We start from the raw sequence: 72,089 nt of genomic DNA, 5'->3' as shown, positions 1-72,089 counted from the left end.
ATTTTTACACTTGACTTACCAGAATTTATGCTCCTTTCTATTTTCCTCAGTAGGATTTGACCTCCAGTTTTTAAAGGATGCTTTTTGGGGCTCTAATTGCCTCTTTTGCTCTGTTTAGCCATGGTGTTTTTTTTGTTTTTTTGTTTTTTTTTAATCCATACTGGGTTTTTGTTATTGTTTTTTCAGAGGTGGGGGATGTATATATTTAGTTTGAGCCTCTGTTATTGTTTTAAAATTAGTTTTCCTTGCAGCCATTTCACCCTAATTATTCCCTTTAATTTCTATTTAACTAGTTTCCTCATTTTTGTGCAATTCCCCTTTTTGCAGTCAGTGTGACTGTGGTGGGTTTCTGTCCCCTCCTGCTTCCACTCAGCCCAAAGAGGTTAAATTAATTACATTATGGTCGCTGTTTCCAAGCATTTCAGCTATATTCAGCTCTTGGACCAGATCCTGTGTGCCATTTAGGACTAAATCAAGAATTGCCTCTCCCCTTGTGGGTTCCAGAACTTGCTGCTCCAAGGAGCTGTCATGAAAGGTGTCTAGAAGTTTTATCTTTGCATCCCATCCTCAGGTGACAAGTACTCGGTTAATATGGGAACAGTTGAAATTCCCATTTGTATTGGCTTTTCTGCTTTTGTACCTCTAATCTCCCTGAGCACTTCACCATCACCATCCTAGTCTGGTAGTCAGTAGTATAGTTCTACTGCTTCACCCTAATTGTTCAAGGATAGAATTTCTATCTATAGAGATTCCATGGTACAGTTTGATTCAGTTAAGATTTTGACTATATTTGACTCTAAATTAGAGTGACCAGATAGTAACTGTGAAAAAAATAGGACAGGAGGTGGGGGATAATCGGCATCTATATAAGAAAAAGTCCCCCAAAATGGAACTGTCCCTATAAAAACATCTGGTCACCCTACTATAAATGCTTTCTTTTTCATATAGTGACCTATTTTGTACCCTGGTATTACCATGTCCCATTGATTACCATCATTTCACCAAGTTTATGTAATGCCTATTATATCAATATGCTCATTTAATACTGGCCACTCAACTTCACCCATCTTAGTATTTAGACTTCTAGCATTTGTATACAAGCACTTGTAAAATTTGCCACTATTTTGTTTTCTGCCTTTGTATGATATAATTGGATGGAACTCTTTTTCAGTTGACTTTTTTTTGCATCAGTTCCTACCTGTACTTCCTTCACAAGAGTGTAATGAGCATAAACTTGTTAATGTTTGTGAGGTACTGGGGTACTATGATGAGGAGACTGCCAAAAAGATAGAATTCATGGTGGAGTATGTATGCAGTAAAATTTCAAGTTATGAAATTTGTATTAGCAAGGATAGGAAAGGAGGGATATAGCGCCTGACTCTGATACCTTCATGTTGGGCACCGCTTTACTCTCCCTATGTAGTTCTATTGACTTCAGTGGAGTAAGGAACCAATCAATATGAGTAAGGTTATGGGAATCTTTGGTCCATAATTTTGACGCTAGTCACATGTCTGTTCTTTCATCTGTGCTCATTTCTGTTTTCTAAAGATGGTCAGAATATATTTCTTTACTCTCATTTTGGGGTTAATTGAGACTTATCTTCCTTTTACAGTAGCTGCATTTTACTGTCCCGTCAACCAAGTATGTGCATCACAACGTACGCAATGCATGAAAAGATGTAAGGTTTATAGGAATATTAAATTATGGCAGCAGCAGCGTAGATTTATCAAGGCATTTTCACCACCTATTACTAGTCAGTCTTAGAAGTCTGATACCATGTGGTGATTCTGGGAAAGAGTGAAACAGCCACTGCTGCATCAGCACATGGTAGTATATTAGATTCCCAGTCAGTCTCTGTGATAGATTCACAAATTAAAGCAGCTACAAAAAAGAGAGAAATCATCTTGTTCCCGTCTATATTATTTATGTGTATAACAGTAGTGTGTTGGGGCTCAGTCAGTGATCAGAGGCACACAGGGCTACGCAGTGTACAAGCATGTAATAAGAATTCCTTATCTCCTATGATTTATGATCAGAAGCAACAGGTGGATGAAACAGACTAATGGGTAGAAGTTAGGTAGGAGGGCAAAGTATGCCCCCTCTCACCTTTAAGTAAATTGAAATGGTTAACACAGTAGTAGTTCCACTTACAAAAACACAGCATATTCACTATACTCTTTCCTATTGATAATTTGATACCTGCTATCCAAACTTGTTTTTCATAGTAAAAACTAGTTTGAAGTTGCCATCTGCCTATGGGAAATTAACATTAAAATGTCTTGCCAAATGAGCGACCTCGAGGAGAGGACATCACCATTTATTTGAGATTGTCTTTGAGTGGAATGCTTTGAATTCTCCATTTCTTAATGCATAGAAAATCGGGGGGGGGAGGGCATGGCGTGGAGAGAAGGGGCAATAGGTCAGATTTTTCCTTTATTAACTTATTTTTAACCCCATTGGCCAGAGAATTTGGAACTGTATAAGGTAATTGTGTGTGTGTAAAACAGAAGAGTGCATATTTTTTCAGCTTCAGGCAAGAATTAATTAAGACTAAGAACTATCCAAGGATTATTTTTGCTTAAGCTTTTATTATTATTATTATTTATTTTACAGTCAACAAGGTACTAACTCTCAACCTTTGTTAACTTGAAAAATTTTGAAAATTACAATTTACTAAATATACTAATTCTTCATAAGGGTTGTTGGCATATTATGAGATTGATTTCTCAGTGTGGTAGAGCTCAGACAGAATGAAATGCACTAAAGGCATATGAGATCCAAAATAATCAATACAGAATTTTTTTTACTCTTAAGTAGTTTCGTGATGACATATAGAACAAACTTTAAACCCACAATGGGAATGTTTGTTTAGGTATATGCACGCGCACACACAATTTAATACTGTACAAGTCACCCTGCCACCAAAAAATATCAAAAAAAGAAATCAGTATTTAGCTGCTGTATAAGGATGCTGTGAATCTCTTGGTTGCCCTATCAGCAAGATGAGGCTGTGACTTACAGATATTTCAGCTTTTGCAGATGTTTGATTACATCAGTAATTAGGATATTAAACTAAATATTTCCTTTTTAATGGACTGATACACAATGGGAAAGGGGAGGACTTAGTTAAGTTGTGTCCATCTCTTCTTTTTCTTATAAATTATCTCTGTTTGCAAGAAATCCTACATTTTGATCATGGACACACATTCAGGGCCTGAGTCTGCAATCTGGTCTATGTGGAACTACTCTTGCACTGTGACTTGGTTCTGGCCTACACAACTTAGGTTGACAAAACTATGTCAGGTGCATAGGCGGTGACTTCCCCTCTGCCCGGTGGGTGCTCGACTCTCCCACCCCTGGGCCATGGCCCCCAATCCAGTTACTGTTCCATGAGAGGACCTTCATTCTTTTCCTGTGGCTCCTTAATTAGCTTAAGAGCCTTTGGTGAGGGACCTCTGCCAAAAGCTTTTTGAAAGTCCAAGCACAGTATATCCACTGGATCACCTTGTCCCCATTTAGAATACTTTGTGGAGGTAAACAGATGGGTGAGGCATGATTTACCTTTACAAAAAATGTGATCAAAACATTTAGAGGTTAAATTCAAATAGGCACTCCAAAATTCAGATGCCTAACCTAAATGTTGCTGAATTATCTCTGTGCCTTCATATTTTGTGTAATAATTTAATAGTTAGTAGGCTTCTTGTAGGAGGTCCTTGAAATCTCCCCTGTTACATGTCTCATGGGATATTTGGACTGCCCTTCTTGTGCCATTTTGGCAGTGCTGTTTCTGGTCCCAGCCAGAAAATGTATAACTGAGTAAGGGAATTTTGGCCAGGATATCTAGTTTATCTCCCATTAAGAACAGCAAGACAGAAGAGCTAATCAACTATTGTATAGGAAAAGAGCCTGATATCTGAACTAAAGCAGTAACAAGACCCTGCTGATATAAAGAAAGTTAACAGAAGTCAGGCTGTGAGCGGAAGTCAGGCCCTTTTATAAAAATGCCTGCTTGTGTGTTCACAGAACCTTTCAAGAACAGGGCTGGTATTGCAAAAACACACATTCCTAAGAAGTACTAGGCACAGGACACTCATGCAAACACATTCCAGAAGGATGGTTCCAGAACACCCTGGTATTAGGCATGGTACAAACACACTCCCCAAAGATAACAGGAACGTGGTGACCCCTCTTAACGATAAGGTCAGGATGACAGTCTGATAGATAGAGATGTTTTGATTGAACCAACGTGTACAAGATAAAGGCTAGTAACTAACTATGTCAGCGGTAATATGTAACTTGTTTGTATCGGTGTATAAAGAGGGATCTCAAATGGAGTCTCTTTATCCAGCTGAGGAGAGGAATGAAAAATCCCACCATTCACTGAGCTGAGTCCATTGTCACAGGCATACATGTATTAAGTGTACTTGTAGCACACAGAGGGCACTAATACCGTGTTTTGTTGACAATAAACCTGGCTGGGTGTCTTCACAACAAGCTGAGTCTGGTGGTCTTACAGGGCAGTTTGATCTGTGTGTTGGGCCAGCTTTCTGCACAGAACTTGCACAGCACACAGGAAGAACACACACATGCAGCCAATGACTAACTACAGCTATCAAGTTAAAATGCACATAACCTGAGCTGTTCTTCTAAAAAGGTGAGGCATTTTTTAAAACAAAAACCTCTCTTTGTGAAGCCCGATAGATGTGTTACCAGACTATTCCAACTCTTCTCCGTGAAGGGATGGAGAAACAGCTGAGCAACATCCACGTGTTTTCTGAGTCCCACATATGGACTCCAACCTGGGGAAACAGATCAGACTAATTAGCTAAGAATCAGTGTGTTTAAAAAAATAAAAATCAAGCTTATTACCTTTTTCTGTAACAAATGCTTTAATATCATTAAGATAAGTATCTACTGATGTAGTTACTAAAGCAGTCCATATTTATTTATATTTTCTACATCCTTACCATAACACCTATGGAAATAATATCCAAGTCCTTCTTGTCCTTGTAAATACTGTTTAGAATTTGCATTATCTCACAGTTTTACAGATTATAGACAGAAAGGCTCATTTCTATATAAGTGCAAACTTAATGTCCATCAAAGGTTCAGCATGTGTCATACATGTGAGTACTGGGTGTGACTGTGAGAGATCTCTGACAGCAGTTATGATTTGGTTTTGGCAGGTAGCTATCTCTTTATTCTTTGAAGGGTAGAAATATGTCAGCATTTAAGAAGGAAACATATTGTTTAAGAGGAAAAAAATCTATCTGCATGTCTGTGTGTACTAAAACTGTCACTTCTGAAGCGAATTGTCTTCCAGAATATGGGTAATGACTTGTCACCTCATCGGTTTGCTCTTCTGCCCTTTCATTATTTTCCTCTTCAGGCATGCCTTGCATTAGGAATGCAGCACTGTCAGCTCCCCAGTTGTTCAGGTAGAGCCCTAAAGAATCAAACAAGTGTTCCAAAAACCCAGGAAAAATTATTCTGACAAATCTGTATTTCAGACACAATCATTTTGGAATCCCCTGCTTCCTTGCATAAAGAGTTTCTCCTTTTCTCATTCCTCATCACTCCTATCTGGAATGTATTGCTGAAGAGTCCCATATTCCCTTATTGACAATATCATTAAGATAGCCTTTCTAATTTAGCTATCAGAGGCAAACTTTTTTGTTTAAGCCATTAATGTGTTTCAGGTTCATCTGCATTCCTGTCTTAGGGACCCTGGTCATTAAATAAGCTTTTACACTGAGATGAGATCTTAGTTTGTTTTTGTGTTTTTGTTTCTTAAATGAAAGGGGAGAGGAGGACTTCCTTTGAGCCCTGAGTATATCATTCAGTCTAAGATAATTTTGCAAACTTTGTGATGTTCTAATAAAATGGCCCCATCTTACCTTTTTTAGTTCCAAAAAATGCATTCCAATTGGGTTTTTACACTCCTGTCACTTTTCACAGGACTCCTAGGATATTTAGAAAATAATAAACAGCTTTTCATATCTAAACTATTGAAAAACACTTGGTAAAATCTGCACATGAAGGGTAGGCAGTGAATACCATCCCGTAACATAACATAGCTTTTTCAAGTATCAGAGGGTAGCCGTGTTAGTCTGGATCTGTAAAAGCAGCAAAGAATCCTGTGGCACCTTATAGACTAACAGACGTTTTGGAGCATGAGCTTTCGTGTGTGAATACCCACTTCCTCAGATGCATGTAATGGAAATATCCAGGGGCAGGTATATATATGTGTGCTAGCAAGCAAGCTAGAGATAACGAGGTCAGTTCAATCAGGGAAGATGAGGCCCTGTTCTAGCAGTTGAGGTGTGAAAACCAAGAGAGGAGTAACTGGTTCTGTAATTGGCAAGCCATTCACAGTCTTTGTTCAATCCTGAGCTGATCGTGTCAAATTTGCAGATGAACTGAAGCTCAGCAGTTTCTCTTTGAAGTCTGGTCCTGAAGTTTTTTTGCTGCAGGATGGCCACCTTAAGGTCTGCTATAGTGTGGCCAGGGAGGTTGAAGTGCTCTCCTACAGGTTTTTGTATATTGCCATTCCTAATGTCTGATTTGTGTCCATTTATCCTTTTCCGTAGAGACTGTCCAGTTTGGCCGATGTACATAGCAGAGGGGCATTGCTGGCATATGATGGCGTATATTACATTGGTGGATGTGCAGGTGAATGAACCAGTGATGGTGTGGCTGATCTGGTTAGGTCCTGTGATGGTGTCGCTGGTGTAGATATGTGGGCAGAGTTGGCATCGAGGTTTGTTGCATGGATTGGTTCCTGAGCTAGAGTTATTATGGTGTGGTGTGCAGTTACTGGTGAGAATATGTTTCAGGTTGGCAGGTTGTCTGTGGGCAAGGATTGGCCTGCCACCCAAGGCCTGTGAAAGTGTGGGATCATTGTCCAGGATGGGTTGTAGATCCTTGATGATGCGTTGGAGGGGTTTTAGCTGGGGGCTGTATGTGATGGCCAGTGGAGTCCTGTTGGTTTCTCTTTTGGGTTTGTCTTGCAGTAGGAGGCTTCTGGGTACACGTCTGGCTCTGTTGATCTGTTTCCTTATTTCCTCATGCGGGTATTGTAGTTTTGAGAATGCTTGGTGGAGATTTTGTAGGTGTTGGCCTCTGTCTGAGGGGTTAGAGCAGATGCGGTTGTACCTCAGTGCTTGGCTGTAGACAATGGATCGTGTGATGTGCCCGGGATGGAAGCTGGAGGCATGAAGGTAGGCATAGCAGTCGGTGGGCTTTCGATATAGGGTGGTGTTAATGTGACCATCACTTATTTGCACTGTGGTGTCAGGAAAGTGGACCTCCCGTGTAGATTGGTCCAGGCTGAGGTTGATGGTGGGGTGGAAGCTGTTGAAATCATGGTGGAATTTTTCCAGAGTCTCCTTCCCATGGGTCCAGATGATGAAGATGTTATCAATGTAGCGTAGATAGAGAAGGGGTGTGAGTGGACGAGAGCTGAGGAAGCGTTGTTCCAGGTCGGCCATGAAGATATTGGCATATTGTGGGGCCATGCGGGTGCCCATAGCAGTGCCACTGATCTGGAGATATATATTGTCATCAAATTTGAAATAGTTGTGTGTAAGTATAAAGGCACAGAGCTCAGCAGCCAGTTGTGCTGTGGCATCATCAGGGATGGTGTTCCTGACAGCTTGTATTCCATCTGTGTGTGGGATGTTTGTGTAGAGAGCCTCTACATCCATGGTGGCTAGGATGGTGTTTTCTGGGAGGTCACCAATGCATTGTAGTTTCCTCAGGAAATCAGTGGTGTCGCGGAGATAGCTGGGAGTGCTGGTGGCATAGGGTCTGAGTAGAGAGTCCATATATCCAGACAGTCCTTCAGTGAGAGTGCCAATGCCCGAGATGATGGGGCGTCCAGGATTTCTGGGTTTGTGGATCTTGGGTAGTAGATAGAATAACCCTGGTTGGGGCTCTAGGGGTATGTTGATTTCTTTTGGTGTTAGTGTAGGGAGTGTCCTGAGTAGATGCTGTAGTTTCTTAGTGTATTCCTCAGTGGGATCTGAGGGAAGTGGCCTGTAGAATTTGGTATTGGAGAGTTGTCTGGCTGCCTCCTTTTGATAGTCAGACCTGTTCATGATGACAACGGCACTTCCTTTATCAGCCTCTTTGATGATGGCAGGACCTAACCAGATCAGCCACACTATCACTGGTTCATTCACGTGCACATCCACCAATGTAATATACGCCATCATATGCCAGCAATGCCCCTCTGCTATGTACATCGGCCAAACTGGACAGTCTCTACGGAAAAGGATAAATGGACACAAATCAGACATTAGGAATGGCAATATACAAAAACCTGTAGGAGAGCACTTCAACCTCCCTGACCACACTATAGCAGACCTTAAGGTGGCCATCCTGCAGCAAAAAAACTTCAGGACCAGACTTCAAAGAGAAACTGCTGAGCTTCAGTTCATCTGCAAATTTGACACCATCAGCTCAGGATTGAACAAAGACTATGAATGGCTTGCCAATTACAGAACCAGTTTCTCCTCTCTTGGTTTTCACACCTCAACTGCTAGAACAGGCCCTCATCCTCCCTGATTGAACTGACCTCGTTATCACTAGCTTGCTTGCTAGCACACATATATATATCTGCCCCTGGATATTTCCATTACATGCATCTGAGGAAGTGGGTATTCACCCACGAAAGCTCATGCTCCAAAACGTCTGTTAGTCTATAAGGTGCCACAGGATTCTTTATAGCTTTTTCAGCCCTTCAGGAATTCCCAGACTGCATTCATTATTGTGTGTGTTACATGTTTGGACTGATTCTTAATTTAAGAGAACCAGTTCACCTACTCCTAGTTTCATCTCATGTCATTACCTTTAACAAAACCATAACAATATCAATTGCATTTGAGGGGCCCTCCAGCCACTGTGCTAGTTCCTATGCTCCAGGTCCTCCCTGAATTCTTTGCTGCAACCACTTTCAAACAGCACCGACTAATACAAATGCTTTTTTTCTGTTTGATTGCCCTGGATCACAAGAAACTTCTTTTGATAGTGACTTGCCACTGTGACATATTCAATGACACAGACAGTTCACTACAAGCTCCTTTTGTTTCAAAATGGCTCATAAGCAACAGAGGTTCATGTCAGGACCTCACCCCAGTACTCTAGACATTACACTGGCTGACCACTGAATAGCAGATTAACCTCAGGGTTCTGTTCATAATCTTGAGAAGCCTTCTCTAGTCCAAAGCTTTGTCTTGCTGTGAATATGACCTACCAGTTACTTGTTGTGGGAGTTTTAGAATTTATTATTTTAAAAAAGATACTAGTGGAATCAGGAGCTTTTTCACAGTTGATCTATGGCTTTGGAAGATCTTTCCAGAAGAGTCCAAGACCATAAATCTCATCAACTTCAATGCTAAATAGACCCATCTCTTAGCTTTTGATTACCAACAATAATAAAAATAATGAATTTAAAGGATCATTGTACTTTAAGGTAGAAAAGGAAGAAAACCAAAGACCAGCATTGATTAGACTATGTAATAGACCCATATGGTTTAGTAAGATGCTCTCACACAATAGTGATGAACATGATAGAAATGTTTTGATAAGATGGCACCAAATTAAATAAGTATCCTAAGTAGCTCTACATATCTTGGGAATATCAGATAAACTAATGTTTTAATATTTTTGGAATTACAGCAATAACCGCCAAATCTAAAGTACATTTTACTTTTTGGTTTGGCTGGTATACAGTAGACTGAGAATCAAAATTTTCATTCTGATTCACCATAAATATACACTACAGTGATGAATGACATCCAAAACTCTGAGACAGATTCATTCTCACTTTGACCGAAAATCTTAATGTATAGCAAAATTTTCCAATTAATCTCTACTGAAATTTCTAAATTTGACATGTTATTCCAGTATGATAATTCTGAATCTAAAGTTATTCAGAACTTATAAAGAGTTGGTGTTAACAATAGCAGCTTGTAATCAATTGCTCACTCAACCTGCACATATAATTGCTGCACTGCGAACTTTACTCAGTGTCATTTTAATTGAAGCCTGTCTGATTAGATAATTCATAAACAAAATTTATAAATTAGACACCAATACTTGCACTATATGAAAGGTTATTCTTTGCGTCTAATTTGCGTCTGTGTGAAGTGAAAGACATTGGGTTTCTTTTTTCTCCTGGCAAAAAGAGATGCTGTTCTTAGAATAGCTATAGTTAAAGATTCAAACAGTACATATTTGGAATGATTCATAGTGCATCAACTTTTTTATAAACTGCTTTTGGTGGGTGAAAGTGATTGTCCTACCCAAAAAGCTAGAAAACTATGAAACATGTCAGTAAAAAACGACTAATGATAAATCATTTTTAATCAACAGGTCCTGTATGCCAATAACCATGAAGTGCTTCATGTAAGAAAATATTTTACCTCTATAAAAGAACGCATAGCAAAAAGCTTATTTAAATATTGTAGTTAAATAAAGGTGAATGAAAGAAGGCCCTATGCGCATAGATTTTTAAGGCTAAAAGGGACAATTATGATCACCTGCTCTGACCTTCTATGTAACACAGGTCATAGAACTTCCCCCAAATAATTCCTAGATCATAGCTTTTAGAAAAACATTATCAGTGATGGAGAATCCACCACAACCCTTGATAAATAGTTCCAATGGTTACTCACTTAAATTCAGACTTGAAATAAGCTGTACATTTTTGTCTAGTTTCAATTTCCAGCCATTGGATTGTGTTTTACATTTCTCTTGTAGATTGAAGAGCTCTTTATTAAAAAATTGTTCTCCATGTAGGTACTTATGCTGTAATCAAGTCATCCTTAACCTTCTCTTTAAGCTAAATAGATAAAGATCCTTGCATCTATCATTATAAGGCATGTTTTCTATTCCTTTAATCATTCTCATGGCTCTTCTCTGAACAATCTCCAATTTATCAACATCTTTCTTGAATTCTGAGCACCAGAACTGGACGTAGTATTCCAGCAGCAGTCACACCAGTGTTAAATACCGAGGTCAAATAACCACTCCATTTCTACTCAAGATTCTCCAGTTTATGCATGACATTAGCTCTTTTGGTCACAGAATCACATCGGGAGCTCATGTTCAGCTGATTATCCACCACGACTCTCAAATCTTCTTCAGAGTCACTGCTTCCTAGGTAGTCCACCCTCATCCTGTTAGTATGGCCTACATTCTTTGTTTCCAGATGTGTGTGTGCGTGTATATGTATGTATGTATATATATGTATGTGTATATATATATATTTCTATCTATCTATCTATCTATATACACACAATCTGTATTAAAACATTAATTACTTGCACTCAGTTTGCTAAGTAATCTAGATAACTAAGACAATTGGTCACTGATTGAGTTATTGCTCTGTCCTAGCAATCTTTCCCAAATCTGAACCTTAGAGACCAGAAAATGAGATACTAGCATGAATTTTCCTAAGCTTAATTACCAGCTTAGATTTGATAGGCTGCCACCACCCAAAAATATAGTGTTTTGGGGCAATCTGACCTCCCCACCTTGGGTTCTTAAAACAAGGAGAAATAAACCATTCCCTCACCTCTCCCCCTCCCAGAATTTCCCTCCCTGGGCTATTCTGAGCCCACGTCCAGACTAACCCGTGGCATTGGCGGGTTAAAATCGATTGCTCAGGGATCGATATATCGCGTCTAGTATGGACGCAATGTATCGATCCCCGAGCGCGCTTACATCGATTCCGGAACTCCATCAACCCGAACGGAGTTCCGGAATCGACATGGAGAGCCGCGGACATCGATGCCGCGCCGTCTGGACGGGTGAGTACCTCGATTTTAGAAATTCGACTTCAGCTACGTTATTCACGTAGCTGAAGTTGCGTATCTAAAATCGATTTTAATACCCTAGTCTGGACGTGGCCTGAGATACTGATCTAACCTCTTAAATCACCATACAGAGAAGCATCTTCCTTCCCTTCCTCAAAGAGGCAAACAGATTCAAGGAAAACAGAGAGAGATTTTATCGCTCCCTATCTCCCCCACCCGTCCTGGTGAGTTATCCCAATCCCCTGGGATAAAACAAGGGAAACAGAGAAAAACCAATCAATCAGGTTCTCTAAAAAGAAATCTTTTAATAAAAGAAAGGAAAAACTAAAGAATTATCTCTGTAACTTCAAGATGTAAATATTACAGGGTCTTATAGCTTACAGACACCAGAAAGAGACTTTCCCACCAGTACCAATACAAATCAAAATATTCCCAGCAACTACACATATAAAAGTTAACCAGCCAGATCCACAATTGCAAATAGAGTTAAAACAATTAAAAAACCTAAACTGCCTGTTTTACTTACTCTATGAAAAGAAACTTAGAGAGCCTGTAGTAATGTCTGGTCTCTCTCAGACCCTCTGAGAGAAGAACAAAGAACTCACACCCAAACTTCCCTCCACCCAGTTTTGAAAGTATTTTGTCTCCTGATTGGTCCTCTGGTCAGGTGTTTCAGGTCACTGTTTGTTAACCCTTTTATAGGTGAAAGAGACATTAACCCTTAGCTATCTGTATATGTATATGTATATATATATTTCTATCTATCTATCTATCTATCTATACACAATCTGTATTAAAACATTAATTACTTGCACTCAGTTTGCTAAGTAATCCAGATAACTAAGACAATTGGTCACTGATTGAGTTATTGCTCCCCCCAATTTTTGTGTTGTCTCCATACTCAGTGATTATATGTTTTCTTCCAAGTCATTAATAAATATGTTAAATAGCATAGGCCCAGTAACCAATCCCTGCAGGTCCCCACAGGAAACAGACCCACTCAATGACTATTCTTCATTTATAGTTGCACTTGGAGACCTATCAGTTAGCCAGTTTTTAATCCATTTAATATGTGCCATCCCAACTATACATCATTCTAGTTTTTTCCTCAAAATTTCATACAGTACAAAGTCAAATGCCTTGCAGAAATCTAAGGATATTACATCAACACTATTACTTTTACCAAGCAAGCTTGTAATCTGAAAAAAAATAAAAGGTCTATTTTCCAGAAACATTTTGATTTGTATTAAATATAGTACTTTCCTTTAGATCATTATTAAGTCTTGTATCAGCATCTCCATTATTTTGCCCAGGCCATCCCATTTACCATTTTAAAAAAGTTGGCACAATATTAGCTTTGTTCTGGAGCTTCCCTAGTGTGCCAAGAGTTCTAATTAACATTAATGGTCCAGTTAGCTTCTCAGCCAGCTCAGCAACATTTCTTTTTTGTGTTGGTCTGGATGTAGTGTGATAATGGAATGCTGCATTCAATCAATTCCAAAGTTTTAGATAATATTCTAGACAAAAATGGACAGATCCCTATTGATTCAGCTGAAAATCTTAAAAATCAGAAGGGGAAATGGCAAATGCACACACCTCTTACCATTCGATTAACACGCACATCAGCTTCAGTCTGCAGATCAAATAACTGATTGATGGCAGCCATTAAAACCTTCCAGTACAACACCACTCGTGTCAGCTTTGCTTGTCATCCTAATAGAGTTTTAAAATGTTGACACCCTAAATGGGCACGCACTGGTGCACTCTCTCATTGCTCCATTTCCGACTACATCTATTAGCAATCTGTTAATTTTGGGGTAGTATGTATATTGGGTTATCTTCTGACGTTCATAATCTATACCCAATAACCACAAATTTTTGTTCACATTTTTAAAAGCTGCCTTTTTAAACACACACACACAGACACACAGACACACACACACACACACACTAAGTCTTCAGGACTTAAAATCTCCATATTCCATGCAAGTGACTGAATATGTTGATTTCAATATCTAAAGAATATGTATATCCTCTTTCCATAAGTGTTAGAAAACCTATCCATTCAGGAACAGGGCCTTGTTTAGTAAAATAAAGTAATACAAAGATGGGATAGAGTCATCTGGCAATAGCCAATTTGAAATTTTACTTGTCTGTATACACACACAAAAAAGTTGTAATTTTTAAAAATATCTTGCTCTGCTCCCATTGAGGTTAATGGGAGCTGTGAGGAGAGTGGTGAATCATCACCTTTGAAAATTAGACCACTTACTTGTACCTACATATGATCTAGGTTCCTAATTTTAGACACCCCATTTTGAAATTGTTGATCTATTTTTTACCCCCTTTTTCTATTGCACTGATCACTATTTATTTAAAAGTCAGTTTTTACTAATAGTTCCCACACTGGAGAGAGAAAACCCAGGTTTAGTCCAGCTACTAATCAGGCCCTCACTTGGCCTTTCCCATATCTGACCCAGGTTAAAGAAAAACTACTAAGACCCACTTCCAATAGCCTCCTGGACCCCTCCTATTTGGTTTTCAGAACAAATCTGAATGTGTTTTTAGTACTAAATTCAGTTCAGCTTTCTACAGCAGCAACTGCAAGAAGAATGAGGAGGAGGCCAAAAAACAGAAGTGGAAGTTGAGGAGAAAACAAATAAGTAGTGTTTTTTTTGTCTTCTTGGGAAGAAGAAGGGAAAGAGTTGAACTAAGCTATGTATTGTGCATGATGATTCCAGCACTCCAAACCTATAGTAATGTTTGATATAGATGGATAGATAGAACTCACAATTTATTCAATCATGCTAGTGCCTGAAAAATGTAGAATTGTGAGAGCTTCCTGAGGCTTCAAACACATGAAGCATTCCTTATAAATGAGCACTTTCTTTATCTCTTAATATCTTGCCTTTGAATTCTTCCCCCAAATCAGAGTTGGCTAGAGTAAACTAGAATACGCTATAGCTGAGTGAGAGAATTTTAACATATCAGTACATGAAAGGCAGTTTCAAGTGCTGAAGAAAAATAGTCTTTCAGAAGTAGAGAGGGAAAAATGAAAGAAAAAGTGCACATGCCTTAGATATGCAAATAAGCTCCTGGCACCTTAACATTCCACCAGGCTTGCAGAGTATTTCCTGGTGGGCAGGTTGGCTTCCAGTGACACAATGGATTGCTGTAGTTTTAAAAAAAAAGGGGGGGAGGAGAAGGGGGTCAAAAAACCTATTCCATTCCAGCAGAACAAAAGAAGCAATTTTAAAGGATCCAAGCTTGTAACAATCTGATTACATTAGAATGAAACTGTAAAACTATCCATGATTATTGAGGTACTTTAAAAGTATAAAGTTCTAGAAATTCAATTGTTACTCAGTCTCCCCCCCCCTTCCCACAGTACCTAATTTGGAGAGCTCCAATTTTGCATATCCCAACTTGAGGCAGCTTGGACTTAATTTAAAAAAAAAATGTTAATCACCCAAAACTCCAGCTGCAACCCCAGAGCTGTGGGTGTTCACTGTCTCTGAAAACTTTTGTGTCAAAAGTTGCATACCTAAACTTGAGGCAACTGAAATTAGGATTTTGTACAAGTAGCGTCTAATAGGTCATTCTCCTCTCCCTATTTCTCCTACCTCCTATACGTAACTTCCAACCCAATGTTCAAACTGAGTAACTTTCAAACGGGACTAAGACGTTTGGGGTCTCCTTTCCCAGGAACTAAAGTTATGTGGTGCATTTCAAAGTTAAAGGGTTGTTCTTCAAAAATAGTTTATGAGCTAATGATAAAGTCACACTTCAGCAGGGATGGTGTCTGTCGAAGTGACCAACATTCACCTCAGTTCCAATGCACATTAATCTGTGAAATGGAGTTCTAAAAATTCCGGTGTTATGGGACCTGAGCTGGTTTTCCATTTATGCCAACAAACTGTCTGTTAGAAGAACATGACCGATGCAGGGCTTTTAGTTGCTTTCCTTAATTGATTGTGTCTTTTCTTTCAAAGCCTCCAGGTGCCTATCATCATTGTTAACTCATTTGAGCAGTTTACTCAGCTTATTTATGCTATTGACTCACAATTTATCTTGAAAGATGCCAGAGGGTTGCAGTAGGCCAATATCTATCAAGATTTTCACCAGAGAATCATGGGACTGGAAGGGACCTTGAGAGGTCATCTAGTCCAGTCCCCTGCACTCATGGCAGAACTCAGTATTATCTAGATCAGTGCTTTTCAAAGCCAGTCTGCCGCTTGTTCAGGGAAAGCCCCTAGTGGTCTGGGCCAGTTTGTTTACCTGCCACGTCCTCAGGTTTGGCCCATCACGGCTCCCACTGGCAGCAGTTCACTGCTCCAGGCCAATGAGGGCTGTGGGAAGGGCGGCCAGCACATCCCTTGGCTAGTGCCGCTTCCCGCAGCCCCCATTGACCTGGGAGGGTGAACTGCAGCCAGTGGGAGCCGCGATCGGCCGAACTCATGGATGCGGCAGGTAAACAAACCAGCCCGGACTGCCAGGGGCTTTCCCTGAACAAGCGTGGACCGGCTTTGAGAAGCACTGATCTAGACCATTCCTGATAGGTGTTTTGTCTAACCTTCTCTTAAAATTCTCCAATGATGGAGGTTCTATAACCTCCTTAGGCAATTTATTCCAGTGCTTAACCACTATGACAATTAGGAAGTTTTTCCTAAAGTCCAACTTAAACCTCCCTTGCTGAAATTTAAGCCTGTTGCTTCTTGTCCAGCATATGTTTTATGCTGAATTTTCTTTCTCTTGCTCCTCTATAAATAACACATTTTGCAAAATCTTTGGATTGTCATCCATCTTGTCTGAAAAAAGCACTATCTGTCTAATAGTTCCTGAGTTTCATTTGTTTCTAACACCATTCCCACTCCTTCCACACCCAAATTTAAAAATAAGACAATTAAAAAAAAATAAAATAAGCAAGATATTGTAAATTGATAAACTGACAAACTGTAAATTTATAAATTCAAATGCCTAATTTGATACCTTTAAACTAGCCTGAGTTTTTAGAGACTGCTGACCACTTGCCCTTTGAAAATTAGGTCGCTTTAATGTGTTGCAAGTTGAGCACCCAAAATCACTGATCACTTTAGAAAATTTTGGTAAAAAACTACACTCTTTGGCACTATAATGAGTGTGAATTGTCTGAGCATGAGGGATCAATGGTTAGCTGACAATGAATCCAGAAAGGGGCTAATATCACACCAATGTATTCTACTGAAATCTGCAGAATTCCTGATTGTTTAGGCCAGGTCTACGCTAAAGTTAGGTTGACCTAGCTACATTGCTCGAGCGTATAGAAAAATCCACAACCCTAAGCAATGTAGTTAAGCTACTCTAACCCCCATTGTAGACAATGGAAGAATTCTCCTGTCAGCCTAGGTACTGCCTATCAGAGAGGTGGATTAACTACAGCGACAGGAAACTCCTCTCTGTCACTGCAGCATTTCTAGTGAAGACGTTTCAAACACAAGAGTGTGAGATATTGGGCATAAGATTCTAATATAGTAGTTCATATGGTAGCTAAAAAAATTTAAATGGCTACTGAGTGGCTCCATCTTAAATACAATCATTTTTATAATCTATACAAACTGAATTTAAATTATCTACCATCTCACTCCTTCAGCTAGGTCAGTCTTTAATTTGCAGCTCAGCACGTAGCACTGTAGGCCGGTTGTATTTGTAAAAGGAGGAAGACAAAAGAAAAATTGCACAATATCAGTGGTATCACTCTATATATTTCTGAAAAGAAGAAAATTCTATTGACAAATACCGTGTGTGGGTATGTATATGTCTGTACACATAACCACTATGTATTACACACGGAGAAAGTTACAGTGTTACTCCTGCTTTACAGAACTTAAAAGCCAGTTTTCATTTACATTATGAGGGATTCCATTTCCAGCACTGACTTTTTTATAAATGAAGTTGTACTTGTTTTGTTGCTAGAATAAGATTTACATTTGTAACATTCATATCAATAGTAGATAATGATTTCCAGTGACTTGAATTAATCTTTGCACATTTATTCTTCTACATCTTCCTTTCTTTATCCATTTATTTTCTGTAACATACATTTAAGTATATTCAAATGTTATGGCCATACGCCCATTTTGCAGTTATTGTATAAAATATTTATACATTTTGGTTTTGTGAGTGCCTGACCTGCATCTGCCTTTTCCTTAATGCTTTCTAGTTATGATGTTAATAGGAACATATGAGTTGCTAGCAAACTTCTAATATAGGGTTCATCAAGTCTGATATCCTGCTTCCGGTTGTGGTCTACTGTACACCTGCTACAGAGAAAATCAAAAGCTTTCTGTAATGCACCTGGCCAGTAGTATATAAATAGGCAATTCTGAATGACTAACATATCAAATAACTGAACATTAAAAAGGTCAAAATGATCTGATTTACACTATCATCATGTTGTGCAGAATGTGTGGGGCTTTCCCTTCCTTGGTCTACATTCTTTAATGACAATGAGTAAAGGCTAGGAAATATTATGAATTCATTCTTGTGATAATTGTAATGAGAATAGTGAATGGTACAACAAATCTAATCCATCTTTCTGTAAAACTAATCTGATTATGTTGTGGTACTATTCAAAGGCCTTATGGATGTAGCCAGAGACCATTATATTAACTAAGAATAGATAATAAAAGACCACATATCAGTCACAATATTTTTCCAGGAAAACAATCCTGCAGGGGAAAATAAAATCTTTAGTTGACTTGAAACCTCAAATCCCTGTTTTTCTTCAACATGGCATGATCTAACTTTATTTTTTTTAAAAGCCCTAAAGGTTAACTACAGTAAATCACGCATTGATGAATAAGAGGAGGAAAAAACATGAGTAATTCAAATAATAATCAGCTGTACTATATGTATGATTAAGGTGTAGGGATGTGTTGAATTTAATAAACCAAACAAACCAGTCTGGAAAAATAAATTCCCCTGTGGCAAGGCCTCTACAGGCCTGCTGTCTCTCTTGGTACATCCAGGTGAGGCACTGATAACAAAAACAAACAATAGACCCAAAGGGGAAAAAAAAATAGAAGTATCTTCTATTCTTCTGAATTTAGGAGTGGAGGCCTGTCTTAGTTAGCGTTTGCTATTTCTCAAAGAAAGGGTGGAGTTGAGGGTCTAAAGCAGGTGTGGGCAAACTAAGGCCCATGGGCTGGATCCGGTCCTGGGATTGCCCCCTGTGGTGCTGTGGGCCCTGCGCCACTTTCAGCAGCGGCCAGCCCAACATCCCTGTGACTCCCGGGCCCTTGACTCCAGGCACCGCCCCCCACAGCACCCATTAACTGCACCCTGCTCCCAACTCCCTGCCCTAAGCCCCCTGCTTGCACCCTGCCCACAACTCCCTACCCTAAGCCCCTTGAATGCACCGTGCACCCCTCCTACACTACAACTCCCTGCCCTGAGCCCCGTGCCTACACCCTATCCCCCAACTCCCTGTCCTAAGCCCCCTGCCTGCACTGTGCACCCCTCCTACACCCCAACTCCCTGCCTTGAGCACCTCATAAACCCTGCACCCCAACTCCCTGCCCTAAACCCCCTGTCTGAACCTCGCCCCACAACTCCCTGTCCTGAGTCCCCTGCCTGCACTGTGCACCCCAACTCCCTGCCCTGAGCCCGCTTGTATGCCCCACAGCCCTCCTACATGCCAACTCCCTACCTTGAGCCCCCTCATACATCCTGCACCCCAACCCCCTGCCCTGAGCCCCCTGCTGCACCCATGTGCACCCCAACCCCCTGCTCTGAGCCACCTGCTGAACTCCGCACCCATCCTGCACCTCACACCCCTCCTGTACCCAACCCCCTTCCGTGAGCCCCCTAATACAGCCTGCACCCTCCTCTGCCCCAATCCCTTCCTGCACAGTACACCCCCTCTCACACCCCTCTCACACCCCAACCCCCTGCCCTGTCCTTGCATACAATTTCCTCACCCAGATGTGGCCCTCCGCCAAAAAAGTTTGCCCATGCCTGGTCTAAGTTAATGATTCTTGGTCTAAATACTGGGGTCTGGGAATGAATAATTGCAAGGCCCAAAAGAGCTAGAAGAGAGTAGTGAGACTGCAGCGGGACACTGTGCCACAAAGGGAAATGTTCAGGGATGATGCCTGCCACACACTCAAAAAACCACTGCTGCATATTGTTGCCATAAACAGAAAGTGAAAACAATTAAGGGCCTGACTTTCATCCAAGTCTCAACCTGCCCTTTCTTTCTGCTAACACTGCTTTGCACACACAAAGAGCCGGGCTTACAGTTCTCTGCCTATTCTCCCCCCACCCCCAGCTTTATTAATTTAATTATTTAATTAGCCCTATGGCTATTTAATTAGCCCTATGTACTTGCAAGTACTGTAATTAAAGCTAAAAATTATTTGCACTGCAATTCATTGAGGGTGCAAACATATAGATTCAACTGTGAGTGGGGGCAAAATTTTGCCCACAGAGCATATAGACCATCTCTGAAATGAGACCCTAAATGTAAAAACTCTATACTAGTATATTCACTAGTATAGCAAAACTATTATTTCTTCCACATTCTGCCCCCCTTCTCTAGCTTCCAGCACCCCACCTTCTGAAAGAAGAGCAAAAATGAATATGAGGTATCTTTGTAATAATTACACTATGAGTCTCAGCATTTTTCTCTCCAGTGAATCCCTCTCCCAGCACACTTTTAGCAATGTACTATCCTCTGTCAAAGCAGGGAACTTCCATTGACAACTGTGGGAAGTTCTACACTTGGGCTACGTCTACACTACAGCATAAAATCGAAATAACTAAAACCGGTTTTATAAAACCGATATTATAAAATCGATTTTATGCGTCCACACTAGGGCACATTAATTCGGTGGTGTGCGTCCATGGTCCGAGACTAGCGTCGATTTCTGGAGCGGTGCACTGTGGGTAGCTACTGTAAAATGATGAGGCCAATAACTTCGATTTCCGTCCACACTAACCCTAAATCGATATAGTAATATCGATTTTAGCGTTACCCCTCTCGTTGGGGAGGGGTACAGAAATCGATTTTAAGAGCCCTTAAAATCGATTTAAAGTGTGTTGTAGTGTGGACGGGTACAGCGTTAAATCGATTTAACACTGTTTAAATCGATTTAACTGCGTAGTGTGGACCAGGCCTTGGATAAAAGGAAATATGGCTACCAATTGCCATGCTCCGCAAATGGATCCTGTTTTAGCATGCCAATGATAGAGCCTGTGCACAGATGTAACGTGTATCTGCCTGTCAGATCAAGCAGAAAGATGCTTAAACTCAAGATCTGTACCTTGACAGAAGATAGATTAAAAAAAAAAAATCAGAGGGAGCCAGAGCTTCAAGCATTTCCTCATGTTAAATGTTACCTTGCTCTGCATGCAGTTCCACTGAAGTGAGTGGGATTTCTCAAGGACTACAGATACACCATGAGACTAAAGGTGTAATAATCTAGTCCAGAGAGATTAGCTATCAAAAAAATTTCCATTCAGATGAATAATATCTTCTAACAAAAGAAAACAAATTGAATATTCCTTTTAAAGTTATTAGTTGGGGGGGGGGGAATAGTAATAAAACACAGTCCAATCTCTGTTCTTCCTAAAGACCATGGAAAAATGTTATTGACTTCAGGGAGATCAGGATCATGCTGTTAATATGAATCAGAAGGAGAATATATTTTTGAACAATCAGATATAATGTACATTGAAATCAGCTCATACTCCAACCCCTTCCTTTATAAACAAGAATTTTCATTGTGGAAATGTGTGTTAATAGGTCTTTTTTCTAGCTTTATTCTCATAACTCTGCAATTTGAAGTTATATATGTTATGTCAGATTTTCTGAGAAATAAACTTGAGTGATCCTTCTGATGAATGACTCAGAATATCTATTGAAAAGAATGTTTACCAGTTTAGCGTTTTAAAATTTTTTAAAGTAATTCGTTTTGTGTGACACTTGTAAAAGCTGCTTACCAGAGAAGTGTGATATTTTCATAGCTACATAAAGAGCTGGGATAAATAGGAAGTATAAAGCAGACCATGATTAGTTACATTTTGTAGACAAGGATGGTTTGTCACTTTTGGGTAAAGATATCATGACAATCCCTGTTTTTTGGAGGCCAGACTTTCACCTTCCTAGAGCTCTCTCTGTTCAGCTAACATCTTCTGTCCTCTGAGGGTTGTGTACAGACTTCTAATGAGTGGTAACTGTGGAACTGTTTATGTGCTCATTGAAGTCTAGGGGAAGAGTCCCATTGACTACTGTGAGTGCTGGATTAGGACCTTTATTCTTAGGTAATATAGGCAACTGCAACTTGACAATGACACCGCATCTACAGTGGAGATAAGAGATTATTCCATTTAAAATAATGAATTTAGACTAGCATGAAACTGAAATAACTCATGATTAATCATGTCCATGTTATCTAGAAATGGACTCGTACTCGTTAAATCCAGTGCTTGAACTCAGAGAAGTTTGTGCCTGGAGTGTTGGGCTAAGTCATTGTGGATGTTATTAAAAACTGGGGTAAAATCTTGGGCCCCTTTGAAATCAATGTGAGTTTTGCCATTTACTTCAATGAGACTAGAATTTCTCCCTGGACACTGAACTCATGCAATAGTTAAATTTACTGTGATCATTATAGAGGTTCCCATTTTAACAATAATGTGGCAAAAGCAAACTTTGTGGTGTAGCAAAAACATCCAGTTTTTAATGGCACTCTTGGGTCCCAGAAATAAAATTTGGATCCACATGCCAGCCTGGATTCCATACCTTCCAAGAGTCTGGAGATGTTTGGACTTTGTGTCTTATCCTAATAGTCATTTCTCAAACCCATGTTCTATGTCTGGTGTACTCTAGTTAAACAAGATTTGTTTAAACTATGTTGGCATATACTATCTTAAAGTCGTTGTCTTAGTTTATCAAAAACAATGATACTGTGTTTCCACTGGAGGTGTCTCTGTGAAACGGTAATCACCTCTATCATCTATGAATAAAGGCCCTGATCCAACAACTGTAGTCAATCAGAATCTTCCCATTCATTTCAATAGGCATATAATTAGCAGAGGTGGAATTACATCTAAATAAGACTGGGGTCGCATGTTTGCACATCAAGTCTAATGTATCTCTCTGTATAATGTGTTTCCTAAATCAGGCTTGAAAACATGCATGGTATAAAACGGTTCATTTAACTGATTATCTTTTGCAGAATTTATCTGGTATTGCATGTTTTCAAACCAGTCCTGTATCTATATACTGTATCTTATTTTGTATTTGATGACCATATAGGTGTGCTGCTGTAGCAACTGAAATTGTTTCTGTTTAAGGTTTAGTTTGCAAATGATTTATTTAGTTTTTTATGGGTAATTTGTATTCTCCCAAGGCCTGTTTCCAGTAAATGCAAAAAGCATTATCTGAATGGTTTACATAAAAAGAAAAAAAAAACAGCTTGTAATGTTCACAGATGAACTTTTAATATGAGTGCTCTTGCAAGCAGCAATGATTTGTGTTCAGTTGTAGAATAAAAACTACTTGATACGTTGAATGGAAAGTAGTTCATAAAACACTGACTTGTATTGAATTAGTCACCTCCCATAAGTCATGGGTGTTGATTATTGAATTTTTAAAAAGAGCTTTATTGATTTGTTAAGGAGAAAATGTATTTAAAAGGTGCTCCAGCAGTGTAATTCTGCTCATTATAAAACACAAAATAGCTAGAGGATGCTAAAATAGTATTTGAACAAAGAGATCTATTTTTAACAAATTAGCTTTGAACTGTTTGTCTAATGGGTCCATGATTTCAATCTATGGCAGCATCTGGAAGGTAATTGAAAACCGGTCCTCTAATAAACATGCCAACTATTCTTAAATTGCTCTTAGTGTGGAGCTCTCTAGAAATGTTGTGACGCACATGAAAGGGGTCAGAGTGTTACAAGTAACACTGCAGGATTTCAGACATGACTGACAACTGAGGTTTCTTCGCTGATAAGCATTGAGCATGTGGGAATATGAGTTAGCGCAATTTCATATGTAACCCTTCTGCCCCTCTGAGTTGGCAGCAACAAGGGCCGAGTTCAGTATCCAGGGGTTCCGTTTCAGTAACACAATGCATAACCGGCTCGAGCCCCCACCCAGTGACCTGGGACACTCACATACCTCACCCCCCTGGGCGCCTGTAGGAGGCAATACTTCCCCTCTCGCAAGCACGGAGTCTGAGTGTAGCAAAATCTTTTTAATAAAGGAAGGAATCAATGCGGCATCCCATTGGAGAAACACCACAAACAGGATTATAACACAAACCATAAACAAAAACCCACCTCCAAGTACGTTTGGCACTGTCCTTTTTCCCCTTAGGGTTTTAAGTCCAATCACCCCGAAGTCCAACAACCCAAAAGTCTCTGGTCAATGCCACCCCAGAGTTCGAGAGTTTATCTGTAGAGGTCCCTCCCCCCAGCCTGGGAAGAAAGGGGCACCTTACGTGTTCTGGGGCCAACTGCCCTGCCTCTCCGTGGGTTCTGCTTCCGCCTTTTCCACGAACTGCTCCACTTTACCAGCTGCTCCACTCTGCTCCTCCAGCCGTCCTCAGAAACTGCTCTGCTCCACCAGCTGCTCTGCTCCATGAGCTGCTCTAGTTCTCCCTGCAAACTGCTCAGCTCCGTTCGCTCTGTGGGCCACTCCACCCCTCCCACAGCTACTCCGCTCTGCCAGCCGCTCCGCTGCCACCAGCTGTCCCGTGATCTGCTCCAGCCGTCCCCACAACTGCTCCACTCCGCCAGCTGCTCAGTTCCACAGTATAGCTTCAGGCTCCCCTACTAGTTAGCACAGTACTCAGTGCTCTCAGCTCAGTAATTTCAGCTCTTTAGTGATTTCAACTCTCAGTGATCTCAGCTCTTAGTAGGGGAGCCCCAGTGCTAGTGCACCATTAGCCCAAAGTGAGTTCAGCTCAGTAACCTGTATTTAGATTCTTGAGGGAATAAAAAAAATCAACTCTGACATTCCACAGTGGAGAGTGGAGGGGGTGGAAATGGTGCTTCTGGCTCCACAAGGAGACTGCACCACCAAGCACAGATACCTGCCCCCAGCCTCTCTCAATTCACTGGGTTTTGGAACCCATGTCCCTTGTCTAGCAAGTACCACCCAACTGAGGATGAGTCATTTGTCACCAAGCAGTCCCACAGCTCGGCAGTCTGGGATAGGGTAGGCATGCCTATGCAAATACATTCTCTGAAATTCTTTCCACCAGATGTCAGGGTAGAGCTTATCCTGACTCTGCTTACACATACAAGCATCTTCCTGTGAAAATCCTAAAATATTTCTATAAAAGTGACTGGGATTAAAATGTAAATTGATGTGCTCAAAAGATATTTTCAGTTGCTGTAAACTGTGTATTTCTATTACTGGTGTAGATTCTATTAGTTTCTTCATCCATAAATATAAATTGATTACTTGGGGAGAAAGCACTTAAAGGTATAAAGACACAGCAAAATTAGGACATGTTTGAGGGAACATTGAATCTTGTTAAACTTTCTAAATTGGAAATTTCTGGGCAGATTTTAAAGTTTACTGAGATGTGAGTTCCAGCTATTCACTGCCCTTTTAAGGCTGTATGTGTGGAGAAGGAGCTTAAGTGAATATTCAGTCTCCCAACAAGACACATGACAATAGGTAGGTAAGGAAGTAGTCCATGGATAAGAGTAGTAAGAAATAACTCATCAAATAGGTATGTCATGCAGAACATTTTAAGAAGCAATGATGAACACCAAAGATATTAATTTTTTATTAAAGCTAATGTTAAAAGAACTATATAAAACATAGATTGGGAAAAGTGTCTATACATCTGGGTATAGTGCTTAACTTATCCACAAATAAAAAGTTAGTTTTTAAAAATCATATGGTACATAGAGTAAATAATCAGCAATAACCTAAATTTAGGTGAATAGATTTAACAATACAGTTTAGATATTAGAATCTGAATACTTGGGTCATCACTCATGAAAAGTTATACAGAGATCTGGTTGTGGAAAGCAAAATATATCAATGAGTGGAGATTGTCCCTCAGTAATTAAGAATTAGGTTGGGTGTCCATTTAGAAAATACAATCCATGAGGAAAGTATTTGTTACTTTCCTGACTGAGCCTCTCATCGGCACTCCAGCTCATCCCTCCTGGTGTTGCCGTTGCCTGGTGATGTGTTCTATGTAGATGTCCCTCGACCATCTGATGGCATCCAACATCATGAGTTGCTGCATCAGTCAAGCGTAGCATTGACGAGTTCCACATTCCATCAGAACTCACTCATTACTGGGGTCCCATGTGCCTAAGACTCCAATGATCAATGCATGTGTCTGGACCTGGTAACCCTTAGCTCTCAAGGTATTGGCCAGAGGGTCATATTTCTCTACCTTTTGAGCTCGGACATTACGGAAGGTTGGGGTCATGTTCTTGAATGGCACTGTGATGTCCACCATGATTATCTTCTTTCAGTCCTCGTTGGTGATGACAATGTCTGGTTGCAGTTGGCTGCCAGTTCCAGGGATGTCGGATTATATGGCAACCTTCCTCATGGGTGGTGGGATGTCTCTGGCCAGGCGATCTTGGATGGCATTGTGTCACAGCTGCCAAGCTCTTGAATGGGGCTTGCAGCTACACAGGACGTATGGTCGCGTCTCGTTGGCATAGCTCACTTTGTGCATTTCTTGTCCCGATTCCCATGGCGGATGACTCCATTCAGTGGGATGCAGTTGAGCTGGGCCCTGTGGATGAACCCCCAGTCAGCAAATTGGGTGAAGCTGCCCCCAGGGAGGAAGTAGTTGCTCGCATCCCACTTACATGTCACCTCAAACTCCTTACCCTGGTCTGGCTTCCGTTTTAGGTTTTCCACATATTGGCAGCAGGTGGCATCCTTCAAGGTCCTCTCCAGCGTGGTTCTAGCTCTTGGAGTGATGATAGGGTGATCTGTATTCTTCATCCGTGGAACCAGGACTCCCAGCTCCTGGCATTCCTCGCACTACGTCCAGTGGCAGCCGACATTTCTCTAGTCATCATGTAGCATTGCAGGCAGGAGTCCAGAATGCAACGGTCTCCCCTGTCTCTTCCAAATTCACCTTCCAGTGAGCCACTCAGGTAGGTGGCAACATCTTGATTGATGATGGTCCTGGTGATTATGAGAATGAGGTTAGAAGTAGGGAGACAGATGAAGGTCATATACTTAGGGTGAAATCTTGCTTCATGGAAATAAATGGCAAAACTCTCATTGACTTCAATGGGGCCAGAATTTAACCTATAATCTCATGAGCAGAAAAAAGCAGCAGGTTGTATGGAAGCCCATACAATCAGACTAAAACCACATTAAGAGACGATGAAAAACAAGATTCTAAGTGAGAAAAAGTGTACCTCAGGACCTGAAAATAGCTTGAAGTGAGAAATCCAAGCTAATGAGTATGGGTCCAGGAGCCATACATAGAATAGTTCTATTGTCAAGCCTGGAATTTGAAGTTCTGTTTGTTTTTCTCCATGTCCCACAATATTCAAATGTAGTTTTTGTTAAGGAAAACACCTTATTCTTCACAAGTTCTGAATAAATGTCTCACTTCAGTGTTTTTTCCAACTAGTTATTAAAATGCAAAGGGCCAGATTCTTAATATGTTTATTCAGGTTAATTACCTCTACTACTGATTTATATCCCAAATAAAACATACTTGTTTAAAGACAAGCAAAACTTGAAAATAGCCTTTTAAATTAATTCTAATATAAATTCAATAGGAGTTTGCAATCATAACAGCCACATTTCAGTCCCATAAACTTATAACTGGGGCCTTTGTGACTGTCCTTCATGCAGCTGTGGAGCAGCACAGACATTGCCACACACTGTCATTGAATGCCTGCTGACTAGGTTCAGCAATGGCCTACAAGAACTGCATCACACCACTGAAGACGCCAGATTTGGCTAGATGGACACTAAATAAATAAATTGGCTAACAAACTCCCCCGCTGAAAATGGGAAATATAGAAATCCTTTGAAGCCCAGGCTGTTAGATTGCTAGAGTTACTCTACATTGTACAATGGGAGTCTTCAAACAAAAACAGTAAATATACCAAGATGATTGGCTCCTATTCACATAGAATGGTGGCCTTTAATCTCAATGTTGCTATGAATTCCTTTGTGTCAATACAATGCAATGTATGCACTTAGTTTCCTTAGCCTTTAAAAAGTGGCAAAATGTAGAGGTGAATGGTTTTAGAGCTTCCTTTGTAGTTATTGTTGTATTCAATATATGGAATTGCTCTGTCAGTCACTACTTTCAAGCCCTTTAAAGGTTCTATTTACTTTCTTCTCTTTTAAAGAGAAAAAGAAACACACATATGACAAAATAGTTAACTATCTCTTTTTTAAAAACCATTTGGGTAAGGCATCAGAAAACCTCAAGGTAAATGTGATCAAAGAAGCTCAGAAGAAAAGAGAATGTAGCTTTAAGGTACATACTGTTTGTTCTTCTATTTATATTTACAAAAATGCTAGAGGACAGCACCCGTGCATACGTGATAGGTAACTTTGACTTAATTTGAAATGCAACACATGCAAATAGTCCCCTAAATTCAGTGGCACAATTTAATATAACCCTTTACCAGTAAGCCAATCAACTTAACTAAAATCTCCTTTTTCTCTTCAACAATTCCCACCTTCATTTTCCAATGAGAGAAAATGTGCACCTGTTTAATTCAGTGGACATTTGGGTCCCACAAAAGATATAGGAGCAATACTGAAAGGTTGTTTTGTCTGAATGTTTTTATAATGCTACAGCAATGCCCGTTTGCCTGCCTTAGTCTCTTTCTGGCAATTGTAAGGAAGTTAGGACCTTGGTGTTTGGCTGAGTTTCAGAAAAAGTTGAAGACAATGGGAGCTTCACGTGCTCAGCACCCTGTAAAAATCAAGTTCTTAGTATCTGGCCACAAAACAAAATTGTGAAGGACAGTCTTAAACACAGATCCAGATCACACTTGATGTATATCGCCATAATTCAACAGAACTCAATGGATATAATCTGAGAATTTGTCCCATATTTTTGTTTCTCTCAATTTACCAGAGTTTATGGGTATCATTCTTTTATTGGACCAACTTCTGTTGGGGAGAGGAACAAGCTTTTGAGACTACACAAAGTTCGTCTTCATTTCCATTGTCTGTTTCAAGAGCCAGGAAGGCTTCCTGGGGATACAGTCTCTGTTCCCCCACTTATTAGTGTGAGGGCTTTTGTCAAGGTTTTTTCCCCACTTTGAACTTTAGGGTTCAAGAAGTGGGGACCTGCATGATCACTTTTAAGCTTAATTACTAGCTTAAATTTGGTATGCTGCCACCAGCCAGAAGTCTGTGTCTGGCACACTTCTGTTCCCCCAAAACCTTCCCTGGGGAACCCAAGACCCAAACCCCTTGGGTCTAAAAACAAGGAGAATTTAACCATCCCCCTCCTTTTCCCCCCACCAATCCCTGGTGAGTTTAGACTCAATCCCTTGGATTCTAAAACAAGGTAAAATCAATCAGGTTCTTAAAAAGAAAGCTTTTAATTAAAGAAAGAAAAGGTAAAACTTATCTCTGTAAAATCAGGATGGAAAATGCTTTACAGGGAACTCAGATTCATATAGACTAGAGGGACTCCCTCCCTCTAGCCTGAGATTCAAAGTTACAACAAACAGAGGTAAAAACCTTCCAGCAAAAAGACACATTTACCAGTTGACAAAACAAACATAAGACTAATCTGCCTTGCCTGGCTATTACTTACTATTTTGAAACATGAAAGACTGATTCAGAAAGATTGGAGAACCTGGAATGATGTCCCGTTCCTCTCAGTCCCGAGAGCGAACAACCAACAAAACAAACAGCACAAACAAAGACTTCCCTCCACCAAGATTTGAAAGTACCTTGTCCCCCTATTGGTCCTCTGGTCAGGTGTCAGCCAGATTCACTGAGCTTCTTAATCCTTTACAGGTAAAAGAAACATTAACCCTTAACCATCTGTTTATGACAGCTTTGTTGACCTTTATATGTAAATATACTGCCATTGTTTCTAACCTCACCTTGCTCGATTTACATTGGCAACACAGCCAAGCAGGCAAAACAATGTTCATTCATCAAGGACAGGCTGTGTCTACACAGCACTTACCAAACATGTCTTAAGAACACATTTCCAGCACTCAGCTATAATTTTTTAGATACCGCCCGTGTGTACGTTATGCAACAATATTAATGACAGTGTGCTACCAGTTGTATATGATACCTTTAGATAGAGATTATGACAACAGCAATTGTCAAGCCTTCTGTGAGTTATGGTGTGGTGTGCCCTCTGCCAATTAGCATTGAGGCCACCAGATGTGAGAAAATGTGAGGAGTTGGGCTGGAAGCAATGCTGCCTCTTGTACTCAGCAGTGCACAGGTTTTAATGAAGTCCCACTTGTTCAACCTAACCAGCCTTAGGCTTCACTCTTTGCTAATGACAGAGCCTTCTACAAATGTGAATTCCTTAAACATTTCTCATTTCACTATCCCCACCCATGAAAATTGCCTCTTGTAGAAGCCAGTTTAAAAGTCTACCTGTCTGTGATGATTTATAGAGTTTTGTCACTTTATTGGAAAGATAAAGGGGAACAACAAACTCAGCCACTTGAAAACATATTAAAAAGGACAAAAACAATATTGGGAGCAAACCCTCAGCTGGCGTAAAGCCATGTAGCTCCATATTAATATATATTTAAAAAAATACTTACTTGATTTTTTGATAATTTTAGAATTAACGTTACTTTCTAATGAGATTTACTCCTGAAAATTTGACAGCCTAGGGTGATTTTTTTTAACGTAGAGAAGAGGGGTCAAAATCAGTGTTATAACAGGATCCAGGGTTGCCACCTTACCTACGGAGAGGTTTACATACTGAGCCTTTTTAGTATCCATTTAAAACCAGATCTTGCCATTCTCTCATACCAAACTCTTATGTCAATGGAAGTAGAAATGAAACGGCTGCATCCTGTAACTGTGTTTGTCGTAGAGCTGTTTCTTATTTTTTCTTTTTCCTTGGAAATTGCCTCTGATGTGTACTGCTTTTAAAGAAGTAAAAGGAGATAGCACACAATACCCAATACAATATTATACCTATTTTCAAAGGAGCCACCAGCACTTTAGAAGCTTCCCTATGGTTTATTCAGATTCTACCTCCCTATTTCTCCTCTTTGCAGTACAAAGATGACTAAAGTCCATTTTTGACATTAAGGATTTATTTTACAAGACACAGTGGCCATAAAAGCTTCCTCAGTGAGAAACACTAGACCTTTGTTAAACCACACTCAACCTCAAAATCCTGGTCTGTTGGAAGGAGGTTCAATTTAGTTCACTCCCTTGTGTTCTGATGTTACTTTTGTTTTCTTCCTTTTGTTTTTTTTCCTTCTCTTGCTCTGAAAGTACACTTGAAAGATGATAGGGAAGTGTCTGTTTCTGAAAGATGAGTCACACTGCATTACCTACAAATTCTAATTATTTGAATTATTTACTAGACGGTAATAGAATAGGGGGAAAAAATGACAGCATGTCACAGACCTTACTGGCTAAGTTGTTTAAGTCATCTGTAGGCATGTTCTAATTTAGCTCATTATTAATTTCCTGTCAGGAAATCACTGCCCTAAACCTTCTCTTTAATTCAGACATAAGTCATTTTAAACTCTTGTATAGACAGCTGATTGAACTCAAGACTTTTGTCTCATTACAAAGCCTAGACATTTTCAGGCAGAGGACTCTTCTAGGCACTTAATATTTTGAAACAAAATGTACTGTATAATTAATTGAGTATGAAATGTGTTGTTCATTGCTGAATTAGTTTATCTTTTCAAGACTTTGCTGGCTGTATGCAATCAATCATTCATATTTCACAACTGCCGTAGGTTTATGAATTTTCACTTTTGATACAATTGAGTTCCAACTGTGTAGCAAAATGAATACAAAACACTATCTGGAGGCAAACTGAGCAAAAACCCCTCCTGTTTTATCTGGCTAGAATAAAATGTTAGGTCATTAATCATCCCCCTCATCACGTCTCATTTTTTCAGGCATATAATTTGTATTCAAGCCATGTGGGGGATACTGGCAGAGAACAAATAAATTTGAATTGACAAAGCAGGAAATATTTCCTAATTACCAAGATAGCTAAAGAGGGTTAGAAAACACAGCACAGACAAAGAAAATCCAAGAAATGGGTGCTTTGTGAATCATTTTGTTTGTAAGATGTGATTGTCATGTTAACAGTGGATGTTAACTGCTTTCAAAAGACAAGTAATTGAGAACAACTGTGTAACCAAAGACACAGAAATCAGAATATCTGCTCATTAAACTTAAATAGACAGTCTGAGGTTCAGTTATTCGAAGCTTCCAAATGTTTGGATGCTTCTCTAGACCTTATTTGATAGTCTCCAAAGTGAAAATCAAACTAGAATTCTCACCAGTTAACATTTTCTGGATGGACTAGGTCAGTAAGACAAAAAGAATAGACCTGCAGTGTTTCACTATTGTTTTATCTGATGTTCATTTAAAATCAATAGAAAAATAAAGATTGACTGGCTCTTCTCTGAGGAGTATCTATTTCTGAGGATGTGATGGAAAGCTCAGATTCTGGAGGGATTTCAATATTGTACAGTTGATGGCAAGGTGGTTATGTGACCTGTTGCTTTTCTGTGTGGGCCCAAACAGAACCAAGAATATGAACCAATATTTCAAGTCAGCCAGGAAGTCAAAGATCAAACTTGATTTCATGGATTGTGCCCCTCTTCTCAGGTTTTTCCACCAGCATCAGTATTTCCAGAGCACAGTCGAAACTAAGTAAGGTGATGATAAAATATGTCTTAACTGTCTCCTCTTCCCCTTCATTCACAAATCCCTCTTAATATATGAAGATTGTGGTTCCATACTGGGTAGAATACGCTCCCTATTTTGGACTAGCCATGTAACTGTACTACATGATGCTCAAATACATATAGACACCTTTTCTGTATTTGTGCCAGGTACATGAATCTTACATGTATTACAATATCCACTGTACACATGCTGCTGAAACATCTGGAAAGCCTGAGTTGCTGCTTTACACAAGAGTTCTTTATAAGAAGTTCTTAACAGGATAGAACAGTGTATACTCTAATGGCAATGTTGGAATCATTTCTTTTGGAGAAACTTTTTTTGTGTTTATATAGTGAATGATCACCCTAAGGAAGAGCTGAGGCATAAATAACACTGTTGTCATATTCTGCCAGCTGCTATAATAATACCCTACATCCTTTTTAGGACTTCTTGCTGCTGGATTTGTGCCGTTTTGATGATAACTGTAGATTCCTGGTTTCTTGGTCCATTTGAGAACAGGGCCCCTACAGTGCTACAGAAACCATGAACTTTGAGTTCTAAAAGCTCAAACCTTTAATCATATTTCAGATGCTGGAGTGAAAATTTGGAATGATTGCCGCTATGAATTTACTCACATCATCAAGTCTGGCAGTCTCAAATGATTTTCACACTTACTCTAGCTCTAAATCTGAGGGGTTTAAGTCAAAATACAGTGTCTTTGAGCTAACAATAATACAGGACATAAGAAAGAACGAGTTTTATTGTTGCCATTGTGTAATCATATAGATGGCTATATTTAACTCAGTGGAGAAGCTAATTAAACCTACTCAGACTTTTTTCCCACTGGATATTGGCTCAAAACCAGACAACTGATGGGGCTGCTTACTGCACCCCCAATCATCTAAAGGATTTATTGATAGGTCAATAAATTGAGTGCATGATTAGAGTAATAACCCACTTCTTTAATTCTGGGGGTTTTAAGTGAAACTCTGACAGACCCTTAACATGCAGTGCAGTGGACAATAATAACCGTACCAGAAAATCCCTGCTTTCTGTTTCACATTTGTATTATAATCCTCTTTGTTTCTATTTTAACCTGCCAGTCACCTCTGGACACATATCCAAACCAAGCAATACTTTCCAATGTTTTGAGATTGGTCCATCGTTAATTATATTTTGTTAATATTCTCAGCACATATACAGTTGCTCTTGTGGGAAAAATAGAGAGTATAGGCTCAGTAAAGTACATTTCATGCTAAGAGAGAAAAATAGTACACCTGCCAGCCAATAATGGTGGTAGAGGTGAGCTAATAATTCCCAGCAAACAGTTTGCTCAATGAATTCTGCCTCTTTACTGCTCCCAGAATGTCTGTGAAGCAGATTGTAATTTTACTGAACAATGAATTGTTTAAAAAAAATCTCCAAAAGCAATTAAACACTTTCATTTTCAAATTTAACATCTCCCCCCACTTTTCAGTAAAAACCTAAAAAGTCTTCATATTCAGTATTTTTGTTTCTTTTCAAAAAATAAAACATTTTCAGTCTTTTCTTCATCATCATCACCAACTTAAAAAATTGGGAAAAAAATCTATCCTTTTATCCACCTTTTTCCCCTTTGTAAGAAATTTCAACCAAGACTGACAATCATTATCAAATATTCAGTGTTTGAAATTTGAGCTGCATTGGTTAGTTGTGCCTGGCCACAAACATCACTTAGTATTATTTCACTTCCTTCTAACAGACCAGTTTTTTACACAAACACACACACAGTTCAGAATTCAGACCCAAATACAGAATCACATTGTGAAAATGGCAGCTATGCTGGACCAAAACTGATGATCCAAACTCACTGCCACATTTTGAAGTGTTAAAAACCTAAACTCAGATTTGAATTTCATCAGTAATAATGATGAAGCTTTGAATCTCTCAGAAAGGAAGCATATTAGGGACAGGTAACAGATGAGAAGGAATAAATAATAGCTTAGCAAACCCCTTATTTTTTCTACCACACAGGCCTGGGCTGATATTGCTCCTTGATTAGTTAGGATATTATATTGCATGAGTGAAAGTATTTAATTGTAATTTTTTCTGGTCCTAATATTGAGCCTGCAAGGATGCTGAGCAGTGTGCTCCCACTCTAGCAAAGCACTTAAGCATTAAGTACATGTCATCCCATTTCAAATTCTGTCAATTTTTGACCAGCCGTACTCCACACTTTAAGTGTGGATGTGTGTGTGTGTGTGTGTGTGTGTGTGTGTGTGTGCACCTGTGTGGTCCTCACTGAGAAGGGTGAAGTATGAATGTTGTCTTGCTCATTTTATAGCCTCTGTCTCTAGTGAGAGGTTTCGAGAACCTTGTCCCTTTGTTTTGTCAAGCAGTTCCCCATCCTGTATAAATTGCACCAAATTCATCTTCAAGTGTGTAGTTTTCTGTCATTACTAGAACTGGCCAAATAATAATAATAATTATTATTATTTTGGTTTATTGGCAGATCCAAAAAGAATTTAAATAAATAAAGCCCAGAGGAGGAGGGGCTGGAGGAGGTGGCAGTTTGGAGCTGGCTGGGGACGGGAAGGGAGAGCAGACAGGGTGGTTTGTATTGCTGGGCCCCAGAATGGACCCAGCTCAGGGGTCCGGTTCTCTGTACCTACAAGCTCCGTTTTAGACCATGTTCCTGTCATCTAATAAACCTCTGTCTGTTTTACTGGCTGGCTAAGAGTCACATCTGACTGCAAAGCAAAGTGGGGGTGCATGCAGGACCCTCTGGCTTCCCCAGGACCCCGCCCGGGACCCCACCTGGGTGGACTCGCTGTGGTAAACGCATGGAGGGGCATATGCTGAATGCTCCAAGGAGAGACCCAGGAGGTAAAGCTGTATGAGCTTCTTGCCCTGAAGAAAATCTGCTCCAAGGCTCCCAAAGTCCTGACTGGCTTTGTGGGAAGCAGTTCCAGAGCATCGCCCGGGGACTCCGTGACCGAGGGTCAGTCCCAGTCCTGGCAACAGCATGCGGAGGTTGGGGAGGTGGGGGGCAGCCCCTGGTTGCGGCATGGGGAGCTGTGGGGAAGGGGTTAGCCCCTGGCCACAGCCCCTGGAGCTCGGATGGAGAGGAGGGGTCAGCCCCTGGCAGCGCAGAGCTGCAGGTGGGGTCAGCAGCCCCAGCCAGGCAGCACAGTGCTCCAGCAGTCTCAGCCCCAGCTGTGGCACAGAGAGCTCGGCAGACCAGGTCAGGGGCTCCAGCTCTCTCAGTCCCAGCTGCACCTATGGAGCAGAGAGGAGCCCTCGACTGGCCTACAGTCCAACAGGAGAGGGCAGAGCAGTGGGCAGGGGGTGGAGGCAGGGGCAGAGAAGAGCTGGTGGGGCCTTGGAGTGCAGCCCAAGCAGAGCAGGCAAGGGCGGGGCCTCTTTGGAGCCTGTGCTTGATGCCTTGGCACCAGTTGCGCCAATGTAAACCCAGTACTGACTGTATAGCCTGTGGGCTAGGGAAGGGGGAGACTTCCTGCTCCAGAACAGGGATTTGAACCAGATTCTCCCACATTCCAGCTGAGTGCCCAGACCACTGGGCTAAAAGTAATGGTGGAGATCTGCTCATCAAGCTATTTTGTGAATGGCACCTAAGTCCCCTTGTGAGTGTCTCCCCCCTCCCCCTGCCCCCGCCCATACACCACTTTATATATATTTGGCAAGTTTGTGTCTAATATTTTGAATCTTTCTGGTTGACCTAAAACTGGTTTTATTTATTTATTTTGTCAAGTAAAGTATTTGTCATTGAAGTTTTTCCCAGATGTAGTCATTGCCACTGTCATAGTATCTTTCCCCAATCTGAACCTTAGAGTCCAGAAGTTGGGGTACTAGCATGAATTCCTCTAAGCTTAATTACCAGCTTAGATCTGATAGACTGCCACCAATCAGGAATTCGAGTGCCTGATACACTCTGGTCCCTCCAAAACCTTCCCTGGGGACCCCCAAGACCCAGACCCCCTAGATCTTAACAAAAGGAAAGTAAACCCCTTTCCTCACCGTTGCCTTTATCAGCCTTCCTCTCCCTGGGTTACCCTGGAAGTTTACTGTGATTCAAATCCCTTGAATCACAACACAGAGAAATTAGGTCTCCTGGAGAGAGAGAGACAGATTCACACTCTGTGAATCTAAAACAAAGGGATTCCACCCGTCCCCTCCCTTCTCCTTCCCTGTTTAGTACAGACTCAATTCCCTTGAGCCTCAACAAGGGGAAAAAAATCAGACAGGTCTTAAAAGCAAAACTTTTAATAAAAAAAAAGAAAAAAGGTAAAAGTTTATCTCTGCAATATAGATGGTAAAAAGTTACAGGGTCTGTCAGCTTATAGAAACTAGAAAGAAGCCTCCCCCACAGCAAAATACAATTTAAAATACTTCCAGCAAACTACACATTTGCAAACAAAGGAAAACAAATAAAAAGACTATACCGCCTTTCTACTTTTGTACTCACAAAATTGGAATAGAAGATTAGAGAGCCTGTAGGTACGTGTGGTCACTCTCAGAGCCCAGAGAGAACAAAGCAAAACCCAAAAAACACAAACAAAGGCTTCCCTCCACCAAGATCTGAAAGTATCTTGTCTCCTGATTGGTCCCCTGGTCATGTGTTTGGTTCCCTGTTTGTTAACCCTTTACAGGTAAAAGAGACATTAACCCTTAACTATCTGTTTATGACAGCCACAAACTAATTGTATGTGTGTGTGCACGCACTTGGTCTTATGTATGCTTTGATCTTTGTCGAACTTATTAATTGCCTTGGTGTATTGGCTTTAGCAAGGGTTCTGGAAACCCTGTTTTCCTCCATACGAAAGCAGAAAACTCTTTGAGTTTTAAAATTTAATAGTACAGTCAAGAAGACCCTGGGGCCAGATTTTTAAAGGTGTAAATAGGAACCTAAAGATGCCAACAGCATCTAGTAGGATGATCAGAAGCTTCTAGGCACTTAACTCTCATTGATTTCAGTAGGAGGTAGGCACCTAGTCACCTTTGAAAACTCTACTAGGCATCTATCTAGAACCGTAGTTGCCTAAACACCTTTAACAGTGTGGCCCTTCATCCTTCTACAGCACAATTATCACACCAAAACAAGATTTGAGCGTAGAAAGGCCTTTTGAATGCTGAAATCAGATCATTTTCATTCTTACCGTTATCCACTAATACTGTGATAAGTCAAACTTAGTTGGTAAATTTCATTGAAAAATTAGGTCCCAGGCTGAGATCTATATAGTTTCAGCACATTGTGGATTTTCACAACCAAGACAGAGCTTTATATTGCAAAAGGTGGCAGAGCCCAACTAGAGTTGTTCCACTGAAGTAGTGTTTTGCAGGCACAAATTTACAATCACCAGTCACAGAAAATATAAATCTCTTGTAATAATATTATACAATAAATATAACTCCCTCAGAACACTAATGAAATTCACACAATACTAAATTCAAAGTTCTGAACACAAGTGAGGATAAAGAAACGATGCAAAGGAAACTAAAGATTAAAATGTAGCTAGAAATAATAATTAAAGGGACAATCACCTTGGAAAAAATTTAAAATAATCAATGCAAAGGAAAAGAATCTGAAATATACATAATGGATAGATGCACCTCTGTTTTCTCACAATACTGATGGAACATATATATGGGTAACAATGGACAGCAAATTAAACATGCATTAACAATATAATACAGGTACAAAAAACAGTGTAAAGCAGTTTTGAAATGAAGTCTCAGAGCAGGGAGATAGTATGCCCTGTCTATGTGCCTCTGAAGCAAACAGACCATGAATATTGTGTTCAATTTTGAGCACCAGATTACTAGAAAGATAGTGACGAAATGAAGGAATTTTTTTTGGGGGGGAGGGAAAGGTTAAATGGCTGTAGGGACTGATTTATTAAATGAAGCAATTACTAAGGGGAGACATGACTGGGTATGTTTGTTTTTAAAGTATGTTTAGTCTTGAGTAAAAGAGATTGAGGGGGGAACCTGATAATCTTCAAATATGTTCAGGTCTGCTATAATGAGAACAGTGATCTATAGCTCTCCATGTCCACTGATGGTAGGACAAGAAGTAAGAGGCTTAATCTGCAACAAGGGAGATTTAGGTGAGATATTAGGAAAAATCTTTCCAACTATAAGGATAGGTAAGTACTAGAGTAGGTTACCAATGGAGATTGTGGAATCCCTGTCATGAAGGTTTTTTAAGAACATTCCTGACAGCTGTTTGTCCACCCTGGTGTGGGCATACTTGGTTCTGCCTCAGTGCAGGGGAAAGGATTAGATGACTTCTGAAAGTTCCTTCCAGCCCTACCTTTCTATGATTCTCTGACAATACTCTACAAATGCTTGAAGGATGTTAAGCAAGAGCAGGAATCATTTTGTGTGTTACCTGGGGAATAAAGGGAGGAAAATAAAAGAGAGAATGTAGGTTGGATTTAAGGAAAGGTTCCTGACAGATCTATTACTCCGAGGAATAATCTTCCAAAGAAAGTGGTGTGAAAGGCCTATTGCTCAGGAATCTTAAACACAATTGGTAAAAGTACTGAAAAATATACAAATCAGAACAATCCTGCATGGTAGTAAGATGGACTGGATGATCTAATAGGAGTGTTGTTTGCTTCTTGTTGTTGAATTCTGTTTTGAGTGCTTAAGTGGTACATATAACTCATGCTGGCCAATTGTACTGGGTATATGCTAAAAGATTTTGCTCACAAATATTTTTGTGGGGAAAATGATGTTTCATAAATCAAGAAAATATATAACCTCACATGCATACTTTTATAAATATGAATTTAGACATGAATCCTGATATCCTGAAAGTCTGTTAATTTGGGACTCATCCAATTAAGTGGCAGATATGTCACTTATTTGTATTACTGGAAAACCTGGGAACCCAAGATGGGGAAAAGGACCCCATTGTGTTAGGTGCTGTACAAACAAAACCCGCTTGCAGATAACTTAGAAAAGGGAAATACATTTTCTTAAATAACCAGTTACTATGAATAGTTCACCAATTTCATCTCTTTATTAACTCAGATTCAGAAGTTACCCAACACCAGTTTCCCTTTGACTGTGTCAGTGACTGTGTTACTGCACAGCACCCCACACTGGTGAATCTTATTGCAGGGAGGTCAGTTAGCAAATCACAATTAGCCTCAGATCATTTTTGAAGAGTTAAACATATCTTAGTATTTCACTCTCCTTCTTATGCTTGTCATGTCTTAATAGCAGATGACTCTATATAACAATGTCAACATATTATAATAGTAGGCTAACCTTCCCAAACAGCAACAGGTATCTGGAAAGCACTGAGCTTTACTGAGACTTTGGGGTGACATCTTCAAGCAAACTGCATATGAGCTTGAATTGTGATGATGTTGTGGGAAAATATCAAACATACCTATGATACATCCATGCATTGTGTTTACAGGGAATCATACATGATACTAAAAGTGTTTATGCCACTTTGTATAAACTTACATAGATTAAATATTGGCTGCCAGAGCTGAGGAGAGACATAGAAAATAACTACTGGAAAAGCAACAAAATGTTATAAGGAGAGGCTGAGGGAGCTACATTTCCTTTGTTTGTTTTATGATGTAGCATGTATTCTGCAGGAAAGTAGAACAATGAAAACAAGCATTGAATAAGTAGGCAGTTGCCCACCCTGGTTTAGCTGCAAAAATCCTTCAAACTGAACTTTTCTCCTAAAATTTTTGTTTTGCATTTTCAGGGGTTTAATTTACACAGGATTTAACAAACATTCTATAAACCTTACAGGGTTTTAAACCAAATAAATAAAAAGGACCTGAAACAAACTCTCTCCTCAAAAAACCCTGTACTATCCTCTTCTCTGCTCATATAGCCTCCTTTCTTCTGCCTACCACTGACCCAGTTTTATAGGGTTTCCAGCTGTGAGTCCTTAAGTTCTGATTGTCTTTAGTCAGAATCCCTGCTTAATTAACCACCTTGCCACCCCTGTCTGGCTGTAACCTGTTGGTACTTTAGCAATAAGTTAACTTCTTCCCTTCTAGATCGAGGCTGGGGGAGGCTTCCCCCCCCCCAATGTTCCTTGCAGCCAACCATTAATGGAGTTAAGGCAGCTAGGGCACAAATTGGCAAAGAAATGTATGTGAGGCATTTACAGTCCAATCATCTTTTGGTCAGTGAGATTATGTGAGCGTACTGAAGAGCTATGAAGTTTAACTTGCCATGCACTCTGAGGAACCATCCATTGAATTCGTATGGGAATTGTACAGCATACCCATGTATTCTTATGGTCTTTCCCTAATGCTCATGACAGCATTGCCAGAAGGGTCTGTTTCTGAATTGCACTGGACACTCTGGGAACAATAGCAGCAGGACCTACAAGGTAAGGGATGCCTCCAGCCATGCATGCTTTTGGAAACTTAAAATTGATTTTGTCAGAGATTTCTTGCCTTGCAGGATGAATTCCATTGAATAATAATGAACTCCTGGGGAGGAGGGGAGACACTCTTCCTGTACAGTAAATGGTATTCTAAAGCTCAGGCCTACATCTCTGATCAGAAACACTTCTTTTGTTAGCTTTACTAAAGAGTGCTAGCTGTGGCTTCTCAGAGTAGCAGCACATTCCTGGTGCAGCACTGGACCAGTCAGTTGATCCCTGTCCCTATCAGTAAAGGATACATTTGAAGCATACTTGCTGCTTCTCTTTGCAGTGTGTATCTAGGGAAGGATTTGGATCATAAGTAGATGTCATTTCCACAGTTTACAACCAATAGTGTTAAATCAATGATGCTATTTTCACTCCATTACTTAGTGAAAGATAACTCAATTAATTTTGGAGCAATGTTTGTAAATTTAGTTGTTTTTTGTTTGTTCATTTTCCCTATTTGCAGAATATTGAAATAGTTGCCAAGCAGGTCATACACTCCCAAAAATTTGTCACTAGAGGATTATATGTAGATTGTCTCAGATGGGTAGCTGTGTTGGCCTGGATCTGTAAAAAGAGACAAAGAGTCCTGTGGCACCTTATGCTGCAATACTTCTGTTAGTCTATAAGTTGCCACAGGACTCTATTGCTTACATGTAGATTGGCTTTCTGAACATATGTTTGTATAACACTGCAGAAGGCATTGCAAAAATAAATAATAGATCTAAATATGGTGCATGCTAGTATACACCTTCCTGAAGGGAGACAAAAATGGCAATTAAAAGTGAAGTTCTCTTAATGTTACAGAGAATAACAAAAGAGAAACATTGTATGGAATTGGCTTTAAAAAGACTATGTGCCCTCAAGTATTATAGCAGATGTGACTAGATGATGGAATGTAAATGACATCCCAAAACTGGTTTGTGTGATTGTAGGATTCTACTCAAGACAGCAAAATGTCTCTCTCAAAAAACCCAACCTCCCCCTTCCTCCCCCCCCCCAGGCACCGAATAAAACAAACTGTGTGAGCTTAGTTGGTTTAATATGTTACAATTTGTTCGCAAATTATCTTTGTGCCATACAGAACTCCATTGATACAATTTGGCACTACTATAATTCCTTTCCTTCAACCAAACATGATAATAAATCTTACTCGCTTTTTATTGATTAAAATAAATTTTAAAAATCACATCCTAGTTGCGATGAGGGTGAATCATTAACCTAATTACTGAGTCCACTGTGGGGAAAATCAGCACTACTCCCATTAATGTTTAAATTTTTCTGAGAAGTAGATGAGACGCTTGGGGAAGTTTCAGGCGTTCATGAGCTGTTCTGGGAATGAAAAAGTGGAGGCTTTGTAAATTATTGTAAATTGTCTTCAGAGTAGCTGTGATTTTCAGTTGATTTACTGAATTGGTTACAATCTGAAACTGAAGCAATCTTACTGGAAAGGTGCTACTGGAGAGGTACTCTTCCATTGCAGATTTGACATGGTGGTTCTAAAACAAAGTAAAAGTTTATGGGTCAGAATCTGATCCTCTTGCTCAGATTGTGTTGCATCTTGCTCTAGGAAGAGCTGCATTGAAAACAGTAGTACTATTCATAGAATGAGCTGTTGTTTGCTATTTAGTATGAATGAGAGGATCAGAATCTGGCCCTACTGCTTTAATTTATGTAGAGCTAAATAAATCGGCATCCAAGCTACAAAAAGCTACTGCTGGGATGTCCCACCCACAACCTATTCTATGTTAGGAAAGGTCAATATGTTCTGTCTCCCTGCCTGACATGCTGGTTATGAGGTCAGTTTTAAATAGGTTGTGTCAGTTTTGGCTCAGCTAGTCTAGGATTAATTTCATGCATGAACTCTGATATTTTGAAGTTATCAACAAGATGACCAGGTGGTTTGCACCTTTTTTTTTTTTAAAGGCGATTAGTGCAAGAACCAAAAAAGAATATGTTATGAGCCTTTTTACACCCTTCAAGCTTCTGTCCAGGGAAGGGAAAAAAATTTAAATCTAGCGGTAGTATAGTCCCAATAGGGTAGGACTGTGTTAAAATTGTATTAAAAGTTAATGAAATATTTTACCACAGCATTTTACCATAGCAACTGCAAGTTGTATCTGAGCATTCCATAAATATTCAAATTATTCTCCTCATCTCAATCAGTGAAGGACTGAGGGCAGGGAAAAAAGATCTCATTTTATGGTCCTAAAATTCAAATGTGAAAAGAAGAGAGATTAGGTTATAAAAATAAGGTACTGTATAACTTGCCTAATGGCCTGTAATCTGCTGGAAGTACGGCTGCAATGGGCTTTTTTAACAGGTGCTATGATTATAGAGCATAACAAACATGTTAGGCTTTGTAATGCATTTAATATCTTATAAACAACTGGGCTAATTTGGGCAAGGCTAATGGATTAGTTCAAATGGCACTCTTGTAAAAGGTCTGTGATTATGCTGTGTTCATTCAAACTAAAGTATTGGGCATTTCAGTATGCAAAATTCCTAAACATCTAGCATATCTCTGACTATTACTGCATGTAATATATTACTGTCCCTGTATTTAAATATATTGTTTTTAATAAAAAGAGATTGTAGTGAGCCCTGTGGCCTGGTAGCGTATCAGTGCTCTGGTTCCAGTTCACCAGGTCTTATGGCATGGGCCAGTGGGGTCAGTATTTGCTGCAGAGGGACTATTCTTAGACCCAAAACAGTGATAAATCGGTCGCCTCAAAACTTCAACACCGCTTTGCTAGCTCAGGTGTGGTGAAGGAGTGGCACTGACTGGTTCTTTAGTTAGTCCTGTGCAGAATGAGAAATGCCAAAAGGATAGAAAAGAAAGGAAAATGGAAGTGATTTTCAGGATTTTAACAGGTATCTGGGACACTGAGGTGCTTTGAATTTTCCAATGTTTTATGTAAAGTCCTTTTTTTTTTTTTTTTTTTCTTTTTTCTTTGACTAAAGCCTAGAGCTCTGCAAATAAGTGTGTATTCATTCACTGGCCAAACTGGGGAGGGAGGTGAAGTTTTGAGTGAATCCAAAACAAAACAAAAAAATCAAGTGTTTTTGGTGAACCGAAAGTGGTCTTGTTTGGGTTTTCTTAATTCATTTTGGTTTGAATGAAATGTTTCATTGTCTTTGAATTTTTTAACCTTTCAAAAAATAAAATCAAAACACTTCATTCTGAAATGATTTTGGGGTGTGTGTGTGTTTTACTGAAACAAATGTTTGTCAGCCTCAATCCAGGGCCAGCACCAGCTTTTTTGCCTCCCCAAGAGGTGAAAGGAAGGGAAAAAAAAAATCTGTGATTGGCAGCACTTCGGTGGCAGCTCTACCACGCCACTTCATTCTTCAGCAGCAATTTGATGGCTGGTCCTTCCCTCAGAGACGAACTAGAGGACTTGCTGCTCAAGACCCAGACGTGCCACCCCTTTCAAGTGGCTGCCCCAAGCACCTGCTTCCTGCGCTGGTGCCTGGAGCTGGCCCTGCCTGAATCTCCATTGTTTTTTTCTTTTTTTTTTTTTTTTTGGCAGAAAGTTATGTCTGAAAAGCTTTGCCCAGCTCTACTGAAAAGTGTCCAAGGTACAGTGTTCCCTCCTGCATACCTTAGAAGGTCTGCAAGAGCACTTCCACAGTTTGTGCACCTGCAGATGTTGTGAGGTGCAAACCATCTCAAGGGTCTTCACCAATCTGCAGCAGTATTTCACTCAATTTTCACTATGAAGCTGCTTCCCTTGCATGCAAATGCAAAAAATCCTGCCTAAACTGCTCCTGTTATGTGCTTTGTAAAGAAATAATCTCTATATACTCAGTAAAGGCCTGATTCAGCAAAACACATAAACCTATGCTTAACTTCATGCATGTGAGCAAGCCTATTGACTTCTGTGGGACTAATGATGCATTTGAAGATAAGCAGGTGCTTTAATTGTTTTGATTATTGGAATCTAAGACTTTCAAAGGTCATATCCTGGTAAAATCAAAGCAAGTTTCCTTTAGGCAAAAAGAAGTATATTCTCTCCCGCCACCACTACCACTGAGGGCTATTTTTTTATACACAACTTCAACTTTCAGTCCTCAGATGTTTTGACTGTAGAGCTCTTAGAGAATGGTGAAAATTTATGGAAGTGGATATTATTTAACTTGACTATCTAAACTAAAAGACACCAAGGCCAATGGAATAGTAATTGAGGGATTATAAATACATAGTGAGTTGAGGGAGATATGGAATTATATTCCTTTAGGACTGTCTGGGAAGGAATCAGAATACGGGGGGATAGAGGAGCAAGAGAACACAGCAGTAGAGGAGAGACAATTTGGCACCAAAGAAAGAGGACATGGAAGTTCTCAGTTCTTACAGTGAAAGTAAAGGAAGATACTGTAGAGTGACAGGACAAAAAGAATACTCAAGTGGGGGGAAATAAATATTACATAATAAGTAATTCTATTATGACAGTATGTAAAGGCCCCAGTATGGATTGAAGCCCCATTCTGCACCCAGAGAAGAGGCGCTCCTTTCCTGCAAGACCTCGTAATCCACAGAACAGTTTACAATTGTATTCTGAGCAAGAACCTTCATTTTAAGTTTGCTTTGTTTAACTGCAGGAATTGTTTTATTCAAAATATTTGGAATATACTTAAATTCCTTTGATTTTTTTGCAGTAATTTTGGTATAACTATTAAAGTACCTCTTACTGGTTTTGATAGTTACAGCTGGGTGATTGAGAAAATGTTGCAGCGTCTTGACATTTTGGTAACATTTGACATATTCAACTGCCTTTGTGTTTATCTTCAGCTGAATTTTTAACTTCTGTGATACTATGAATCAAAATGACCTTTAAAACCTTTATTCTGAATTATTTTTTTTTATCACGAATTGTTGTTCTTTCAGGCATCAGCCTGGTGGCCTTTCATTTATCCTTGGCCATTACTTTTCTGTACCACTGTATGAAGGATATACAGCTTGCTACTTGAATATAGCATTCAGCTATATACAGTCATGAAAATTAGTTCACCAATTTATTATTCCCCTGCTCCGTCAAAGCACAAGGCCCAGAGCATCTATTGGCACACTAAAAGTGACATCAAAGTTTTTTACCATATGCAGGCTTGAAAACTTAGAATTCAAGGTCTGATACTGCAGTGTATATATAACAATTTAATGACCTCTCCCATGTGAGGTAGAGCATTGAGAGAGATTACTGAAATGCTTACACTGGAAAATCAGGTTAAGTATAACGACTTAAGGCAGGCACACCTAGAAGTGTAATCACACTAGCAAATTGCTTTGACTCCTAGATATCTAAATGGACTCTGCACATCACTCTGCAGAAAGCAGACACTAGTAGTAATTACTCTAATCAGCAGATGTTAAGTGATCCAAGACAATACTAATTTTCAGCCGATCATCTGTTGTCCGCTACATAACACACTTTATCACAATTTTTGGCATATTGCATTAAAGATATGGCATTTCACCTTGAACAGTATATGTGCCTCACTGTGATGTATACCATATTAGGAGCCTACAACATGAGGTCATGGAGCAGTTGATCAGAAGATAAGGGAAACAGAATGCAACATATGTTCATTGCCATTGGACATCCAGATATGAATTGAAGTTTCCATCTAGAAAAATAAGGAAAGAACAATACAATGGAAATCATGGATAGTGTAGTTTATTCTGGTGTAGCTATCAAATGGTACCATCACCAATCCTCTGATCTCAACAACACACTTAAGGACAAGATTTTGCTTTGCAACCAGTTGAATCCTGATTAGTGGTAAGGTACGTTTCCTCTGAATATGTCACTTAAGAAAATGCTGTTAATCTATGTACTGACTTAATACAGCTTGTCAGCAAATTATTCACATTCCACAGTTACAACTGGAACTATTACCTGCCTTGTGGTGCTCCTGGTAAAATCCTTGTTATGCAGTTAATTATGAAGAATATTTTTCTTCTAGTAAAGACTAAGCCTGCTGAGATCTCTCAGGTCCCAATCCTGCAAAGCACTTAAGGGCACACTTGCCTTTAAGTACATGAGTAGTCATTTACAGGTATCTTTAGATAACTTTACATTCAATTGGCTACTATGCTACAGGCATGCAGCTCTACCTGGATCTTGAAGGATGAGCTCCATCCTAAATGGTAGCTGTTCAGCATCTATCTGGCAGCTAAATCAATTTTAAAACATGGTAGCTCTGAAGTAGAGCCTTGATTGATCTGCACTCTCCTGTCACACTACCATGTGAATTGGAGAGTGCAAAGTTGTAAATAACAGTCCTGTATCTTGATTTTGGGGTGCAATGTGAACTGTTTGTATGAGTATTAATTACTAGAATCTGTGATTACAGATGGCAAATGAGACAGGTGTACAACAATGTATGCAGAACAAAAAGATAAATGGTTTTCCCAGCCAAAGTAAGTTACCCTCCAGCACTATAACTGGTCACTGCTCTCTGAGAAGGAAATGCATAGCGATTGCCCAAGCTCAACCCATAATTAATATAGTCCCTTTCATGGAAGAATTCATTCTGGAAATGATGAGGAGTCTGGTGGCACCTTAAAGACTAACAAATTTATTTGGGCATAAGCTTTCATGGGTAAGTGGTTTTTTTACCCACGAAAGCTTATGCCCAAATAAATTTGTTAGTCTTAAGGCGCCACCGGACTCCTTGTTGTTTTTCTGGATACAGACTAACATGGCTACCCCTCTGATTCTGGGAATGGCCTTTCATCCATTTTGTATTTCTTCAGAAAGACACTTTTTGTGTAAAAAAAGCAGACACAAGTGAAAGAGGGAATAAATACGCAGAATGAAGGAAGATTAAAGGAATGACAGAAGATGAGACAACTGAGGACAAATGTGCACTTTCTTTGCATCCTGCTTGGTCTCAAATCAGAGAACAAATGGGTAGGTAATGAATAGACTATAGGGTCAGGGGGATCTCTGTGATTATTTCATCTGACCTACATAACATAGGCCATAAGACGTCCATGAATTAATTCCAGTTTGAACTAGAGCATATCTTTTAACTCCAGATTGGATTTTTTTCCCTAAATGTTTCCATGGTAGAGAATCCACCACAGCCCTTGGTAAGTTGTTCCACTGGTTAATTACCCTCACTGTTTAAAAAGAAACAAAAACTTGTGCCTTATTTCTAGTCTAAATGTGACTAGACTCAACTTCAGCCATTGGATCTTATGTCTTTGACTACTAGTTTGAAAAGCCCTTTATTATCAAATTTCTGTTCCCTATACAGGTACATACAGACTGACCAAGACCCACTTTGACATCCTTGAGTCCTTTAATCATTCTCTGAGCTCTCTCCAATTTATCGGTATCCTTCTTGAATTGTGGACATTACTAGACACAGTATATCAGCAGCAGCTGCACCAGCCAAAATTTGGAATTAAAATCACCTTTCTACTGATACTCAGTACTCTGGTTATACATCTTAAGGATCTCATTAGCCCTTTTGGCAAGAGCAACACTTTAGAAGCTCATGTTCAGTTCAGTCCCCACCATGATACTCAAGTATTTTTCAGCATCATTTCTTCCCAGGATAGAATCCCTCATCCTGTAAGTATGATCTGCATTCTTTGTTCTGAGATGTATGATTCTACATATGGCTATACTGAAACATGTGTTGTTTGCTTGCAATGATGGGGCCATGTCAGTTGACGGAAAACTTGTATGCAGAGTTCTGTAGGATGGCAGCATTTCAGACCTTGCTCTTGTGTGCCACCGAAATGTCTCCTTGTGCAGCCCGTAGGATGGTTTGGGTTAAGAAATAAGTTTGAGGCCTAAGTTAGTCTAAGTATAGAGCAGTATGGGAAATAGAAGTTGCTAGTGTGAGAAAACTTAAAGGTAAGTTGGAGAGACAGTGTCTGGGAAAGTAAGAGTTAGTAAGGATATGACCCTGAGTTATTTTACCATTTTATGTTCTGGAGATTCATGAGTGTTTCTGAGAATGTTTTAACAATGCACTATGTATATTATAGTATGAGAAGGACATTGGTGCAGATATTATTTTAAATTGTGTAAAATATAAAGAGCCAATCAGAAGGTGTCAGAAATATAATTATTGTTGAGGGCTGTGTAACATGAATTAATTTTATAATGGAGCAATTTTGTTAAGTTGTAGTGAGAGTTCCAAAATGTGTGGTTAGGTTCCAGGATTATAAGACTGCACTTTACTCTGATGTCAGTGGACTGATCACCCACTGATACAGCATTTCATCTTTGAGTGTGAGTACAATAGTAGTAATTGCATAAGTAGTTAAGCAAACAGGCATGGTATTAATAATCATTTTTCATTATTAAAAAAGTTTGGTTGTATCATTCATACTTTTGCCTAGTGGTTGTTCATTAACAAAATTTTATGTAACTGACTGAGAAGCTTGAACCTGAAAACTAATTTGGGTTTTATGGCACCATTATCTTTTACAGCATAAAATTAATTGGGAACACTTGAACATAAAGGTTATATTTATTAAATACACTTTGTAGTTAATGATTCAGTATATTTATTTTGGTTTTCATAATATTTACCCCCCCACGACCCCCTTTTTCTAGTTATCTCAGACAGTAGCAACACCAATTTAGCACTTGTGAATGCCACAAGCAGTGCTCAACTATTAGTGATTGGCTCAAGATACAAAATATGGGTATTTGAATTTTAAACACATCAAAGTTTGGGAGATAAATCAAATCAAAAGTGACCATCTCTGACAAATACCTTACTTATCCATGCACTCCCTTTCAGTTGTAGACTTTAGGTATAGCATGGGGTGGTCTAGACATACTGTCTCAACACAAGAGTCTGGACTAGATGACCTCTCAATGTCCCTTCCTGCCCTACATTTCTATTATTCTATGACTGTTAAATGTAATCCTGATCAACACCATAACAGATCTGCACTTAAATTTTTATCCAAGAATTGCAGATTGGTTTTTGTTTTGTTTGTATGTTTTCAAGTGTCTGCTGATTCAGGATCAGCTTCTATAGATATTACTTACTAAACTTTGAGAACCAAATGTCTACTAAACAGAGTATCCAAAGGCTATTTTAACTTCACTTTTTGTTCTCCTCTTTTTGTATTGATTTTTTTTCCCAATACTGTTAACTTTGAGAAGGTTATACTAATATAGTCAGTTTTAATTTATTTCCAGGCAGTTTGACACACTTTCTTTTAATAATAATTTTAGCAACTGAAATTAATTTCCTGAATTCTTTCTGTTGAGGTTCATTTCAAGTCTGGAAATATAAAGCAGGCTTGGCTAATAGCTGTTAAAATACAGAATAATAATTTAAAATCATTTTCTGATTAATTTATTATGGAAGGACCTGTACACAGTGCTACCTGGTTTATATGATGTTACTCTATGGTGTTGCTGATAAAATGAGAGTACCTTGGGCAGCATAACAAGTATGTAAATTCAAATTAACAGTCAAACAGAATGCAAAAAACAGTTGTTAGTCAAAATATAATGTAGCTGTAGTAGATGAAATAATAAATGTCAAACATTTATTACACGTTTGTTGTCTTCAAATGTCCATTTCTACACAAGCTATGAGAAAAAAAATCAATAAGGAATAACATTTACAAACATTAATAAACATTCCTTGTTCCTTTTATAATTTCTCTGCAAGAATCTACAATAATAAATAAAATAAAATCTATTGTTCTACTTGGCCACCACTCAGAGGAAAGCAGGTGGAGAGATTAAAAAGGTCACCAGAGAATATTTTCATTAAGCTATCCCTCCATCTTTCCTTTGTTTTCATGATAACATTGCCATTTTTGTCTTCAGATAGTACACCGTAGCTTATGTCCAATTAGAGCATTATAATTTATGGCAGACAAGCTCTGGCAATAGAAATGTGCAATAGAAGTACGATTATATTCACTATGGTAATTTCTCTCAATAAACAAATTCACTTATAGAATATTGGTAATAACTTCTGCAGTGAAACTGGAAAGAATAATGGTTTGGGGTTGTTGGGTTTTTTGTTTTTGGTTTGGTGTGGTATTTGTTGTGGGGTTTTTTGTTTGTTTGTTTTTGTGATGGAAAGGGGAATAAGAAACGAAGTTTAAAAACGCACTGTTTTCACCTTTGTCATTTTTTGGGTAGGGATATTCTCTGTGATACATTGCCACAGCTGTGTTCAGCAGAGGACCTCATGCTGGGTTCTTCCTCATTATAGAAAGAATGGGTTGCTACCAGCTCATTCCCTGTGAGGACCTCTGGAACCTACCTTGCCCTCAGTCCAAAATAGCCTGAAATTCATGATTTTTTGAAGATATATTTCTGTAGAGTGAAAATTCTTGGCTGGGTTTTCATTGTTGTGAGTGAGTTAACAGGTTATCTGTATGTGGTGATTTTAGGAGATTATCCTAAATAATGACAAAACTTAAGCAACTTCAAGTTCCATTGATGATGTCTGTACAACTTGTCCAAAAATGCCAATTATTTTAGTGAACATTTTGAAGGGAAAATGCCTTAATTTTACACATGGAGAAAAAATACCAAAGGTTTTCATGTATTTTTTAATTAAATTCCTGACAAATTTTCAGTTTTTGGTTTCCCATTTTTGCCAAAATGAGTGTCCACCAACTAAAAACTTGTTTTGATTGAAAAGCCACCTTTCATGTACAGCTTAGATGTAAACATATGCTTAATAATGTCCTGAATCAGAGTCTTACCACTACTTGGTCGTGACAATTATGCAATTGTGAGTTCAAGGCATTGCTAGAGCACTTAGAGCTTTCTGCATGGGTATTTTTCTCTCTCTAGTTTAAAATTGAAAATATATTTTTGTTGCATTTAGATGTGAAGAGGCAGTACTCAGTGACACACCATCTAAAAACATCTGAATCCCTACACTATATAAAGATGTAGTTGTACCCTTGACATCTAATTCTTTTTGTCTCATCCGAGGGTTGAAGCCCAGAACTCTCCAATACTACGACTGCTCTGGATTGTTTCTTTCCACTTTTGCCAGAAGTGTTTATCCTTTCAGTGAACTTGCTCAGAAGGATTACAGCTAGTTCTCTTCAGGTGTCTATGTCCCATTAAAAACTATTACACAAGGAACTGGCCACCAGGCTAAAGTTGTAACGCCCCTGGTCAGTTGGACTGTGGTTCTTCCTCATAAAAAGCAAACAAAAATGTTGTCTTTTTCCTGTTTTGTCATCTCCTTATCTCCACACGTGCATCTAAATATTTAAGTCCACAACAAAACTTGAAGTCAGAGAGCTGCAAACTGCCATTTTTTTCTTTTCCTGTTTATCTATTTTTTCCAAAGACAGTAACACTGGTGCATACATGAAAGAGTTGGGTTACATCTACGGCAGTCCCACATGTGTTAAGGGCTACAAGTATCCAGTCATGTTGTTTTTAATTTCCCTGGAATAAGTAGTATGCTGAAAGCTATTCTTTCTTAGCGAATATTCACATTATTTGGACTGGTCAAGTGCAGCTCTATCCTGCAGCTTTGCATTTCTATGGTCTGATGCAGAGCCCCACACAAGCAGCTTTCTGATTTTCAGGGCCTTTCAATGACAGCTACATGAGTCCTGCGAAGCTTGGTTTGAAGAGTATGGCAGGAAGTGCATCATCTCCAGCAGGGACGTTTGGAAGGGCTGGTTTTATCATAACTGATGTAGCCACTCTGCAGTCTCCAAAGACCCTATATCTTGTACCCTTGAGAGCCTGCCCGATTATGGGACCAGGAAGTCAAATTCAGGTGTCTCTGTTTTGCCAGCATTGGCTCTATAAAGATGGATAGGAGCTGGAGAGACACTCCCTAAAATCTGCATATCAGGAAATCTAAACCTTATAAGTGGTCAGCTGTTAGAGATCCCCTGAAGTTCCTGTTCTCTAATTGGCATAGAAGGCCAAACATCTTTCTCCCCTGTTAGCGTATTGGTGCAAGGACAAAGAAAGTGAAATACTCTGTATTTTGTGTTTGACTTTTGCGCTATGCTCCGCATTAAACCATAATTCAAGAAACTCTCAGTAACAGTTTCATTATAAGAATTCTTATCTCCTGATCAGTTGTCCAAATACATTTTGGGGAATAGCTAAATATCAGCCTGTCCAAAATTCTGGAAAAAGCTATGAAAGTGTTAGACGGAGAAATGTAAGCTGCTGAAGTTCAGAGTAGTTAAAAGCCCCATAAAATTCCCCATCGCAATGGACTAACCATGAACACTTATAAATAATTTTAAAGATGTTATGAATCACATCCTCAGATTATTTAGCAAAGTAAAATCCTTAGAAGCTCTGCAAGATATAAAAGGGAAGGTGTTTTTTGTGTGTGTGTGTGTGTGTTTAAAAAATAAATAAATCAGGGTCTATGTGGCTCACTTAAAGCCTATTTCTCCCATCTGCTGTAAACATATATATAAACAAACACACCTCTACCCCGATATAACATGACCTGACATAACACAAATTCAGTTATAATGCAGTAAAGCCGTGCTCCGGGGGGGCGGCGCTGCACACTCTGGCGGACCAAAGCAAGTTTGATATAACACGGTTTCACCTATAAAGCGGTATGATTTTTTGGCTCCTGAGGACAGTGTTATATTGAGGTAGAGGGGTGTGTGTGTGTGTGTGTGTGTGTGTGTGTGTATATACACACACATCTCTACCTCCATATAATGCTGTCCTCAGGAGCCAAAAAAATATTATTTTTATATATATAACTTCTTCTGATCTTTGAGATGGCTTCTCAGTCTTTAGCGTGTGACTACAGTATATAGTGTGTGTCAGTTGGACTCTTCAGAGCTTGAGAAGTGGCATAATCTCAGTTCCTTCAAACACTTCAGAACCCTGTCATCAAGCCAAAAATCCGGGAATCTCCACAGCTAGCAGCTTTCCAGCGCAAGGGTTAATAGCTGAGTGATACTCTCACTAGGTAGTGAAACAAAAATCTGTAGCCTGTGTCCAACATGTTACAAGGATTGGGATCCAGCCCTTCCAGCAAACACAGCTCTTGATTCTGTGTCAATCGGTCATTAAGATCACAGGGTTGTCTTTAATACCTGTATTTATAACTTTTCCCTGTTCACTCTGGCTCAGCTCTCAGAGGGTAACTAGACATGACCTACCAGGTGGATTGCCAACGATGGAAACACAGCTTCAAACAGGGGCTGAGGATGTCTAATAACTGCCATGCCCTGTTCTAGATGTTCCTGGGTCCTTCTATCTGAGTTGCCCTGCCTTGCTCTCTGCAAGTGTGCAAAGACTCAGAATATTCAACTATGATCCAGCTGTCCTTCCCACTGCCTCTCTCCTTCTCCTCTGGAGAGACAAAGTCAAATGCTGCAATATAAAGCATGTGGGTTACAGTAGCACTCTGAAATACATAGAGGCCACCAGAAGATGTGGCATGAAACAAACTAACAAAGGAGTGGCAATGAATTTGTATGGTTGGAAGGAAGAGTTAATCTCTGTTGAATAGTGCACTACAGTTCCACTTTTGTTGATTTTTTTCAGTTCCTCTCCTTGTGTTCCTTTAAGCAAACATTTCTGCTTGTGGAAATTGCAAATGAAGTAAATCATATGTAATTTGGTTATTTGCCAGCTCTATGAGGTTCATACGATATAAGCAACTCTGACACCATTAATGCCTTCATAATCAGGGCATAAATCAACATGTGTTCAGAAGATAACACTTTTGCACCCAGCAGCCCTTTTAATAGCCCTTGATAAGTTACCATGCCATATTATTCCCTGGAATAAAGAAATGTACAGTTTTTGCCATTTAAGAGTGAACATATGCAATATTAAACTTTTCTTTTGGTTAAATTTAAATGATAGCAAACAAACTTCACTTAATGCTGTTCTTTATGATGTGTTTGCTTCTCTCTCTCTTTTTGGATGTCAGAGCTTGTTGGATTTAAGGCCTGATTGCTTGATTTCTATCTTTCAGTTTTTCTTGCTTCTTTTCTTCCTTCCTATAGACCTTGGCACCTGCATTAACAGCTGAATAAGGTCCATATCTTCAAAAAAGCTCAGCATGGAAATGGCAGAGCTCTTTTGAAAAATCTATCCCCAGTTATGTATTTAGAGCATTTAAAAAATCTGGCTGTGAAATCTCTTGAGTCTGGCTCTTAATACTATGAGAGTGAACCCAATAAAACAGATTAGAACTAAGCATAGGGGGAGTATATGTGTTGCCTTCCTACCTATAGAAAAAAATCATTTAAAATGTTGAACATTTGCCAACATCTCCTATTGTAAATGTAGAGAACAACTTTGGTATCCCGTAGCACTGTTTAGTGACTTGGTAAGTGCTGACTATGTAATGGCTACTGTGGTAGTTTTCCAATAGACTTTACTCTGTTACTGATAGGCTGTGGGGGTCTGTGCAGGATTAAGAACCAGAATATGTATGACTCTTTTGTATTAATTTACATCAGTGCAAAATGGGAGTATTCTACATCCCTTTACGCTATTGTAAATGATGACACAAGAAGGCAATGGCAAATATGGCTCAAGGATATATAATTCTCTCTTTTTAGTTTTACCATGTGTCTTTTTTGCATCTGTTTTTGAGAGTACCAGTTGTGATTTTTTTTGTTTGTTTTTTTGACAGCTAGAGGCTTAAAGAAAATATGTACATAGAAAACTTGGGAAACACTAGTAAAGTATGTAACAACTTTACTTCTGAAAGTGTTGATTGTAGTTTACATAAGTGTACACTGTCAAAAAAATAGTGATTGTACTGTTCTCTACATCTCACACGTAGAATAGCAAATGTGTCTTTCCTGCTATTGTCAGTAAACTAATAATAATAATAAATGTCTTCAGTAACATACAGAGGGAATATGGCAAGGAATTAAGAAGAATTACAAACACGAAAAGTACAAGGTTATTCCTTATGTAGCATATGCTAGAGGCAATAAATTACCAGACTTACCAACCTGATTTATTATTAGTGACAAATCTACTGCACTTTCATCCTGAATTTTCCTAAAGTGCTATAGAAGCTGCCTATGAATATATACTCTAAGTTTCTATGAAAAAAATACATCTTGTTTATGTACTAGGCCAGCTTGTCTTTGACAAAACGATCAAATTCCAAAGTCTGCTTGTGTGTCAATCCGCTGCTGGAAATTGATGAAAACCCACTGCTGTCACCATTGCAACTGCCACAAATGTAAATGAGGGGCTGCTCTGAAAATTAAAACAAAGGTTGTTTGCAGTTTTGGTTTCAAACAGGATTTGTGTAATCTATTGACAATAGGTGTTCAGACTCACTAGTGAATTTCTCTTTCACTGCCCAGTGATAAACTCTGCCCATTGTAAATCAGAAGCCTAGGATACTAACATTTCAGTGTATCTATTTTTGCCCAATCACATTACTGAGAACTGTGACTCTCCTCTGCTCCTTTCCCCACACACATCCTGGCACTGAAATGATTTGATGCCTTAATGCTCCACTAGAAGTCTTCACCACTGATATAGTGGATTTTTTTAAAATTATGTCCAGCACAGCACTTTATCTGGTGGTTTGTGGAAACTGAATTTTAAGCCAAGAAAATATTCTGATTGAGTTCGTGGTTGCATACATATGAGTGAATACAATATTTATAACTTCACATCCTGTGGGGATCATCAGCAACTAGGATTGAACCTGGGATCTCTGAACCTTAAATCCTGAGACTCTCCTGCCTAAGCTACAAAAAGCATGTTTGTTAGCCCTGGATATAACTGTCTAATGAACGATCTACATGCTTACATTACATGAACCTGTAAGTCACCCAGTTACAACTAGAAGGGGACAAAGCCATGCAGAGTAGGTATGGATTATGTATTTTTTTTTGGAGTATTCATTCAGTGCTAGTGCTGATCTATAAAATCCTTAACAATTTTGGGTTCTGGCTATCTTACGCACAGTTCTTTCAGTGAGCACCATGTAGATGGCCCCCTGAAACCCATGCAAATATCATTGTACGGTCAGGGTCTTAAACCGTCTCTCTTCTCATTCGGCTAAGGGTACTTGAGATAATGGGGCTCAGATTTCAATGTCTCCAAGGTGTTGGCAGGATGCTTTCATTGATGGATGTTTTACCCTAGAACTCCACAGTTGTCCAATAGAGTTAGGCTCTGTTGGACAGTAAAATAAGAAGCAAGCTGTCCTTTCATAGCCATCACACAACTTCCAAGCCAGTTAAGAATTTTTTTCATTGCTATGAGAGATTTTCTGTCCCCCTAATAGGAGTAATAGCAAAACTGGCAAAAACTTTCAAACAAGCAGAAATTTTAGCATGTTTGTTGTGCCAAGGTTTTTGCTGAAGTTGTGTTTTGGAGTTGGGGATTTTAAGTTTCTTAAGTGACACTGAATTAGTCGCTAAACATTTTATGGAATTAATATGTTTTAAATGTTTATGGGCTTAGAATTTCTCATACACGCACACACTTAATCCATTCAATAAACGAAATCTAAGTCACCTACAAGCTGCTGCATGAACCATCATACCCTGCTTTGTGGATCTATTCCAACTGTGAAAGATGGAATTAGGTTCTAACCCTACAAATGCAAGATTTATTGAAGTTTGAAAAGGTGTGTAACTTTTTTCCTATTTTCATTTTTAACATAATATTGCACTGTAAAGTTCCAGGCAGTGTCAAGTGTGTCATAATAAAGGCTCAGTGTGAACAGGATCAAGCCCATTATTTTCATCTGGAAAAGCATTCAAATTTTAGGTTGCTTAAATGAACTGACCTCTGAACTGTTTTAAGTGTACTCATCCTGAACATTGGGCTCAATGCTTATCAGAGGAAGATTTAATGCTTGCCAAGTCAGTTGCTCCAAGATAACAAATATTCTGCTCCGCAATGTAAACCTAAAACTTAAGTAAAAGTTGGAACAGGTGATGCTGAGGATCACCATTTTCAAATTGAAAAACTACTAAAATGTTCATTGGTTTGAAGAAAGGATGAAAAATGTGTACAGATTTCTTGCAAAACAGAAAGCATAATGAATAGCAAAGCACGATGATTGCCACTTGGATAGTTTTTAATAATGAGATTCAGTCTGTGTTCTTAGCAACAGATGCTCTCAAAGCCCCTATTATGAATGACCTTTAAGAACAGTATTTGCTGCAAAGAGCCACAGTATAACTGCATATTTTCACAGATTCAGATGCCCCATATTGTGCTTACAGAATACTTTATGAACTATTGCTTTTCATTGTTCTTTGAACCTTTGTCCTAAAACAAACTGTGTAAGAATAAATAGGCTACAGCACAAGCATATGACTGCTAATGAGGTCAAATATAAGAACCAATATTTACCTCATTATCTTTAAATAATTGGAAACACTATGCAAAATATTATGATCAGTTACTCCAATACATAGTCATGTGTCTGTTTGTGAGGAGGAGGTTGATGTTCAAGCCCAGGAGTACAGTGGTGATACCCTGGGCCATGTCATGCAGTGGTGAGAGTCTGTCATAGGGGACAGGGGAACCCAGGGACTCCTTTCACCACTGTGGTCCAATCCAGGGCACGCTAAATAGTAGTTCAAAATGTGAGGCCTGATAGACAGTTCGCCCCTAAGCCTGCTTCTTGGTCCACTTCCTACCCCAGATTCAGTTCCTCTGCTGGTGACACAGGCTTGCTGCTGACCTCTCCTAGGGGTCCTCTCTGGTGACATTCTGTCAGGTCTTCCTTTCTGTTGTGGCTCATCATTGTCAACCTCTGCCATTAAAGGGCCTATGGTGACTTGGCAGTAGGGCCTGGTTCTGGCCATATGGGGCCACAGTGGCTTCTCAGCAGGAGCCTACAACACAATGGCTCTATCCACCCAGTCTGAGCCGAGCTGCTTGCTGTTGAGCTCAGCCTCCACTTTGAGCATGGGTAGCTGGGCATGACTTTCTGGGGCCAGTGCTGCTCCTTAACTCTTACTTCACCAATGTGTGGCTTGTACATCTCATCACAACGGGTCCAAAGTTATGGGTTTGTTTGACACCCTAAAAGTAAAACTGAGCTCCTGTTGCAAGGTAAGCCAATATGATAGTGCAGGGGTCAGCAACCTTTCAGAAGTGCTGTGCCGAGTCTTCATTTATTCACTCTAATTTAAGGTTTTGCGTGCCAGTCATACATTTTAACATTCTTAGAAGGTCTTTTTCCAAAAGTCTATAATATATAATTAAACTATTGTTGTATGTAAAGTTAATAAGGTTTCAAAATGTATAAACAGCTTCATTTAAAATTAAAATGCAGAGGCCCCCAGACCAGTGGCCAGGACCTAGGCAGTGTGAGTGCCACTGAAAATTAGCTCGTGTCGCCTTCAGCACCTGTGCCATAGATTGCCTACCCCTGTGATAGTGTATAGACATATGAATTAAGGAGAAGTCTCTGCTTTTCAGTCCATTGATTTATTTGGTCAGCTGGTGCTGATAACTACCAACCCACTTATTAATATAATACAGGAGTATAGAGTAGACAGACCCAGCTAAAATATTTAGGTCATTTAACTCTCCCTTTCTAAACATGGGGATGAGGAAGAAAGGTAATATGGAATTGAAATCCAGGTTTAATTTGGCTCCCCCTAACTTCATATTGTTCTGGACCAAAACTTGTACCGCCCTGAAGTCTGAAGATTTAAAATGTAGACATAGATATAAATTTACCGGTTATAATGGCTGTAATGAACAAAGGATCTGATTTTGCCACTCTTACTCATGGTGAAATTGAAGAAAATATAAATGGGAATCAAAGATGTAGGACTCTTTTGGTGGAGGCAGAGAGAAATTGAGGGGAAACACAAAAAGGTCTAGGAAAAGACCAAAAGAAAAAGTTGAAGATAGATTAAAATTGTACAGGGTAGCATTCAAAACAAATATGGAGGGGAGTGACACCAATGTACAATAGGTGAAGTTCTGGTCCAATATATCTCAAAGTTTTTACTATAAAAGTTCATATATTATGTTTTAGAAGTGCTGTTTGAACTTCCAAAATTTTAAGTTTGAGTCCTTTTGTACTTAAAGTGCTTAAAATCCTCCTGTGTGTGTAAAGATTATATTGTATCCTTCACAAAATTACACAATTGTCATTATGTGTCCAGACAGTGTTTGCTGAGAATTTACAAATAAAGCCATTATCTATTAAAATTAATTTATGGCTCCTTAAAGAAATTTAGGACCCTGTGTCAGACCATTTTTTGTCCTGAATGATCTTAATGGATCAATGCAGACTCTTCAAACTCCTCATGCGGTTAACTCACTACAAGGGATTTTTTTAAATTTTTTTTTAGAATGTCATTATTCATAACTAAAAGTTTCTGTTTTATCAGAGCCAGACAAATACCATTCTACTTCAGAGGATGTCAAAGAACTGTCCCTTTTTCAAAATGACTGCTATTTCCTATTCTCTGTATGAGTGATGCCAGCCTCCCTCAGGGAAGATGATGTCCTCTGCCAGCCTAGTGATGCCACAAAGGGATTTGTTTTTAAATAAAATGTCTTAGAATCAGTATGAGCTAATCTGGGATTACAAAAATATTATGCAGTAATAATTGTACTGTTATTGCAGGACCAGGGCTAGCTCCAGGTTTTCTGCCACCCCAAGCAGCAAGAACAAACAACAAAAAATACAGGACTGAGAGACCCTCTGCTGAATTTCCACCCAACACCCAGACGTGCCACCCCAGTACAGCCAGAGTGCTGCCCCTTGGTAATGGCCAACCCAAGCACCTGCTTCCTTAGCAGGTGCCTGGAGCCAGCCTTGTGCAGGACATTAGTACAGGTTGTTCAGGTACATTAACTGTGCATTTTCCAGATCTTAACATGTTTGGTTTTCTTTCAAGCTGATTTAAACTTAACTCTGAATTTCCTGGGTTAATAATGCTTGTTTTTTGCAGTAATTGAAGTATCCCTGTACTCTGCTTTTCAGTTATGGATATGTACTCAACCTTAACTCCAGTTTAACATAGTGTGACAAAGTTCCTCCTCTACCTTGGTGGGTCCTGCACTTATTGACAGATTTGCTCACCTCAGTGATCTTCCCCTCTTGTGGAACCCACAGTCTGAGTCAGCTCTCCTGTGTCTGATCAGGAGTTGGGAGGTTGGGGGGGAGGGGGAGAACCCAGGCCTGCCCTCTACTCCAGGTTCCAGCCCAGGGCCCTGTGGATTGCCTCCTGTAACAGCTGCATGACAGCTACAACTCCCTGGACTACTTCCCCATGGCCTCCTCCAAACACCTTCTTTATCCTCACCATAGGACCTTCCTCCTGATGTCTGATAATGCTTGTCCTTCTCAATCCTCCAGCAGTGTACACACACACACACACACACACACACACACACACACACACACACACACACACACACACACACACACACACACACACTCTCTCTCTCTCTCTCTCTCTCTCTCTCTCTCTCTCTCTCTCTCTCTCTCTCTCTCTCTCTCTCCACTTCTTGCTCCATCTCCTCTGGCTCCCCCTTGCCTGACTGGTGTGAGCTCCTTTTTAAACCCAGGTGCCATGATTAGCCTGCCTTGATTGGCTGCAGGTGTTCTAATTAAAGTAGCTATCTCCACTGCCTTCTAGAAAGATCTTAATTGGCCCCAGGTGCCTTGATTAACCTGGAGCAACTGCCATTTGGTTACCAGAGTCCTAGCGATTTGTTTAGCCTGGGGCTAACATACTTGTTTCTCAGTACTTTACTGTAGCCACCTGGCCTTGCTCCATCACAATAGATTTTATCTGGGAATATCTAGTAATAGAGACAGAAGGAATTACAACTTATTTCACCCAGTTTTCCCAGTTTTTTTTCTCAAGTAATTCACTATATTTTGTGAAAACAGGTTCCATATTTGCATGGATACAAAATAGTGTTTTCTATACATATTGAACTGTTTCCCCCACAAACACATTTTGGCACGCATTCCCTGGTTAGGATTTTGACAGATATGCTTTCAGTGCATCTGATTTAAAAACTTTTAAAAGAGGGAGACTCTAGGCAAGTCAGACTTTTAAAGCAAATCACAATGTGAGGGTTTTTTGCAATTGACTTCAGTGGGGCTAGAATTTTACCTTAAGACTATCCAATAAACTGGATAGATATGTGGGGTTAAAACAAACAAAAAAAAATTGCAATGCCTCCGAATCTCTTTATCTTGTTTACAAACTTGAGTCATTGTCTGCCTTTCTTACAATGAGTATTTGAACACATGGAGTGTTATGTCAAATTTGAAATTTAGCTTCCATCAGTTTAAAGAAATGTTAGATGAATTACAGGATTTGTGTAGATAATGAATAATTTAGCGATTTATAGATGCATCCTCTTGCTAGACCAACTATGGATAACTTTTTGTTTAAAGAGTGATAATTTCCTTACAAAGTTATGGGGTGGTTTTTGATTCAAAGTAGTATAACATGAGGAATTCTTTGTGAATGTCTGACTTTAGCAGAGTGCCTGAGCTGATGCTGGTACAAAAAGAGAAATAATATTTCTGAGGAGAAACAGCAAATATAATCAGAATCTAGTTTCCAAGCTGCGAGAGACGAAAAGAAAAAGAGCTATATTTTGCTGTTTGTTTGAATTAGGTGGCTGAAACCACTGGCACTGACTTTACAAAGTGCTGGTGGATGCTTGACCCCTGGCTCTGCCACCGCTCCACCCCTTCCCCCAAGTCTCCACCCTCACCCCACCTCTTCCAGCCTCTGAGTGCGCAGTATCCTCGCTCCTTATTTCAAAAGGAGTAGAATTAAACTAAATATGAATAACTTGTGTGGGAGCAGTAAATATATATCCTACTTTTTTGGGGAGGGATCAATAGCTCAGTGGTTTGAGCATTGGCCTGCTAAACCCGGGGTTGTGAGTTCAGCCTTTGAGGGGGCCGCTTAGGGATCTGGGACAAAATCAGTACTTGGTCCTGCTCATGAAGGCAGGGGGCTGGATTTGATGACCTTTCAAGGTCCCTTCCAGTCCTAGAAAATAGGATATCTCTCCCAGCCTTCTGCACACCATAAGCAGCTGTTTTGCAGTGGGTGTGAGGCACTGGGAGAGCAGGGGAGGAGCTGATGCATGGGACCTATGGGTGGGAGTTGCTGGGGGGGGGGATCCAATAGGAGGGCTTCCAGTGCACGCTCAGCACTCACCATTTTTTCCCCTTGGGTGCTCCAGCCCCAGAGCACCCATGGAGTCAGCGACTATGGCTGAAACTACACATTAAATGAAATATGAAATAATAGTAAGCTGCTATTAATAATCTACCGCTTCACATTTTGCCTACAATTTCGCCACCTCAGTCGAAGTCAAATAAATATCAGACATCCATATTGCTGAAGACTTCTAAAAATGTTAGTGTGTACTTGTTTTGATGTATTTTACATACAAACATTATTCTTCATTTCCACTTGTTACACCTTTGTTCCTGCATGTCAATATTAAGGAGTCACTGTATCCACCGATAGAATCAGTTCATAAGTTTGGCATAGCCTGGAATGCATAAAATAGCTTGCTTTACACAGAAAACAGGAGAGCACACTTCTTATTTCTTAGTGTATAAGATCACTTAAAATAAACCATACACATTGTTTGTTCATGTCCTAATTTTTTACTTCTGCTACTAGCTTCTCCACTGAAAGCCATGGATTGTAAAAGGCAAAGTCCTTAAAGAATACCTCAGAGCAATACAAGTTGAAATTAACCTGTAGTGGTGAGGGTCTTCTGTATCACTTATACCCCACATGATGAACAGGAGCGGTGCCATGGTTTTTGGCACCCTAGGCGGGGGTCCTTCCATGCCCCCGGTTGTTGCTTGCAATTCTGCAGCAGGGAGGTCCTTTCACGCTCCCAGTCTTTGGGGCACTTCGGCGGCAGGTCCCAGAGCGAGTGAAGGACCCGCCGCAGAATTTCCGCCGAAGACCCAGAGTGCGGAAGGAACCCCTGCCGCCGAATTGCCGCTGAGGATGGCTGCCTCCCCAAAGGCAAAATGCCGCTGAGGATGGCCACCTCCCCAAATCCTGGTGCCCTAGGCGACCGCCTAGGTGGCCTAAATGGAAGCGCCGGCCCTGATGATGAATGCACTGGGGGTCTGCTGGCAGAGCAGTTACACTGAGGTTCCTGTGCAGCCAAGAAAAGGATCTTTCTAGCATTCCTGCAAGAGGGGAATGTAATAGCACAAAGGGGAAAGGTCAGGGGAAGGCTGAATATCCTTGTTTGAGATGCAGTGACCTCTGTCCTATTTCTTATAACTGGTGTGGATGGACTGCTGCAGTGACCGTAGGTAAAAGGGAATGGAGTTGATCTTCCCAGCTGCTCCTATATGAAGTCCAAATACTGTGACTCGAGTGGCTTTCATTATTATATTTGTCATAAAATAACCAACAGATAACAGATCTTTAACCAGTCTTAGCCTTGTTAACCCTTCAAAGGGACTTAACTCTCAGTGAGAGGGAAGAACTTATCTCCACTCATTATTCACAGCCATGAACCCTCTCCTAAGCAAGTCAGTCATTTCTCAAGAAAGGACAAGGCAGAACTACCCTTGATGCATCCCCCACCAATACCTCATTGATTAGAGCACTCACCTCAGATGAGGAAGACCCAGTTCCAATTTGTTCACTGACTCCTATAGAGCAGGGCTTTGAACCCAGGGATCCCTCTCACAGAAGAGTGCTCTAATCACAGAGATGTGGTATTGGGAATGGTGGAAGGGCTTCTGCAGTCTCTCCTGTTGGAACTGTTCCATTTTATACGACTAATTAAATATTTATGGGAGTCTGTGTTCCCAGGTGAGTGTGTTCCTTGTTCCCAGGTGAGCGTGGTAAGCACCAGGCTACATAGAGAGAGAGATGTGTGTGAGAATTATGGGAGCTTCTGAGAGTGAGGCTATGTTCCTTATGTACTGAATGCATTAGATGGGTTTCTATTGGTCTGTTTTTCATTTTGTTACTTGCTGTTTCTTTGTTTTAGGAGTGTTGATTCCTCCCTTTTTTCTTGGGGTGTGGTGGGGGTTTTCTCCATGGGGCCCATTCCGATGGGTTCAGCAGTTTGACCCACAAGCATGAGATTTGGTGTGTGCCTGCTGTTTCCTGCACTGTAGAGGATGTATTGATGGGATTTGACTTCCACTTTTTTAAAGATGCCTTTTTATCTCTCACTGCTTCTTTTACATGGTTGGTAAGCCACAGTGGCTCTTTTTGAGTGTCTTTTCTGTGTTTTTTAATTTAGGGTATACATTTAAGTTGGGCCTCTATTATGGTGTCTTTGAAAAGCATCCATGCAGCTTGCAGGGATTTCACTTTAGTCACTTTATCTTTTAACTTCTTCTGTTTAACTAATCCCCTCATTTTTGCATAGTTCCCCTTTTTGAAATTAAATGCCACAGTGTTGGGCTGTTGAGATATTCCCATCACAGGGATATTAAATGTTATAATATTATGGTCACTATTTCCAAGCGGTCCTGTTATATTTACCTCTTGGACCAGCTCCTGCGCTTCACTGAGGACTAAATAGAGAGTTGCCTCTCCCCTTGTGGGTTCCCGTACCAGCTGCTCCAAGAAGCAGTTATTTAAAGTATCGAGAAATTTTGTCTCTTCATTTCGTCCTGAGATGATGTGTTCCCAGTTAATATGAGGATAATTGGAATCTCCCACTATTATTGAGTTCTTAATTTTTGATAGTCTCTCTAATTCCCCTTAGCATTTCATTATCACTATCACTGTCCTAGGCAGGTGGTTGATAATAGATCCCTAATGTTATGTTCTTATTATAATATGAAATTACTATCCATAGAGATTCCATGGAACATGTGGATTCACTTAAGATTTTTACTTCATTTGATTCTACGTTTTCTTTCACATAGAGTGACCCCCCACTGCCCGTATGACCTGTTTTGTCCTTCCAATATATTTTGTACCCCAGAATGATTGTGTCCCATTGATTGTCCTCACCCCACCAGGTTTCTGTGATGCATATTATATCGATATTCTCCTTTATCACAAGGCACTCTAGTTCATCAATCTTATTATTTAGACTTCTAGCATTTATGTACAAGTACTTTAAAAACTTGTCATGGTTTATTTGTCTGCCCTTTCCTGATGTATCTGATTCCTTTTTTTATGTGAATGTTTCTCATCTGATCTGGCCCTTACATTATCCTCTTCCATCCTCTGCTCCCGACTATAACCAAGAGAATCTCTATCAATAGACAGTCCTCTAAGAGAAGTCTCTGTCCGATCCACGTGCTCCTCTGCAGCAGTCGGCTTTCTCCCATGTCTTAGTTTAAAAACTATTCTGCAACCTTTTTAATGTGAAGTGCCAGCAGTCTGGTTCCACTTTGGTTTAGATGGAGCCCATTTCTCCTGTATAGGCTCCCTCTGTCCCAAAAGTTTCCCCAGTTCCTCATGAATCTAAACCCCTCCTCTCTACACCATTGTCTGATCCATGCATTGAGATGCTGAAGCTTTGTCTGCCTACCTGGCCCTGCTCATGGAACTGGGAGCATTTCTGAGAATGCCACCATAGAGGTCCTGGATTTCAGTCTCTTCCTTAGCAGCTTAAATTTGGCCTCCAGGACGTCTCTCCTACCCTTCCCTATGTCATTGGTACCTACATGTACCACAACCACTGGCTCCTCCCAGCACTACCCATAAGTCTATCTAGATGCCTCTAGAGATCTGCAACCTTCACACTAGGCAGGCAAGTCACCATACAGTTCTTCCGGTCATCACAAACCCAGCTATCTATCTATCTACCTCTATGGAGAAGTAACCTCAGTGCGAGAGGATACCCTGACACCATCTGGAAGGAGGGTCCCAACTATGGGAAGGTTTCCCTCTGCTCTCGTTGACTGCTCTGCTTCCCTGGGCCCTTCATCCTCCTCAACAGTGCCGAGGCTCTCTGACCAAAGGTGGAACAATTCTACAGTGTCCCGGAAAGCCTCATCAACATACCTTTCTACCTTCCTTAGCTCCTCCAGTTCCACCACCCTAGCCTCCAAAGCTTATAAGCAGTGTCTGAGGGCCAGAAGCTCCTTGCACCAAATGCACAGATATGCCACCCACCCACAGGGCAGGTAATCATACATGCCACACTCAGAGCAATAAATTGGATAGCCCCTACTCTGCTTCTGGGCTTCTGCCTGCATTCTCTCCTAGAGCTACTTAGTTAATGAAAAGGCATTGTTTAAATCAAGAAGTTTTGAATGTAGTTTAGTTTACAGGTTTTATAGAACAGCAGGTGAACCTTGTCCCATTCCCACTCCCCTTCCAAACTCCCTGTTAGCAGTCCTGGTCACAAGGCTCCCAGGTTGCTTGCTCACTGTTTTATAACACCCTGGCCTTCTTGATAGCTCTGCCCACTGACTAAGTGCCAGCCAATTAACAGAGGATCTTACTTTGAAGCTCACAGCTTCCAATTGCCAGCCACAGCACATGGTCCCTTAACCAACCAACCAGCCAGACAGCACACAGCAAGTAACTCCCAAACACAAACACATGCTACAGACAGCCATGTACTCCAAGGGTACTCTATTTGCTCCTCCTTCACCTGGAGAGTTCCCTTGCCAAACTCCCTATTAGCAGCCCTATTCGCAAAGCTAGCAAACCCTTTTTCATCTCAATAAGTTGTTGGCCTGGATGAGGAAGTGTGTGGGGATTGTTCAAGATATACATGCCTCCCCATAGCTCATTTTTTTTTCAAAGTACTTCCACTTTCCCTTGCTGCACAGAAAAAGGGGACCTTTATGACTTAGGGAACTGGAGACTTATTTCTCTTCTGTTCTAATTATAAGATTTTATCTAGGGCCTTTGCTAACTGGATGAAGGACTATCTGGACACTTTGGCACACCATGGTCAAACATTCCTAACCACTTAAGTTTTGATAATTTGTTTTTAATTTGTGATGTTTTTACTGTTGGCAAACTTTGTAATTGGCAAGTAGGTCTTTTTTCAATGAATCAGGAGAAAGCCTTTGATAGAGTTAACCATCATTATCTTTTAAAAATATTAGAAGCTTTCAGTGTTGGGCCAGTGTTCTCTTCTATTTCTTCACTGTAGCACAACATTTTTAGCACACTAAAGGGGTCTTGGCCACTGCTTCCAGGTTTGCAGAGGCATTGGTCAGGGGTGTCCTCTGACTGGGATGCTGTAAGCTCTTTGTTTGAAGCCATTCCTGCACTTCTGCAGAAGCCGTCAGACTGGCCATTCTGTCCCAGCGATGACAGCTTTTTACTCAGTTTGTCTGCCAGACTGTGCTGTTGATATCTCGGTTTTTATCATGTCTGACAATGACATGCAGGCACTTCTACTTTGCATTGTACTTGCATCGCATGAACAGGCATCTTCTGCTTGCATTATGAGCAATTCAATCTTACTGGGAGGGAGCTCAGGAGAAGGGGCAAGGCCACCTGCAGAAATGATGCTGGCTCCTTCCTGAGATTTCTTTTAGGGGATGGATTTTGATTGCCCCAGTCTTGCTCCTCAGTAATATGGCACCACCTAGTATATCTGGACCCTCCCCTATGCCTTTTGGACCAGGGCCAGAGGCATATTAACTATTTTTGGGGGGAACAGTTACCACTGGTTGTGCCCTGCTTTGCTGTTCCTGCAATTAGATGAAGGAAGCCAGGGGCTTATTGAGTTAATCAGCAGAGTTCAGTAGTTACTGTACTTTGACTCCCTACTGGCCTGGAAAAGCAGCAAAGAATCCTGTGGCACCTTGTCGACTAACAGACGTTTTGGAGCATGAGCTTTCGTGGGTGAATACCCACTTCCTCAGATGCATCTGACGAAGTGGGTATTCACCCACGAAAGCTCATGCTCCAAAACGTCTGTTAGTCTATAAGGTGCCACAGGATTCTTTGCTACTTTTACAGATCCAGACTAACACGGCTACCCCTCTGATACTGGCCTGGAAGTCCCTTGCTTTTTCTCACCTCGGTTGTGCTGGAAGGATGGGTTTGATACTCACCAATTGTTATTGGCATATGATTGAATACAGAGTCTAGATTTGCCTCCATTCTGTAATGGTCTTTTTAATGCCTGGTGACTTCTGCAAAGTGTCCAGCCAGATAAGCCATTTTTCAGAGTATGAGTTTTGGCAGAACTATTGTTTTTTAACCCACCTTTTTCCCCACTGAAGCTCTTTTCCCTTCAGGAGTCTGTTTTCTGCCTGACTGGATTGACCAACTGTCCCACCCTATTGTTCCTAGCTGGTCAAGCTCGAAGTCAGCAACAGATCTTGCTCTTCAGACCAGAAGCCAATCTGTGTACTTTTTTGCATAAGGTCCTTGCTGAATTCCAGGTGGTGCTCCCTCAGCAAGTTGCTTAATATTTGCAGAAAGTTTTTTTGCAGGGATTGTTCTTCTGTGGGGGGAATTCTGCATTCCCCTTGCTAGTTGTCTCTCCTTCTGTGGACAAGATTTGTGTGTAACGAGGCAGATTGTTGCCCTGGAAGTGTTTGGTGAATGTTCCTTTTGCAACAATGACCAAGAAGCAGCCCTATGGTATGCGTTTCAAAGAGCTGCATCATGCCATCCTCTCTGATCCCCCGATACAGGCTGAAGGATGCCCCTATTCATGAGTGACTCTGTTTCCTGTTTGAAGAGTGCTGTGCAAAGCTCCTCTTCCTAAGCGCTCTGGTGACTTGCAGCAGAGGGTCCTGCATAGCATCATAGCAACCAATTGCTTGTTTAATGCACCATATTAACCTTGAGGTATCTGTGCAATGCACCTTCTCTTTGGCTTCAGACATAGTCTTTCATTTTTTCCCTACATTGCCCCCATCTGATTTCTCTCTGTGTTTTTGCAGCAGCTCTTCAGAGGTTTGGGGCTGGTTCCTTCAAGCTCCTGTTTGTTCTTGGCATGGAATACACTGCTCACATTCAGCTGGTTTCCTGCCTGGCTAACATTTTGCATGGTCAGGCAAAACTAACCATTTTGAAATCTCACCAGAACACAATAGCCAGGGTACAGTGCTGTGACATGCTAGGCCCATTCTGCACACCAGTTGTGGCACGACTGTGGACTGATTACACCTTTTATAAGTTGACTTGTAACCAAAAAGTGTCCAGGTTGACTTAGTGTGTTGACAATATTTTGAATGAACTTGATGACAATGTTTTAGTGATCCATATTAACCGTTTGTTTAAGATGTCTTTTTACTTTATTTGATTCATATCTTTTTGTGCATGTATTGTAATTTTATAACATTTTGAATAGTTTCAGTGTAGGTTTATGTGAATTAAAATGATTTTCATGTCCTTTCTTCTCCCTCGCCCTCCAAAAAAATATTTACATGTGAAGATTAAGCCCTGAAGGTAAAATACGTGAGACTCAGAGTCAGTGGTGTCAGGATTTAAGTGACAGTGTATATTCCCAGTGGCAGAAATTTAGGCAGCTACTGGACTTTACAAAGAACAGTAATCTTTCAAATCAGAAATATATAGTTTAACACCTACTGAAGGTTAATCACATGCTTAGTCCTTGATTATCTGTCTTTGATTGAAGGTGGCATGATATTTGGGGCCTGCTAACATTCTGGCTCTGCACTTTATCTGCCTGTGCTACTGTACTTTCAGAAAATCACTGAAAGTCGTGATAAGCAGGCACCTGAATCTGGAGCTGACAGATGTTTGTTTGTCTTTTACAAGGCGAATCATGTTTCTTAAAATACATTGCAAAGGAATTTTACACTGGGGAAAAAAGAAATGACATTTATGAAGGTCACAATGGAGTATCTCTGACTCAAGTTAGCATACTAAGTAGCTTTGGCCAAGTCCAACGTTTTGTAGTGAATAATATTGTGTACCATTGTTAACAATTTATTGGAATCACAAGAACTTCAGCTTGTAAATGGGGGGAAAATGTACAACAGAAAGCCATCAAAACACATTCATGACTGTCATAAGGAACTATATACTCTTTATGTTCTTCCTTTCCTCCAGATCCTCCTTAAAATGTTTTGTTCCTTTCATTCATGGACTTGATTCTCTCTGGCTCTGTGTTCCCACCCCACCCCCAACTACTTAAATTAGGAGTGATGTGATTGAAGTTAACTGAGAAAACTTCTGTGAGAAGAAAATCAGGCCCATGGTGATATGAGAAGGAGTAGCATGATCTAATAGGTAGGGCACTAGCTTGTAAGTCAGGGTAGTTGGGTACTCTTTCTGGTTATGCCACTGACCTCTATGACTTAAGACAAGTCACTTTGCCTTTTGTTAATGTCCCATATGTTGTCATCTTGTCTAATAAGATTGTAAACTCTTCAGACCTAGATCTGGATGAAATTTTTCAGCTGAAACTTTTTCACTGAAAAAGTGCAGATTCAGAGCAGCTGAAACATTTAATGTATTTGTGTTTATTCTGCAAAATTATTTCAGTAATATATATAGTACTGTCAAAATAAACATGTAGATCTTCTGATTTTTAAAATATCTTTAACTTGAAAATGAAACCAAACGTTTCAGGTTGAACAAAACATTTTGACCTGAAACTTCTCAGTTTGCCAGAAATATTGGAGTGAAAAACAATCATGTTGTGTCACCCCAAAACATTTGTTTTCTGTATTTTCACAATGGCCAGTGACCACAAGATCAGTTATTTGCACAACTGTGTTTAGGAACAGGGACTGTCTCTTGCCATGAGTTTGTACAGAGGCTATCACCATGACACTTCTGGGTGCTACCATGATACAAATAATAACTTATATAAGATTCTCTAGAGGAAAAATAGCAGCTCCATTTATTCTACAAAAAGCAACACATAGTTAATATTCTATATAAACTAGTTAATAATAATAATAATAGAATATATATGGATGAGCAAATATAATTCTGTCAGACCATAGATTAATGATCTATTTCTATTCCGATACAAAACTACTAAGTAGTTCTATGTACTAAGGTTAGGGAAACTGATCCATAATTATGATCTAAAATTGGAAACATTTTATTATCTTGCTTTAGTCTATCAGAAGTAGTAGCTCTACTCAACATCT

The sequence above is a fragment of the Gopherus evgoodei genome, chromosome 11, assembly GCF_007399415.2.
Source record: "Gopherus evgoodei ecotype Sinaloan lineage chromosome 11, rGopEvg1_v1.p, whole genome shotgun sequence".
Lineage (NCBI taxonomy): Eukaryota > Metazoa > Chordata > Testudines > Testudinidae > Gopherus > Gopherus evgoodei.
This window is presented reverse-complemented; position numbering follows the sequence as displayed.